This window comes from Telmatherina bonti, assembly GCF_933228915.1.
Source record: "Telmatherina bonti genome assembly, chromosome: 5".
NCBI classification, from domain to species: Eukaryota; Metazoa; Chordata; class Actinopteri; order Atheriniformes; family Telmatherinidae; genus Telmatherina; species Telmatherina bonti.
The window spans coordinates 15,258,713-15,330,801 of record NC_136623.1 but is presented as its reverse complement, the minus strand read 5'-3'; the positions used below and the strand labels follow the sequence as shown (position 1 = coordinate 15,330,801).

The 72,089-nt window shown below is 39.8% G+C and overlaps 4 protein-coding genes across 4 annotated transcripts; 1 reads left to right on the top strand and 3 right to left on the bottom strand.

The window, feature by feature from the left end:
• Positions 1-37,837: 37,837 nt before the first annotated feature.
• Positions 37,838-51,891, bottom strand: rragca (Ras-related GTP binding Ca). Its single transcript, XM_079239969.1, has 7 exons — positions 51,536-51,891; positions 49,483-49,686; positions 47,598-47,797; positions 44,832-44,946; positions 41,138-41,280; positions 40,680-40,828; positions 37,838-40,043 (listed from the first exon to the last, which is right to left on the bottom strand). Exons 1-7 carry the CDS (start codon positions 51,716-51,718, stop codon positions 39,889-39,891), a joined length of 1,149 nt encoding a protein of 382 aa, XP_079096095.1. The 5' UTR covers positions 51,719-51,891; the 3' UTR covers positions 37,838-39,888.
• A 717-nt stretch (positions 51,892-52,608) lies between these two features.
• On the top strand, positions 52,609-55,620 carry LOC306756241 (c-Myc-binding protein-like). Its single transcript, XM_079240942.1, has 5 exons — positions 52,609-52,746; positions 53,109-53,181; positions 54,012-54,060; positions 54,158-54,287; positions 55,333-55,620. Exons 1-5 carry the CDS (start codon positions 52,732-52,734, stop codon positions 55,378-55,380), a joined length of 315 nt encoding a protein of 104 aa, XP_079097068.1. The 5' UTR covers positions 52,609-52,731; the 3' UTR covers positions 55,381-55,620.
• An 827-nt stretch (positions 55,621-56,447) lies between these two features.
• Positions 56,448-58,230, bottom strand: gja9a (gap junction protein alpha 9a; the record flags this gene model as incomplete). The annotated part of the gene is made up of 2 exons (XM_079241029.1): positions 56,448-57,945; positions 58,178-58,230. The coding sequence occupies 2 exons, from the start codon at positions 58,228-58,230 to the stop codon at positions 56,448-56,450; spliced, it is 1,551 nt and encodes a 516-aa protein (XP_079097155.1).
• A 4,345-nt stretch (positions 58,231-62,575) lies between these two features.
• Positions 62,576-68,889, bottom strand: LOC306756302 (rhomboid-related protein 2-like; the record flags this gene model as incomplete). Its single annotated transcript, XM_079241028.1, has 9 exons — positions 62,576-62,717; positions 64,947-64,978; positions 65,076-65,198; positions 65,415-65,457; positions 65,575-65,639; positions 66,192-66,292; positions 66,377-66,489; positions 67,081-67,229; positions 68,689-68,889. The coding sequence occupies 9 exons, from the start codon at positions 68,887-68,889 to the stop codon at positions 62,576-62,578; spliced, it is 969 nt and encodes a 322-aa protein (XP_079097154.1).
• Between the last annotated feature and the right edge of the window lie 3,200 nt (positions 68,890-72,089).

The following is a 72,089-nucleotide window of genomic DNA, read 5'->3' as shown; positions in this document are numbered from 1 at the left end:
CAATGAGCCCTTTTTGTTATCCTGGAAGCAGGCAGAGTGCCATATCCACACATGGCATAACAGTGTCATTACAGTTGCATTCACTAAACTTTCTTCAAAAAGTTTCTGAAAACAGTTTAAATATGATCTAAAACAATATCTAAAAATACAATATCTTTTAAATAATGTAGCATTAAATGCTTTAGCTAATAAGCAAATCTCACTCTTTAAAAAACAAATCACAATTCTTTTCATTGGAAGTTTTGTCTTGTTCTCTCTTTATCTGTAATCTTTTTCCCACCACTGATATTTTTCCACACATAGCAAAGAACTGGAGCAACACTGAAAGGAAGAGTGGGCTAAAGTGATCTACAATAATTTCAGACTGATAATATTATACAGAAAATTATTATATTACAAGATATTGCTGCTAAAGGTGATTCTATAAGATACTGAGTAGTAGTTTACTTTTTTCACAAGCTGCTTCTGCTGTTGTTACTTACATAAGACATATAACAACCTTGGTAGTTTTTCTTTGCACGCAACTGTAACCCACCATTCTTTGGACACCCACCAAAAAGGTGCCAGACACTGTGGGTGCATCCCTGTGGAGAGGAAGAGGAAGTGATGAGTACCCCAAAGGGCAACGGAGGTCACCAGTGACCAGTATGACTGCCAACAACCCCAGGGAAGGGTAGGTTGGAGTCAATGTGTCTGGACCCTCACTCCAATCAGAAAACCAAAATCTGTTACTGTGTCGGGAGGGGTGAATGTGAAGTGTCGGGCTGGGTCGAGGAGGGGGTTAAGGGGAGTGGGTGATGGTGGGTACCAGACTGGGGCACCTCGGGGGACTTTTGGGGAGGAAGAGCCATGCACCATGTCTCCTGCTACCAACCGTTGTTCCCTCATTTGATTGTGAAGCCATGAATAATGCATAGCGGATGGGACTGAAGGAGGGAGTAGGAGGGGGAAGGATGGAGGGGCGGGTGAGGGGGAACCTCAACCTTAAAGGGGCACTGCCACAGTGGGAGTCATTACCGATGAACAACCACACTGATGAGCCACGAAGAGAGAAAGAAAAGCGGGAGAGAGAAAAAGAAATGAAGAGTGACTGGAGGAGAAAAACAAACAAAATATTTAGAAAAAAAAAAAAGGATGCCCATGAAATCAGGCTTCTAAACCATTTCAAGCATGCCGCTTACTGACTGCGATTTTCCCTCTTCTGTTTTTAACACTGTTGATGTTTTGTTGCTGTTTTCCTCTGTTCATTTATTCATAATTTAATGCTGAAAAATACATCTTTTCTTCCTTTTGTTTGTATTTGTTGCTGTATGTCTGTGGGATTGTTTTTATCTGTGGAAAAGCAAGATGAGTACTTGTACGGATAAAAAATTAACTGTTGTTCTCCCACTGTCCCACTACAGTTTAAGACCAAGTTCCTACTTGATAGCGATTTTCAATGTTTTAATAAAGAATCTTGATAGCCCTTATTTTAAAAGAAAACAACGTTAACCCAGAAATTGCAACAAATATTTTTCAACCCCATGGGACATCACTTTCAACCATGCAGGAATTAAAAAGCCCATCAATCTTAATACTTTGGAAATATCAGTTTCATGCAGGCTAAGAACTGCAATAGGTGTCTGTGATGCCGCATGAAACCTGCCACCTTACAGTACACAGGAAGAATGTGGTAAAAGTTTACATCATCTTCAAGCATACTTTTCAGTTTAAGCCAAATTCCTCCTCCAGCTGATGACTGCACTACGCGCCTGCATCTCACTAACCACCCAGATCTCTGTTGTTGCTTTTAGATTAATGTTCCTTTAATTCAATTTGATACATTTACAGTACGATTTAAAGGTGTGTAAAGCCTCTTTTATTCTCCCTCTACATAAGTCCATGTCAAATATTGTCAGCTGTCATTGTCCACATATTTCTATGTATCCTCATTTTGGTAAAATTGTTAGAAAATGTACCTACTAGGGGGCAGTGAAGAGTTCAGAGTTAACTTCTGAGTTCTGATCTCAGTGTTGGACAATCACAACACTGGCTACAGAGAAGAAGAGCACAGTAAGTATCATGATACGTAGCACAGTAAGCAGCGTTGGACTGTGCAGTCATTACATCAGCTGTGGCTTTTTAACGTTGTCGCCCACAGTTTCCACCGGTTCTATTTTGTTTTCTGGATACATAAGCTCAAGTTCTCTGAAAACAAACTTGAATGCTCAAAGATAGAAGGTGGAAATATGGTCAGAAGGCTCGGTTCATGTGAGATTTTAATATAGACCAGATAATAAACTTACCTCGTTGCTTAATAGAACTTGTACAAAACAGAGAGGTAATAGATCACTAGACTAAATTTGTTTATTACATTGTTTATGAAGCAAAAGCTTCATAAACATTCTCCAGGTAATTACGTTTTTTTTTCTTTTAACAATGTAGAGATTTGGGAATTTTGAACTGGTTTAGGGTGGGTTCTGAAAACTAATCAATCAATCCAAAGCATAACATGAGAAATGCAATAATATTTTAAATCAACAGAAAAAAACACACATTATGATCACAAACTGTACCAACATACAGGATAGCTGGCTCACGTTCAGCAGTGGCTAAAAAGTAAAAAAAAAAAAAAAAAAAAAAGGCAGAAAAAAGAAACTCATACTTGCAGATCCATAGAAACACAATTTCTTTTCACATATGCAAGAGCAGGAGGTGGATGTGAGGAGGAAAATGAGCAGAGCCATCCACCGGTATTGCTGCTCCTAGCAATGTGTGTAAGTGTGTGTAGGTGTCTATGTTGCCTTGTGTGTGTTTGAGAGCTTCTCCAACGGCAGCAGCTAAGGCGCTGTAGCAGCACTAGGTGTTATCACTCATTCTGATTTTGTATTACAGCATGACGGATGGGCCCCCGCGGGCCGGCGAGCATCGCCACACGCTTATTACCGCAGCTCTTAAGTGGGAGTTGATTTAGCTTAAATAGGTTGTTTCATAAGGAGAAGACACCAGCGCTGTCACCACCGCTCTGCTTCTCGCTACAGCAAACCACCACTCTAATTGAATAATGCCTTCTCTACATACCTATTAGGGTGCTTAGGTACAGAGCGTGCCCCAATAATTGCTCATACAACCTGGCTAATTTGGCCTTCACCTCCACCATGCACACACAGACACAAGCATGTGCATGTACTCGCATAACTCTCTATTTCCCAATGTGTAATATGCATGTTTCAAACACAATTCATAGTGTGAGTGTGTGCTTTATCGGTCAATATTTTACAGTATTTAGTATTCTGTGTTTGAACATCTTTGCTTTTGCTCCAGTGAATTAGAAAAGGAAAGGAAAGACAAAATGTTCCATATTTAAGTCATCAATTTAACATTTAAGACTACATATGCAATTTTACATTCAGAAAAAAAATGGAACCCATATTCTGACTATTAGAAAAGTGTAAATAATGCTTTTAATTAGCATAACACGGGGAGATATTTAAGCCTGCATGCTCCAATAATACACATGGCATTGGGTTTAAGAATGGAAGTGTTTACAATTGGAGGAAGCTTGGACAAAGGCATCTCAATTTATAAAATGTAGATCTATTTCCCCATCTCCATTGGTTTCAGAGATTATTTCTGATGCAACAGTGCGATGGCATGTGCATTGTAAGCCGCTGTGGAGTGGAACCTGTGCCAACTCTCCGTGAGTGAACACGGCACCATGGAATTTTGCCAACAACAACTCCCAGGAAAGCTGATGTTGGCTGTCAATCATTAACCTCCAAAATGGAAATCCCTCCTATTCACAACAGGCTCCCTCTTTAACTCTGTCAGGCATATGGATAACAGTACACATGTAAATAAACAAACACATACATACACTAGAAGCAATGGGGAAAAGCTGCTGAGTTCTGTATGTAGAAAGTTTGATCAGCGACCAGAATGTTTTGATTAAGCCAGAGCAGCAGCTCGACATTTGACTGTGATTTCAAGACCTCATGAACAGCACAGGGATTTCAGCAGTTCATTCGCCTTGGGCCAGAAACAATCAGGTTGGAAAAAATTCATTTGACTTGCTGGGCAGAATTTAAAATATGGACTTGGTATCCATTAGACCTACTGCATAAACATCCAAAACCATCTTTCCAAAGTCTTTGTGATTCTATATAATTAGATTCAATTTAATTAAATGTGTGCTGTATCAGTATACTGAGAAAAAAATGTTCTCTTATCCATTTTTGGTTCTATTCTATGAAAAACAGCATTTCTCTGGGCAGGAACAGAGGTACAAGCTGCTGTCAATGTAGACCCCAAAGTGGGACACAGGTTTCCTCCAAAATGTTTGCATTACTCTTCATTTCAAACATCCACACAATTAGTCCTGTCCTACAGATTGTACTGACAAACATGACATTAACATGATGCATGTATTGCCTTTTTTTTCTCTCTTCAAAACACCAAAGCCTCTGCGCTCTACCATCTCTGACACTGAAGGCAACTGCTTGCTTGGCTGCAGCTATGTAGCCAAGCTGTTACAGTTTTACTCTGAATGGCTCTTAACATCTTTGGCCAAGAGTGTTCTGTAAAATATTTTGGGATTGTAATCCACAAGAACTCTAACACACAGTACAGTTGTCTCACAAACAGTTCACTGGTTCAACAGCTTTATAACAACCTGCACACGTGTGGCTATAATCATAACCATATCCATTTAGCCTAAGTCAGTGTGTGCAGCAGTCACTTACAGCCCTGCTGCAAATTGTGCAGAGCGAAATTAGGTATTTGCACAACAAATTATATTTACCTTAAATAGACTTGTTGCTGAACAAGTATAGGTCTACCAGAAAGTTTATCAGTCTACTGATGTGCTCGGTCAGCTTATTTGCCCTTGAGACCAGTACTCCACTACAGTACAGCACATTAAATTGCATTTAGATTTAACTGACAAGTTTCCCTTTACAGTGTTTCTTGCTGAGCCCTTCCTGATCCAACTGTAGTTTAGAAATAGAAAATTGTTGATGATTAAACCCGGTAAGGAGATCAACTTCAAAAGCCACTGAGCCTGCAACACACGAATGAACGCCTGAGAAGTTAATAATAACATTACAGAACCAGATTAATGATAGTAGAACACAGAAAAGTAAAACGGAACATGCACATGCATGTGCAAACTCACAAAAACATAAACATTTACTCAGTATATTAATATGTAGTGTGCGCACATGTGCCAGCATGTACACACAAGCCTGTAGGTTTTTTTAGTGTGGCATCCCGCTCTCCTTCTCATGCGTGCCTGCTGTGCCCTCTGGTTGGCGGTGATTGATGATGGTCATAGCGAGGCAGATCATTTGGGTGGCCCCATCTACACAGGACGTAAATCAAATCAGCTTTGCTAATGATTCTCAGACGCTCATCTGGAAGTCTCAGCCAGAACCTTGTTGTATCTTTCACAGAGGGACAAAAGAGCCATCAATGAGTCCCAAAACGATCTTATTTGACCATTCTTTCCACGGATTGACGTTTAATTCTTCAAGATTTGATGGTAAAAGGGAGGCACACAAGATCTTGTTGTCATCCACGCAGCATCAAAGTCAATCAGTCAATACTGTATATATAAATATATGTATATAAATTAGTGTATAAAAACAGTGAATATAAAATAGCACTCATGTTTAGCTTATAGATACACTGTGACTATCTCTTGACAATTTTGTTGCTTTATTTGCTATTTGCTTCACATGTTTCTTAAAAGCTGCGGATAAATGTGGACATTTTTTCAGATTAATAACTATGTTCTGAATATCTTCACAACAACAACAACAGCATTCTTAAATGGACCCACAGACTAATTTTTTGCAGAAATCACCAACTGTCCTGCAGGTTAAAAAACGCTTCCCTGCTGCAAGAAATCTGATCCAAAAGACAGCTTTTTGTCCAACTCTGCAAAAGCCTTTAAATGGGAGATAAAACTTAATCATTTGACTCAGGTGTATGCCAGCAAGTAAACATATAAAATCTGCAGGGCACAAGAGAAAGCTGAAAGTATGACAAATATGGTGATCCCTGCACATGTGGATCAGAAAAATCGTTTTTATTTTTGAGGGCTTAAAATAACTGAAATGAAGACAGGAAATATGGGTTTTAATAAAAAAATTTTAAAAAAAACCAAGTTTTCTCATATATTTGGATATAACACTTGTAAGCCCTTTAATATTCCTTACATTGCTAAATCAGCAGCAGCTGTATTGATCCCAGTTTGTTCCCAGTTTAACATCATGGCAAAGTCAGCAGTTTATGGAAATTGTGTTTTCATTCTTCTACTGAACACATTTAATAAATGTCAATTTGATGGAGCTAACATTTTTTTAATAGTTGGGAACAAGCTAATATTTACACCACTGTGGCTTTGTGCTTGTTGCTAACATAGATCCTAACGTTAAGCTTTCATATTACAGTGATATTACAGTATTTTAAAGTGGATATTGTGGGTCCAGCATTCTGGATTTTAAGACAATAATTGTTGCAGTTTTTTCCCCTTTTGTGGTCCTTTTTTGTTAAGGTTTTAAAATCCCCAAAGGTAATGCCGTTGTTTTGATTGAGACACGTTACGTATGGGCGAGATGACAGCACACAGCACAGACAGCAGGCAGATAAGATCATGGAAAAATAAAAGTTTGCTCAGAGTCTGAAATTGCGAGACCGAGGCAAGTGTCAATACTCTTGAGTGTAAATCCAAGTTGAGTCGAAAGTCACTGGAATTCAACTCAAGTGCGACTTGAGTCCGATCCCGCTATGATAACTTCTCCAAAACATATATTATCTTACATATGAGTAAATAATCAAACAACTATTTGTAAAGAGAAGAAAAACTGTTTCCACATATATTGGACTCACAGACACACAGATGTTTTGTTGTCATCCTACAGGTACTCCTGATGATTGTCTGCCATCTCTTCTAACAGAGGCTGGTTGTCTGGTTGTTGTTGTTTTCTGATTGTCATAGTGGCTGTTCTCCACCTTTTGTATTTATATTGCCTTCTTCCTCTCTTTACTCTTTTTTTTTCTTCATTTCAATCTCTCCTTTCTTTTGTATTTTATGAGAGGTCCAGCATTAAAATGCACATTCAGCAATATAGAATAAAATATAATTATCCAAAGGAGCCTTATATCCATTATCTTGGTAAGCAAATATTTGGCAAAAAATCCTGACCAGATCATCATTCTGCTATCATGATCCTTGACAGGACAAGGTAAGAATAAAATCCAGACTTTACAGTCTGACTGTGAATCTCTTTGTGGATTAAATTTTGTCACTAGCTTTGATAAGATAGATAACCTGGACACTCATGAGGACCTCAAGCCTCAGGGGTTGACCCATTACAACTTTTCATTAAAACGTCTGTCTGATGTACCGCCTTGATTTGTCCATAATTTATGATGCCATTACATGCTAATTAGTGCCAGAATCCCTTTGCCACGCTCAGCATGCCAGGCCCTTGGCAGTTATGAAAGGGCATAAACTGCTGGCATTAGCTGCACAAGTAGCAAAGGCTACCCTCAACAGAGCAGCCTTTGTTTTCCTTTTAAACGAAGTCCATAAAAGGTCAGTGAATACAACATACTTCCACTAATATATCATCACGACTACTCTAACATTTATTACTTAGATGAAATTTGGCATAATTTTGTACATAAATGGCTTTGAACTTTATTTTCAGTCTAACAGCAACAATATAGTTTATCATTTTGTTTGCTTAAATTAAACATTTTGGATTACATTTTCAGCACCAGTGGTGACTAAATAACCATGCTGTTATTTGTTTGAATGTTTGTTTGAATGTTTTTAATAATAATATTTTAAATGCTTGAAAAGCAAGAGGTGTTAGTACTGATCTTACTTATTTATTTATTTATTTGTTTGTTTGTTTATTTATTCATTTAGTCTTATTTACAGTTATGTGACATCCCAGGGAGATCATGTAAACTCCTAAAAGGGGAATTCAGCGTCTAGAACAAATATTTAGAAGCAGCCTAGTGGAGGGCAGCGACTATCTTCAGCAACTGTCTATGAAACTGAATAAAGGGGGTATAAGGAGAGAAGTGCGGGGGGGGGGGCTTCATCAAAGCCAGTGCAACCATGCATGAAAGTCAATCCACTGCTTGTGTGTGTTTTATTTATTCATTAGTGACAAGTGGCTTGAAAAGGAAGAAGGAAAAAGACAAGAAAGTTCCATTCAAATAAGCATGGCATCCCTGGAGCAGGCTTGTAAAAGAGAGAGAGAGAAGCGATAAAGCGTGTATGTCTGTGTGCAGCAAACAGGGTGTTGTAGGAAGGGGAGCTGAAGGAAGAGTAGGATGACTTCTTTTAATTTGGGGAACCCCTCGAGGGAAATTGAGCCCATGAACATGCAATTACGACAGTCATCAGTGAACCGCACACGTGAGGACATGGGGCGTTGAGCGTAAACAGAAAATATCAGGATGGAAAGACAGGAAATAATCTGAGGCGTTATCCAAGTCTCAGCCGCCCCTCCCCCACTGATGATTGCTCAAATGCAATGACGTACATACACACACAAACACATACACACACATCTCCATGTGCTTCATTTCAGAAATGATAAATGTAACTAATACACAGGTAATCTGTTACAGTTAAATGATGGTTTTGAGGCTGGGGGGAGGGGCAAGGCAATAATCATTGGCCAATTATCATCTCATTATGAGTGTTAAGTGGCCTCATATTAGGGTCAGTGCCCCTCATTTGAAGGGAGAAAATAATTGTTAACCTCTGTGGTAGCAATACACTAAGTATTTAACACACCCCAGGGGGCTCTCCTGATTCTCAAACACACAAACTTCAAATGACTTTTTAACAGGCGACTATAGCAGCAGCATGGACATGATATCTGTTTTTTTACCACCATAAAGTGATGTCATGCTTGTGCCATGGTGAGTCGTGGCACAAATATATCACCAATGAAAAATATGACATTTGTACTATTTCTTCTGTACTTAAAAGTCTAATTTACACCCCCCCCCCCCCCCCCCCCCCCCCAAAAAAAAAAAAAAAAAAAAAAAAAACACTTGAGAAGCAAAATCTCCACAAGAAAAGGTAAAAATAAATGTAATGTGAGAGACTGGAGGGGGAGCAGCGTAGGCAGAGAAGCCCAGCACTCCCTCTCCCCTGCCACCCAGCTCATCATGCGGTGTTCTCAGGCAATCCGAGAGACATGTACCTCCTGTATGTTGTGGGTCTTTCCTAGAATCTCCTCCTAAATATGACACCATCTCTGCAAGAGGAGCTGATTCTGGACAGAAGTGGCTTTTCACTTGTGCATATATGCTAAGATCTTGCTGAGCATCCATAAGTCAGATGAGAACAGGCAGGGGTGTCGAACTCCGGTCCTCGAGGGCCACAATCCTGCAGGTTTTTCATGCATTCCTGCTCCAATACATCTGACTCAAATTAATCAGGTATTGTTCAGAACTTCAGAGGATGCAGGATCCATTCAGTGGAAGTCAGGTGTATTGGAACTGGGAGACATTGAAAACTTGCAGGATAGCAGCCCTCGAGAACTAAATTTGTACAGCCCTGGAATAGGGTAAATGTTGACAGTGGAAAAGGTAGCATATAACATCAATCTCAGAGTTTTATGAATAGAAATTATTATATATATATATATATATATATGTATGTATATATATATATATATATATATATATATATATATATATATATATATATATATATATATGTAATATATATATACATATATATATATATATATATATATATATATATATATATATATATATATATATATATATGTATATATATATATATATATATATATATTCAAAATATTAAATTAATTCAATTCGAATTGATTCCAGTCAAGAAATTAGCTTATTTTTGTTTGTTTGTTTGTTTCAGCCCAGCTTTATTGTAACTGACTAATCGCCCTCAAAGAGACAACTTTATTAATCAATCCTCAGGTTAAGAAGAAACACTGTACTTTATGTGACACAACCTCAGAAACAAACAATCAATAACAGGGAAAATCAGGTGAACTTTTTGAGTTGGGAATTGAATAAAGGAAAATTCCCATTAAGCACAATCTTTTTAAGCGAATCATATCTTTGACTTGTGGCAAGTAGAATAAACTTATAGTACAACTGAGATTTGGCAGCATCTTTGAAAGTTAATTTCCTTTCAAAACAGTGTGTGTGATGAAAACGGAAAATCCTCCGAGAGTTTATGCAGCGCTGCACTTCTCTCCAACAGTTCACAGGTAGAGACAAGAGACTCAGGAAAGTGTGTTTTCCAATAACTTTTCTTTTGAGTCAGGTAAAGCCAAATCCATTTAGCTTGTAGATAACAGTCAATCTTATATGAATGACTTTCCTAAGTCATCATGGGGTATATGATTTTACAAAATCACTATTTGCAAATAACTTTCAATTTCTTTCTGGCTTAAATCAAGTTTTTCAGGAAAATCTTTTTGCAGTATATTGCATCCGGCTGAGTGGACTTTATTGTGCAGGCTCTCAGGTGGGCTTTTATATAGGAAGGCTGGACCCCAGGGTCCTGTGTCGCCTCTGGCTTATATTGAGAAAGACACAGAAGTGACAATCTTTCCCAGTAGCCTGACTTCCTCATTCAGCGGATCTTCTAAGTGAGTTACCTGTCGAGGAGGGTGGCTTAGATAGAATGAAACGCTCACTTGTCACTTTTATTAACCCTGTTATATCCCCCCACCAAACCCCCACAACCTCATCCTATGGCTCAAACCTCCTCTTCTAACCCAACAAAATCCCAGTCTTTCTTTTCTTTTCTCCCCTACATTAACCCGCAATTCTCTCTATCGCACCCCCTGAAGCAAAAATCATCTCCATTTTGCATAATGTTCCATTTGAACTGATAGCATTGACATGAGCAGGGTGAGATGAAGAGAAAAGGCACATTGTGAAGCTTTGTCCCCTCTCTCTCTCACACACACACACACACACACACACTCTTACTCTGTCTCTTTCCCTCAGCGGCTTGCTGTGACCCCTGGTGGCAGTTATCAGCCACAAGGTCACAGTCAGTCCCTTGTCCCATGAGCAGGACACAACCCTTTCCTAATGCAGTCCCCCACTAGGCCTATTCTCATCCAGCCATATGCCGACTGCGCCACCCCTCCTCAACCCAGACACAGTACCTCCTACATCCTGCTCATCCATCTAGAATACTTTACTGCTTTCAGCCTGACTTCGGTAAGTCAAGTGTGGTTCCTGGAAGCAGGGGTTGCTATGTAGGGCAGGGACTCTATTATGTCATCAACTTGCTACTGATTCATGATTCAAGATATTATGCATGGGCTACAATGCAGTCTTTCATTTTTATTAGGTACTTAGAGGTTATTTGAACATGGAATAGCCATGAAAGTGGGAATACATTTAACAATCCAAACTGCTGAGTAAAACATTTCCGTTCGTGGCATTAACTGGTATTTAATAAAAAGAAAAAAAGATCAGAAGTACATTTATCAAACAATTTTTACAGACTAATTAATTAAATTCTGTGAAATTGTCCCGATATAGATGTCCCTATAATGGAAGGCTTTGCTGTTAGTTTCCATATTGTGGTATTATAATTCAAACCATGTTAAAATTGGCTTAAAAAGATTTACGTGACATAAATAATAATAATTAAAAAAAAATACATTAAATACATCAGCTATCATACAAGTAATATACAAGATAAATGACAGTAGCAGCTAAAATTTCAGTAAAATACAGAAAAAATCTTCAGGCTAATTCAAATCGCTGCGTAAATAGATTGCCTTTTGAAAATGTCAGCAGAGGAGGATGCTCTTATCTCAGGAAGAAGTGAGATTCGCAATAGTCTGAAACGCTCTGCCCTTATGGCTTTTAACCTGTTATGTGGGACAAAAGGCATAAGGACTCAACAGATCACAGTGACTTTATAGGGTGGTAGAAAGTATACTGAGAGTCAGTGCAATGTGATACAATTAATGGGATTTGGACAGAAGTCAGGCAGCAGCATTCTGGATTAACTGAAGTCTAATGAGGCTTTACCGAGGCAGGTGAAGGACTAGGTATTGAAACATGATGGTACTCAAAACTAAAGTTTCAACGACATTTGGGACAATCAGTGTCATGGTTGGTGTTTTAGGAACATCAGTTGTCTGCAATACTGAATAAACTACCAATATCAGGTAATTACACTTGGCTAACACGTTTTTTGTGGATATTATTTTGTTTGGGAACAGTTGAATTCAGACCAGGGCTGTCAAATTACTTTTGGTTCAGGGGCCGTATACGGCGCAATTTGTCCTCAAATGGGTCTGACCAGAAAAAAAAGTGTAAAGAATGAAAACCCCACTTTTTTCTGTTTTACTGCAAAGAAGTACAAGTATATTATCGGGTTATTTACTTTTATTAAACCATCCTATTGGAAAATAACCGGAAACATCTTGAGAAAAAAACATAAGTGCAGTTTTAACTATATTTTGATTCAGTTTGTGATTTACAATGGATCTATAAAATCCCAAAATGTGAACTTACAGGCACTGAAAACTACAGTATCTGACTATTTGATTCAAACAACTTTCAAGAGCTAAAAGCTATTTAAGTTCCTACTTGTGCATACTACTACTTGTTGGTACATTTCCAAATCTGTTTAGCAATCCTGACCACCTGAATTGACTTAAGCCATTAAACAAACTGAAGTCAGATCTAAGTATGACATAAAATATTTAACAAGTCACCCCCCTGCTTTGTTTTATGTGTAATCTCATGATCAAATTAGGGATTCTTTAACTCAGTGGTTCCCAAACTTTTTCTGCAGAACCCCCTTTTCATCGATGACAATAATGTCAACAAATAACTCACAAGAACCATAAAACTTCTGAAAAAAGGAGTCATGCAGAGTCATTACTTTATTGGTCGTAGTGCAGTTAAAACCCCACAAGTGTCAGAATTATTATCCATCCTTCTCATATAGTTTAAAAATGTTTTAAACCAGGAATCTCTGCAAACCTCTTTAGGTGAGCCGAGTTTGTGATGAGATAGAGGCTGCTTTACTAAAACTATGCCGTTAAAGTATATATGATAGTTGGGTAGTTTACTTCTGAAGTAACCAACAGGCTAGTTGTAACTTGTCTGGCTTCATACTTGACCATTACCTGGTCAAGCCCAGCCATGCATATGCTTCATCATATTTTCTTCTCTTACTTTTGTACTTGAAGTCTCTTTTGTTGATTCATCATTGTTTCACATTGATATTTTCACAAATTTTTCAAGTGCTAAACCTCTATAACACATTACTCTATAACATTTAATTTAGCCTTGCAGCACACCCCATGTCATAACTGCGACCTCCCTGGTGGGGCATGCGCCCCAGTTTGGGAACCACTGATTTCACTTTTAGTTTTTTAAAGAACACTGGCTGGGCTGTATTTTTGACACCCCTGATTTAGGCATTCAAATTTTACATTATTCAGCTAAAGGTGAGAAAAACTCTGGAATACTTAACTTTGTCAAGGTACACTGAGCTTATGAAATGCTTCTAATGACTACAGAGAGACCATGCTCACAAAGTCATGTTTTCTTGCATTTTGTTCACTAATCCCAGGTGTGTTTCTCAGGTGGACCATATTAACCCATACATGCCTGAATTAATAAAACAATGCAACTTTTTTTTTAATACAGTAGTTTACTTCTACATCATATGCAATGATACTTTTTTTGTTTATTAGTAATATTTAGAATTCATCTAGATTTATTATTTATTTAAATATATTCTATAAAATATTTAATAAATAATACATAATCATAACTATATTATGTAAATGTTCTGTAAAATATTGCTGTATCATTATCTTTTCGTATTTATTACAAAACCAAACTTGCGTAATTACATTATGTTAATTTACATCATGTATTTATTTGTTCTCTAGTGAGTGGAAACGTATTGGGTGACTCACTAACATCCACTGAAGTGGTTTATTTACAAAAATACCATCCTCATTCATGAATATGCAAGAATAAAGCTTGTAAATAGGTGTCCACTGTCATGATTTGGGTTTTTCGGTGCTTTGTTTTTGGGCTTCCTGTTTTATTTTGTAGTTTTTCCTGTTTAGTTCCTTGGTTCTTGTTTAGCTTCATTGATTTCCCGTTATTGAGTTCACCTGGGTTCATTTAGTTAATTTGTTTCACCTGTGTCTCGTTTTGTTCTGTGTATTTATACTCCTCAGTTTTCATTCCTTGTTGCTGGATCATTGGTTGTAGTTAGTCCCTTGAGTGTCCTTTGTTGCGTGCCTTTGTAAAATAAAGCCACTAGCATCTACATCCCTGTTCCCCTCATCTCTGCGTTTGGGTCCACATCTCCGCTACCACCTTAACAGAATGATCCAGCCAAACGAGGACCCAGCGGAGATGATCACGCTGTTCGAATTTTTTCGAACAGCGTGCCTCGGGACCTACGAGCCTCTGGACCTGGACCCTTACCGGACCTCATCCAGGAGAAACAGGCGCAGACGGCATAAACGACTGGCTTGCACGGTGGAGAGCCCGGGCCAGTCCCCTTTTATGGGAACTAGGCTCGCGCTCCGCCCATCCGGACCACTACCATCGCCAGCGCCCAGGTCCACGTCTCCGGCGCTGCAGGCTCCCACGCCAGCGTCCGGGTCCACGTCTCCGGCGCTGCAGGCTCCCACGCCAGCGTCCGGGTCCACGTCTCCGGCGCTGCAGGCTCCCACGCCAGCGCCCAGAACCCGTCCGGCGCTGCAGGCTCCCACGCCAGCGCCCAGAACCCGTCCGGCGCTGCAGGCTCCCACGCCAGCGCCCAGAACCCGTCCGGCGCTGCAGGCTCCCACGCCAGCGCCCAGAGCTCGTCCACATTCCTTGCTCCATGTTCCCGAGGGGGTCCCAGGTCGGGACGCTCCTCCTCTGTCCCCAGTTCCCGAGGGGGTCCCAGGTCGGGACGCTCCTCCTCTGTCCCCAGTTCCCGAGGGGGTCCCAGGTCGGGACGCTCCTCCTCTGTCCCCAGTTCCCGAGGGGGTCCCAGGTCGGGACGCTCCTCCTCTGTCCCCAGTTCCCGAGGGGGTCCCAGGTCGGGACGCTCCTCCTCTGTCCCCAGTTCCCGAGGGGGTCCCAGGTCGGGACGCTCCTCCTCTGTCCCCAGTTCCCGAGGGGGTCCCAGGTCGGGACGCTCCTCCTCTGTCCCCATGTTCCCGAGGGGGTCCCAGGTCGGGACGCTCCTCCTCTGTCCCCATGTTCCCGAGGGGGTCCCAGGTCGGGACGCTCCTCCTCTGTCCCCATGTTCCCGAGGGGGTCCCAGGTCGGGACGCTCCTCCTCTGTCCCCATGTTCCCGAGGGGGTCCCAGGTCGGGACGCTCCTCCTCTGTCCCCATGTTCCCGAGGGGGTCCCAGGTCGGGACGCTCCTCCTCTGTCCCCATGTTCCCGAGGGGGTCCCAGGTCGGGACGCTCCTCCTCTGTCTCCATGTTCCCGAGGGGGTCCCAGGACGGGACGCTCCTCCCTTGCTCCATGTTCCCGAGGGGGTCCCAGGACGGGACGCTCCTCCCTTGCTCCATGTTCCCGAGGGGGTCCCAGGACGGGACGCTCCTCCCTTGCTCCATGTTCCCGAGGGGGTCCCAGGACGGGACGCTCCTCCCTTGCTCCATGTTCCCGAGGGGGTCCCAGGACGGGACGCTCCTCCCTTGCTCCATGTTCCCGAGGGGGTCCCAGGACGGGACGCTCCTCCCTTGCTCCATGTTCCCGAGGGGGTCCCAGGACGGGACGCTCCTCCCTTGCTCCATGTTCCCGAGGGGGTCCCAGGACGGGACGCTCCTCCCTTGCTCCATGTTCCCGAGGGGGTCCCAGGACGGGACGCTCCTCCTCTGTCCCCAGTTCCCGAGGGGGTCCCAGGACGGGACGCTCCTCCTCTGTCCCCAGTTCCCGAGGGGGTCCCAGGACGGGACGCTCCTCCTCTGTCCCCAGTTCCCGAGGGGGTCCCAGGACGGGACGCTCCTCCTCGGTCCCCAGTTCCCGAGGGGGTCCCAGGTCGGGACGCTCCCCCTCGGTCCCCAGTTCCCGAGGGGGTCCCAGGTCGGGACGCTCCCCCTCGGTCCCCAGTTCCCGAGGGGGTCCCAGGTCGGGACGCTCCCCCTCGGTCCCCAGTTCCCGAGGGGGTCCCAGGTCGGGACGCTCCCCCTCGGTCCCCAGTTCCCGAGGGGGTCCCAGGTCGGGACGCTCCCCCTCGGTCCCCAGTTCCCGAGGGGGTCCCAGGTCGGGATTCTCCCCCACCGGCCCCAGCGCCAGCCCCGGTGTCCGGCGAGGAGGTCGCTCCTTCTCCTCCGTCTCCAGTGTCCGGCGAGGAGGTCGCTCCTTCTCCCCCGTCTCCAGTGTCCGGCGAGGAGGTCGCTCCTTCTCCCCCGTCTCCAGTGTCCGGCGAGGAGGTCGCTCCTTCTCCCCCGTCTCCAGTGTCCGGCGAGGAGGTCGCTCCTTCTCCCCCGTCTCCAGTGTCCGGCGAGGAGGTCGCTCCTTCTCCTCCGTCGTCTGGGCCTCCCGGCCGTCCTCCAGAGCCGAGGCTGCCCCCAGACTGTTTCCTGAGCTGGGCCGTTTGGATTCTTCCCCCGGCCCTGTGCCCCTGCACTTTGTTTTTTTTCCCTTGGTCCCTCCTCCGGGCCCCCTCCTCCCACCCGTGTCTGGACTCTGATCTTTTTGGGCCGTCCGGTGGCCGGCCCTTGTGGGGGGGGGTACTGTCATGATTTGGGTTTTTCGGTTCTTTGTTTTTGGGCTTCCTGTTTTATTTTGTAGTTTTTCCTGTTTAGTTCCTCGGTTCTTGTTTAGCGTCATTGATTTCCCGTTATTGAGTTCACCTGGGTTCCTTTAGTTAATTTGTTTCACCTGTGTCTCGTTTTGTTCTGTGTATTTATACTCCTCAGTTTTCATTCCTTGTTGCTGGATCATTGGTTGTAGTTAGTCCCTTGAGTGTCCTTTGTTGTGTGCCTTTGTAAAATAAAGCCACTAGCATCTACATCCCTGTTCCCCTCATCTCTGCGTTTGGGTCCACATCTCCACTACCACCTTAACATCCACTATATGACCACCATGCATGAAAAGGTTAACTTGTGTGTAAGTCTGGCATCTGTCATATAAAATACAACAAATAATAAAATATAAAATAATTCAAATATTTTACCACACAAACATTTTTCCATGCAACATTTATTTGTAAATTAAAAAAAAAAATGTCTGTTTTAAATCATCTCATCATAGCTGTCATCATTAATTCTATATTTCTACTAGATATTCAGGAAAGTGAGAACAAAAGAAAAATCATCAAGACACAGGAAGAAAACAATGACAAAATCTAGCATCATTGACATCTCTATCTATCTTTCCTCTTGTGACATATTCTTAAATATTCCTACTGAGAGGTGGGCAGAGACACAACTCAATCTCATGAATTCAAATGCTGGATGCCCGGAATGCCAATGGTTTCAGTCTTTCCTGCTGATACCAATTTATATTTTCCATATGGGTCCTTAAATGGCAAATAGAAGTCAGTCTGTGCCCTTTCATCCCTCCCTGCTTCCCCCCTGGGGACAAAGACGGTCAAAAGTCAAGGAAATACTGATTCCTTAGTGCAGCAAACCAAGGGCACCTAAACACAAACCAAACAGCTCCCATAATGCTTCAGCGTTGGCAAACTTGGACTCCCTCCCTCAGAGATCTGCTAGTATTCTAAATGGTAATTATTGCACACATGCACACACATACACACACCAAACCTGGACTGTACAAATGAAATGCAAAAGACAAAGAGGAGAAAGGGAGGAGTTCTTAGAAAGGCAGAAGAGAAAATGAGGAGTGCTGAGGAAAAAAAATGGAAGAAATGGAACAAAATGAGAAAAAGAGAGAAAGTATAGGAAAAAGTGGTGAGTATGTAAATGTGAAGTCAGAGAGTTCAGATGGAGAGAAGAGGTATAATATGCTGAGCTGACCTAGGGGCCATGGTGCTGAGTGTCCAGGGGCCGGTGGGGAACGGTGGCCAGATCTCTACGGTTATCATTATGTTGAGGGAAAGGTCTTCTCCATCATCCCTTCATTCCCTCCCCCACTTTTAGCTCAGACTCCATTTCTCTCCCAGGGCAAAGGTGAGGCGGCCTGGGGAGCAGAGCAAGGTGAAGGCTAACATGGGGCAAGCTCTGGGTCGGTGGCTGTCGTTAGCGATGCAGCTTGACCTGCTCACCCATTATGCGAGGTTTTACTCCCCAAGTTTTTTTTCCTGTCTTCTTTTTTTTTTTTTTTTGTCAGGCACTCCTTTTTCCTCTCGCTACTGCCAGGCCAAGATGAATTTTAATAGGTCAATGTTCATTGACAGTACTTGTTGGAAAAAGTTTGACAAAAAAGTTTCAGAATCAAAAAGATAAAATCATCTTTCTGAATTGATTTTGGGTATGGATAGTGGTCTATAAACCAGTTATAGCTTCGGTAGGAATAGATAACTCAACCTGCCTGGAGCCCCTTGATTAAATTATAAAAGACCCTATCACTGATATGCTTGGACATTATCAGTTCTGGGTCTGGTACTGGATAATTTTCTTCCTCCTAGGCTATCAAGCCACATGGAGAAGTGTTCACTGATATGTTGCAGCAGCACCGCGTGCACTCAAAATTATAATGGGGGAAAAAACTAATTGTTCAAATACATTACTATACTATAATACAGTAAGGGCATACGGCTAACCGTTATGCTACCATTAAATTTCAATTAATTATAAATTCAAAGTTAACTCTGAATACAAACACTCACCTGGCTCTTCTCCTGCCTCAGCATCTCCTCCTCGCTCTGGACTACCTAGAAGCTTTGTTTCTGTCACTTTACACGTTGACGGAAAACACATTTTTTGAGTTAGTGACTTTTATTATCACTATTATGAATGCCTAAGTAGCAGTTAGAAAATAATTTTTGTGGGACATAAACCTTTGCATTCACACACCATAAAATAGCGCCAAGTATCTACTTTTATCTCCATTTCTCCTGAAGTTCTGTCCAAAGACACAACCAATATTAGCACTTAATTCTGTTAGGTGATGGATGTAGCGCTATCAGCCTAGTGAGTGACAGCAGGGAGGAGACAGCAATCATAACACTAAGAAATGAAAGTGCAGTGCCAATCATATAAATTGAAATGAGTTGTTAAGGTGAGATTTACTTGTTATTGATAACTTGTATGGACTAATCCAAGTGAATACTAGTGTCGTAGGGATTCAACAGATCACAGTGACTTCATAGGGTGGTAGAAAGAGAGGTGGTCAGCTAAATATGGAGAAGACTGAAATATACAGAGAGTCAGTACAGGCATACTAGGACAGGAGTTATGTGATAAAATTAAGGGAACTTGGACAGAAGTCAGGTAGCAGCATGTCTGCCATGTTTGCTGGGGCACTTTTGTGTCTATAATGAGGAATTATGATGAGAATTGGGCAATTTTTTTTGCTTGATAATGCTTATTGCTTAACAATGTCAAATAAATCTGGGAGGATACGCATTGGTCTTGGTTGTTCTAACAGAAGAAAACTTCAACTGTGGAAAAAAGCTGAATGCAAAGAATGCAGATCTTTAATTAATGAAGATTGCCTCTGTCTTAGACGTTTTACACAGATTCCCTGGGTGAGCAGCAACGTTCACCAAAAGTTAGTCAAGCATATTTAAAGAAAAGATTTTATTCTGAACAGTTCAGTAGGCAAATCGTTTTCAATTTGTCAATGAATCTCTGCATTTCCATGTTGCTGTCAAGCTTAAAAGGGTCCTGTTATAGTATTTTGAGTTTTCTGAGCTTTCTACAGTGTTTCAGTGTTGAATCCTCATCAGACATGTGAACGGCACTGTTTTTTATCACCTAAACGCATGTTTGAGTTTGAGTTCCAGCACTCTCGCCGTTCGGTTTCCATGGCGACAAATGTTTTAGAGAGTTTTTTCTACTTCAAAATCCTTGTGACGTCCAGGGGGATAAGGTTCAGTGATTGGTTACCTTCTACTGGTTAACAAGGGGATGCACAAATACATCAGGCGGGTGGAAAACGTGGGATAAAGTTATTTCCAACGATGGCTGATGACTTTACCAAAGAGAAACATCCTGCTGCATTCGTTGCTGTGGGTTGCTGTTTTCCACTTCGTTTTCAGGGTCTGATTCAGGTTCCAACATGTAGGGCTGTATGCTATGTGTTGACACTGTATTTTTTATTTTTTTTTATTGAGTTCCTATTAGCCTAATCCTTCTGTTTATGAGATGTTACAATGACGGCAAAAGCAGGTGCGGTGCGCGCTCCTGATGTAGTGCAGTGGCAGCTGACCAATCAGCGGCAACTTATTTCTGGCGGGAGGCGGGGCTTAATGCGGAAGAGTCTCAAGCCACTCGTTTTACGCACAGGCTGATCTGACAGCCTACGGAGAGTGTCGGTCTGAAGTAAATAAAGCGATTTGTGGCAATAACTCGATCATTCCCAGCCCTTCTGGGCTCAGAAATAAAAAGGAATTAGTCTGAAATGCACATAATAGTTCCACCTTAATGTGGCGCAAAAAGTCCTGTTATTATGTTAGGTATTACTTACAGACATGAAATTCATATTGTAATTTGGGAGATAATTGTAAAATATGACTAAGTGTAGACCTAACCTCAGATTTTTTTCAACTAAAACATTTCACCACAGCATGGAAAATATTAGCTCATTCCGATATGGTGGCAGCGACACATCTCAGAGAAGTTAAAACAGTATGACATTTACAATTGTGTCGCATCCCTTCTATTTTTTTTTAACAACAAACAGCTCCTGCTCCTGCATAGCCATGCTGTTGTGATGGATGCAATGATTTAATAGTGTCTTGCTGAACTATGCAAGGCCTTTCCTGAAGAAGATATTTTCTGCACAGAGTGTGTTTTACCTGAAATCATAAGTAAAGTTCAAGCTTAGAGAATGCTGAGATAAACTGAGAGTCTGCTCATATTTTGATGATAAAAGTTCTTGAAGAAGTTCAGACAAAAAGAACTGAAAAAAGAAGTTCAAGTGGGGGAAGAAGGACCCTTACGCATTTCATGCATGAGATCAAACACACACAAAGATGCTGGTCTAAAACACACGTAACGCTTTCCGTAGATTTGAAATCCTCCCAGTTTACAAAAGCTTTTCTCCACAAAAGGTGTTCTTTTCACAGACACGAAGCCGTTGGCACAAAGAGAAGCCCCAGGCCCTTTCATTGTCAAGCTTTCTTTTCTTTTCTTTGCCGCCAACAACACTACCCTCTTTATCAGTGCAATTACTGCACAAACAGACTCATCATTGGCCCAACTGTCCTCTCCTATCACCTTTATTTCCACAAGCAACCTAATTAGTCCTAAAGAGAGAAAAGCCAATAAGCAGAGGAGAGCAGAGAGGCTGAGAGAGAAAAGACCAGCTATCATGTCCATTTGTGCCGGTTTGGATCCGTAATCGTATGCATTTGTGTGTGTATGGGTATATTTTTCCACTCTGTTTTTCCATTTCTTTTTGTTGTTGTTGTCCTCACTCTTTCTATATCCTTTTTTCTAGAGAAAGAAAGCCTTCAAAGGAGCGATTGTGCAGAGCAGCTGAAGTGGTCTGTTGGTAAGCGGACGGTAGGGCAGCACAACAAACATGGCTGGCACTAATCAGGGCCCTGGCTAATGTAAACAATGTCATTTTTTGCCCTTAATGAGCCAATTTTCCGCAGATACGAGAGGGCTAACAATTGGGGCAGCGCCTTTGATGTGATTCATCTGAAGGTTTGTTTGTGATCGCTTGGCACTTTTTGTTGGAAGCCCTGCGCCCAGCTGCTTTCATCTACCCTTGAAAAGGGAGAACCACGACTCACTTGGGTACAAAAGAGGGAGGGGGAGGGGGAGAGAATAAAAATAATAATTTTCTTTTCTCTAGCCTTTTTTTTTTTTTAAAAGATAACCACCCTCCCCCTTTTATTTTAAACTTGTACTGATCAGCTGACCGGCCCCCTTCTTCTTGTCTGCCTCCCCTTTGGCTACTCACACACATTTGTGAACACACATACATATAAATGACTAAAGTAGCATAATCTACGAGGGATTTAAAAAAAAATTGAGCATGGTTCATACCGGGTGTCTATAGTGATCAAATAGCGAACTCATTAAAAGGCACCCCGGTGTGCGAGCAGTGGACACTGACAGGGCCTTCATTAACATGGTGCTGACAAAAGGTGAGGCAGACCAAAGAGGCAGCCGGCGGGCCAGGTGCGTGTGTCGCGGCGCCTTTCAAGATGGCACCGTAGCCAGAGGCAGGCGGGCTGGCACGCATACTCCATCAAATGGCATACTGACCAAGAACAAGCAGGCTCTGGTAGTAGAAAGGGGGGAAGTAGCACAGCCAGATAGATGGATAAAAAGTTTGCAGAATGCATCGAAGTCTTCAAACTTTCCATCTGCGAGAGGTTTAAACTTTTCCTGCAAATTTGCCAAGTAGCAATGATCCATCTCGCGAGGCAGATCCCGAAGCAAGTTTTTTTTTTTCAAGAAAGTTTCTAGACTAACGCTGATTATCAGGATAAAGTGAACTCTTCAAAGTTCACTAGAAGACCACAGGAACACAGAAATAACAAAAATAAAGAGGAGTAACAGAGGAGTATTGATGTAATGAAGGTAGTCAAAGCTGGTGACCACGGGCAATACATCGCCCCATGTCCAAGCCTATCGCAATCAATCACTGGAGCTGAAGTGAAGTCAACTCCAGGCTAGTCAGTCAGCCAGGCACCCCCATTACAATCACCTATATACATAGACACACACATACACACACCTCTGCCTGCCTCTCTGGCCATGAGTCAGGGGCCCTCTGGGGCCAACACACACTCACACACATGCACACACACTGCACCTGCTGGGCCCTGCAGTTACCAGCTGTCAACTCCACGTGTTCTGTGCCGTCTGTTTAGCATGTGTGTTTGTGTGTGTGAGTGTATATATGTGTGTTTGCAAAAAGTAAAGGGTTGCAGCAAAGTTACAAGCCTCAATTGGGCATAGAGAAAGACAATGATGTGGGGCCTTCAAGGACATTTACTTGTACTCAACAAATGTATGAACACAAGTACTGCAGTCAAAGTCAACAGGATGCGCTGACAACGTGCACCTTTAGCAAACAACGTATGCAAGCGTGAATCTGTGTTTTTGTTAGGTGATGGTGGAAATTTGACTGCAGCTCTGTTTGGAGGTGACTATGCAAATCAGAGGTTATCTTTCTTTACTCTTTCAGTAAGTGTGCTTTTATTCCTTCTCTGAAATTCAGCTGACTAGATCACATGCAAGCTAAGCCTACAACACCGGCAGCGTTTTTCCTAATTTCATGACAGAATATTAGAATATAATACACCCAGCAAATGTACAGTTCTTTTCCAGGTAGTGGATAGTGATGAACGTATAATATTTACAGAAACCGCTGCTCCTAATAGTAGTAGTGTGTCTCTACTGAAGCCTGTCATGGAGCTGAACCGCTAACTTACATTTACTGTTTGGATCACCTGCATTGCTACAGTGAAGCTGACGCTTTGTTGTTTTATACTGAGCAGAGCTGAGTGTAGCCTGTCACATGTCATCAGCACTAACACTGTTAGTGTTAGATTTCCTCATAGCTGGTGTGTGATAGTGTTGACTAAATGCACTGTGGTGATAACAAATCTCACTGATACAAAGAGTGAAGAGTAATTCTCGCTTCCTGATTTGCATGGTGGCTGGCTGTGGTTTGATTTCCACTGTCAGCCGACATGGAGTGCAGATCATGGCTCTACTTGTGCGATAAATAGAAAAGGTTTAACACTTACACCATACAGCACCCATTTGTGTTCATGCCCGCCATTTTTTTCACAGAAATAATTTGAGAGTGTGTTAATACATTTTTAACTTTTAACAAGAAAAATGGATGGTTATAGCGGAAAAATAAGACACATTACATCGTTTACCTCTGGGCCATGACCTTAATCCTGAGCTTGCTTCCTACTACCATGAGGGACAGAGAGACAGGAAGCTGGGTTCAGGCAACAATGAAAAACATGTCTGTTTCAGGGGGCTGGAAGAAAAATCAATAATATGTTGTGATGTGAAACTGATTCCCGCTGGATTTAGCTGTGTTCTGAACAAGCCTATTGTCTGTGTGGCCCTGAGGTAAATAGTGTACTTTGTTACAGTGTGTAGCTGTAAGCCTTGGAGACCTGTACAGCGATTAAGCCATTCTGAAGCACATTAGCTCAGGCCATGTCATGGCAGGCAGAAACAGGCCTGGCATGGAAAGGAAAGGGATGAGTGGTTGCACCAGGGGGAAGGAGATGATGGGAGGGAAAAACATATCAGATGGGTCCAAAATGAAAGAGAAATGTGAGGGAAGAGGTAAATAAACATAAAACAAGAAAAGATAAATGACTAATTAATGAAAAACAGCCTAACTTTGCATCATCAAGCAGGGTCACGCTCATCCACAGATTTACATTAACAGAAAGACAAAAAGTATAGGAAACACTTCATGGTGTCTGCTGACAGTAAAGAAACAGGCAGAAGGGATGGTTAGCAGGAGCGACAGCGTAGAGGAGAAGGATGGAGAGAAAAAGAGAGAAGAGACAGGGGCATAGAGAGTGACAAATTCCCTGCTGATGACTATTTACAGGCTATTCTCCCTCACCGCAGAAAGCCCAGGCCCTCAACCCCCCTTTCTCATTTCCCCCTCTTTATTTATCCCTTTCCTTCTTTCTGTGGTAAATTTGTCACTTTTGCATAATGGTGCTATACACTAGTGTGGAGCAGTGTGAGGGGCTGGTGGAGGTGGGAATGGCAAAATGAGCAACCTAAATGTGTGATGGAGGAAGTTGGGATGCTAATGGAAGACAAGAGCTGATAGCAGCAATTCTTTCCTCATTCTCTGAAGGGAAAAGAAGATTCTCTGGCCATCTTCCCAAACTCCCAACCCCCCTCCTTCCTCATGTTCTGTCCCTCTTTGCCCCCTGTCACCCACCTCTCCCCTCTATCACTCCTGCTCAAACAAAACCCCTCCTTTTTCACTCTCTCCTTTACTCTCCTCAGCCTCAGCCTACCCCTCCATCCCCCTTGTCTCTCCAGGAGGCAGTTGTCAATCAAGTGTGTCTCCCACAATCCCTCTGGAGCTCATTGTGCCCGTGGTCGCTGGCGGAGGCAGGCGTTGCGAGGCGGCGGAGAGCCGCAGATGGAGGGAGCACTGTCAATCATTGTCACTAATTATTAATTTCTGTCACTCAGGCCCCCATGGCAGCCACATAGCAGGAGGCCCTCGCTATCTCCATTTCTTCCTCATTTTCCTTTCCTTACTCCTCCTACACTCATTCAGCAAACCAGGCTGCATCCCTCTGTCCATCCCATACTGCGTCCCACTCTGGCCCCATTGTCCCTTGTTAAAGTCTCCACCTCTGCTTCACCTTTGCTTCTTTTATTTGAGTCACCTGACATATCTATTTCTTCCTCTGTCTCTACCCTTGCAGCCTGCATTCTCTCTCTCTCTCTCTCATTCCCCCTCTACTTTCTCTCCTAACAGTCCCAGGGTGAGTTGATTTGGTATGCCACCCTGGCCTCAAAAAGTTCAACCTTTCATTATGTGGTGCACGTGCACTCAGAACTGCCCTCTACCCTCCTCTCCTCTCCCATCACCGGGTCAGTCCCCTTGACTCGCTGCTCCCTTTTAATTGTATTCTGCCCTCCACCCCTCTCACTCTCATTTTTCCCCATCTGACTCATCCCCTGCCACTCTTCAGTACAGCGCATTCAACTCCTGCTATAATTCCTAAAGAATCCCACAGACATTAAAAAGAGCAGCTTATTTTTTTCTGTAATATGTTCTTTAAGTTCAGATTCAGTGAGATTTGCTGAAGTTCTGATCACGTTCAGTGAACTTGACATTTTTAAATGTACACGCAGCAACATTCGACTGATGTCAGCTAATGAGGAAAGCCTGACCTGCATGTAGCGGTGGCACAAGACAGGCTGGTCCACCACGCAAAAGGTTCTGATCCACACAGCCCTCAACTAATTACCTGCGATAACGTGCAGGAAGGGAGTACGATGAAGAGTGTGCACACAAGCACAAACACATGCATCATGTTAATGCACACACGCCTATGAAAAACACTTTTAACATTATCAGTCATATGTAGACGCACATTAAAACACATATGTACACCACAATTTTACATTTACACTCTGTTCATCTCCTTCTCATGGCCAGGGATCCCCAATCCCGGCACTTGAGAGCCGGTGTCCTGCAGGCTTTCCAAGTGTCCCTGCTCCAACACACCTGATTCAAATCAATGTGTATCAATTTACATATGCAGACTCATGTGTCTGATTCTGAGTCAGGTATGTTCCAGCACGGACATTTGGAAACCCTGCAGGGCACTGGCCCTTAAGGAGCAGGACTGAGGATTTCTTTAGCCTCTTCAGCTTGTTTTCTGCTCCATGAGCTAAGACAGCTGCATAGATATTATGCACAGTACCCACTAACAGTCACTTGTTGGGACACATGTGCCCATTGGGTTTGATGGTAAAGTGTGTTCAAACTTTTGACTGGTACTAGAGATTCATCAAAGTGGGTCCAAAACACACTCTACTTGTTGAAACCGAATCCAGTTACAAATTATAATGTTTTTATTTAAAAAGCAGATGTAAAAGTGTTAAACAAATTCAATTTGGCCACTATTCTTTCTAGTCTGATCTACTCGTTACAATTTTGGGCACTTCCAATATTTTAAGAACTACGATTTCCAAACAATTTTGTTATTTTTCTTTAATCCTTAACTGCTTGAACATTTGGTAAATTTTTCTACTGTTATAAATCTGTTTAAAATTTTGTGAAAATAAACTTATAAACCATCTTTACCACTTGGTTAATCTAAGTTATGCCAAAAGAAAGTGTTTCTCATCCTATTACTGTTTCAAATTTAGGCCTTTTAACTATTCCAATTATTTTATTAACCACTTCCTCAAACATTTGTTTCAGAACATCTAATATTTTTACTTCTATTGTGTAAAGGAAAAGCAAAAATGCAAAGTCACACTTTTTCTGATACTTTTCTTAGTGCAAAGATTCCACTGCGTATTGCTAATAAAATTCAGACTAACACATCCATCTCCGAAACTTTAAACAATTTCTTCAGCAAATTTCAATATAACTGTAATCCACCTGCAACAAACTGCAGTACACTGAGCTTGATCTAATGTGAGAAGCAGAATTTAAATGCATGATTAGCATAAAAAAAGAATTTTTTTAGGGTTGCGCATTTTGGATTGCTGCTTTAAATCTGTCTCCACACAAAGGCCAATGTCCATAAAGTCCATTGTTGGTGAAACAAAGTTGTGGTTTGTTGTCTGGCTTGAGGCACTTGAAAAGAGGCATTGTTATACTTTAACAATGTTTAACTTATGAGTTATTGATCTGGTAAGTTGGACTCCCTGAAGTAGATGCAGTGCACCTCTACTTCTGGGAGAAAGGTTGATCAGTTCTGCAGGCTTTTACTGAACCTGATATAACCCAGTGTTTAAAGAAAGTATTCCAGGCTTAATACTGGTCAGACTCTTATCCAATTATGTACAAGCAATTTCAATTTACATAGAATGAACAAATGAGTAAAAGCCTAGCAAAGAATGTCTCAGTTTAAGCATAATTTAACCCTTTATAGGACAGTCAATGAAATACCTTGAAATTAGAAATTTGAACCAAAAATTGCCCTTCCGGTATGTACCAAGACCTCCATATTTTTGTATTGTTTTATGTTGAAAATAAAAGAAAACAAAGTGATCAAAAATAGTCACTTCCCTGATAAAGGGTTCAGCTGTTCAAAGAGGAACATGGTTGCTCAAACTTTCAGGGATTTATGTTGAGTTGCATTTATTGCAGTTAATCAGTCAATATCATAACTCAGACATAAATACAAACATAAAACAATTACTAAAAGGGGTTTTGGCTGAAGTGAAACACTTACTAAAGCCAAACTTTATTACAACTTAGTTACAACTGAAAGCAGCAAGCTTACAGCTATTTCAACAAGAACAAAATAATTTCTAAGTACTTCTTTATAAAATAAATTCTCCATAGTCATACACACATTGCTTCCATTGATTCTGCTTAATTGACTTAATTCTTTTTTAAGAAATGAGACCAAACAAATAAAAAGTAAATGACATGTTGTTATTATAGTTGTTAGGTTCTGAGACTGTCCAACCTCCGTCTTCTGCAGGATTCATTTTTGCATCAGACTTGTGCTGCTTTAACGATTGGCAAAGGAACAGGCCAGCTGGAAACCACTGATCCTTCACCTCTCTTCCATCACTTTGGCTTTCCATCCATTCAACCCCCCCCCCCCCCCCCCCCCCCACAAGCCCCTGCATACCCCCCAGTTCTGCTCTGCATACAGCTATTAGCGCTCCTCTACTACTAACCTTCTGTCTCTGAGCTCCCACCTCCTCCTCCCGCACATCAGCTGTATCCTTTCTTCCATCTCCCCTCTTTCCCGCTGCTCTCTTTCCCTCAGCGCCTGTCACTTTTCCCTCTATTCTGATCTGCTTTTTGCAACTTTACGTTTGTCCATCCCCCCCCCCCCCCCAAATCTGCTATTGCCAGTCAGTCGCTTTCTCTTCTTTTCTGATTGTCTTTTAACTTCCTCCACCCAGTCTCTCTGTCACTACCTTCTTTCCCTCTTTTCCAGCGTTTGTGTGTGTGTGTGTGTGTGTGTGTGTGTGTGTGTGTGTGTGTGTGTGTGTGTGTGTGTGTGTGTGTGTGTGTGTGTGTGTGTGTGTGTTTGTTCGTTCGTGTCAGCATCCAGCGCCTCAGTGGAGACAGGGTTTATTGGGGTAATGCATTTATCACTGCTGCAAGCCAGGGCCTCACCTCCTTCTTTGAGCCAGTGAGTAATGAAAATAGGATCACTTCTGACAACACTGCAACGCACACGTACACACAGCGAGCCACACAAATGTACTGCTTCACACAAACGCACACAAAGCAACAAACTACAGAAATGCTCAGATATAAACATGTATGCTACTAATCACCAATACAACACAGACCTCTAAAAAACCAAACGTGACGCATGTGTGGGCAAACTTAATGAGACACTCTGCGTAACTTTCACGCTAACTAACTTTCACTCTGGCATCCCTTTTTTTTGTTCCTAATTTTCTCCCATAAATATTTTACTGAGCTTTTGTTTTGGGAAATTAAGTTAACATATTACTCTAAGCAGCTAATTAACAGTGTTTATTTAATTACACAGAAATGAGAAGCACGATCCATGGAATATTTAAATATGATCTGAATTCCCCCTGAGTTACATTATCTTCTCATCTGCCAGGATGTCTTTAAAAATGGACTATTTAATTATCTCTTCAGAGGGCTGAGTGAAAAATATAATCAATCGAAATAATGATGATCTTATCCAAACCTTGGTACATAAGCTCATCACTGCTTGAACAATACAAACACCTTTGAGCAAGGACTTTACATTGTTTTATAAACTCAAACATTATGCTGCTCAACAAGAAAACACTAATTTAATTCCGATTACATCATAAAGTTGAAAGAAAACAAACAAGTTTTGGGAGCTTTTCTTAATGGAATCGTAATGAATTTTGCCCTCCTTGCTACTGTAATAAAATAACTTCTTTATCTTTAGGTTTCAGGTGGAATCTCGGGGAAAACGTGTTTGGCTATTTCGGTCGGGGTTTCTTCAGGAAAAAGAAATCAGGTAAGGATCAAGTGTTAATGGCCAGGGGTGCCTGTCTAATCCCATTTGTTCTAGCAGTGTCGGGAAGGTGGGGGAGGTCTTCACCAGTTTAAAACGATACCATCACCAAAGGTATTCCAGCTAGGCTCAGATTGGCCTTGACAGGACAAAACATCGCCGCAGTAAATGACTCCAGCACCTCCCACTACATCAAACTCAGGAGGACAAGGTCAGATAAGCATCGACATAAAGTTTAATCTCAGAAAACAAACTTCTCCTCAAACTGCACTCTGAGCTGCAATGTAATGTAGCGAGGGGAAAGTGTTGGAAACTCACCCAAGTACTGAGTGGAGGGCCCAAGTTAAAGGACTGCTGACTAATGTGCCGAAATGGTTGGAGGTACTCTGTGGTATTGCAGATGGCAGAGGTATTTGTTATTCATATGGCCCTCAAGGTGCATCCACAAGGATTGCGTGAAAGTGTGTGTCTCCCACGTGCATAGGTGCATGTCTGTGTGTGCATGCTTTCGTGCGAGTGGGTGTGTGTGTGTGTGTGTGAGTGTGTCTTGTGCTGCATCCACAGAGCTGGAAATGCCATTAATGCTTGCTGCTGATCGCTTTCCCACATTTAAATAACAATAGTGCAGTCAGAGAAAGCATCGGTGTGAATCCAACCTGCAAAACACAGAGGAGCTGCAGGCCCTGTGCATGTGTGCGTTTGTGCATGAGAGAGAGAGAGAGAAAGACATTGAGATTATGTGGTCTTGCTTATGCTCCAGCATCCACATACAAACAACTTAGTGTAAAGACAAAAAGACTGACACTGAAGCCGAGTGAGAAAGACAGCGTTAGGGAGGAAGGCGGCCGGTTCCAGAGTCTAAAATCCTGTCACTCTGCAGGACAGGAAGGTTGTGTGATGACCAGCCTAAAGTTAAGGGAGCCTCTCTTTTTTCTAACCCCAGATCCCAAAGTGGATTATCTGCTTGCCTTTTAAAATAAAGATAACAGTAAACCAGAGACAAAGCACTGACTGGATGCTTTCAGTCAAATCTCCTCTTAGTTATGTAATTTGTAAAATAGACTTCTGGACAACAGAAGTAAGAAGAGAAGACGGACGTTTAGGCGTAGGACTGGTTGACTTTTGTAATTTGCAATTGTAGATGCCTATATCTTTATTATTTCTTTAATAATGATCCCAAACCCATGCTGTTAGGATGGACATTATCATCATTAACATTGTTTGATATTATGATACACTAGATTAACTGTTTGTTTTGTTTTTTTGTTGTGTCTTTTTATGGTAGAACTCCAGAAATGTAACATATAACTTGGTGGTTATGGAATATGTGAAGTTTTTACCTTTTAGTAACTTTCTTATGCACAACCTCAGCCTTAATAAAGATCAAACAATTTAAACTGGTGGCCTTGGAGTATTTTTTTGCACCTTGACCCAATTTGTGTCTACAATTGCATAACATCTTAGGTATGACTGTCTAACCACAATTTTTTTTCAGCAACTCAAACATCATGCGCACACACACACACACACACACACACACACATATATGAGGTTGACTCATTATTTTCCTCTTGTGTGGACCAGAGGGGGCATGTGATAAAGTAAAAAAGATGAGTGCACATTGAAAGAAATGTTACCTTTGTAAATGCCCTCACTTGGTAAGTACTAAAATATACAGCTGACAACTTCAATCTGTCTCTTTGTGCCTCTGTGAAAATGTTTGCTGTCACCAAACACCCACTCAGACATAGAAATACACACAGTCACTTTTAGCACATGCACGCAACCTGACTGATCACTTAGATATACACATATATATGCATGTTATATAAATGAAGCATCAAGTGAGATGTTCCTTTGAAGGCAGCTGGCAAATAAATCAAGAATACTTAAAAACCTCCTTCCAAAAAAAAAATCTCCTTCCACAGGCATTTCCTTTTATTTGTCTTATGATGTGCCACAAATTGATGCCTAACAGTCACAAGAGCACAGCACACATGGCAACCAGAGGAATGCAGGAAACAGAAGTAGGTAAAAGTGGGATGCTGTGGGTGTGGATGAGTTGAGAGAAAGAGAGTGAGAGACGGAGTCTAATAAGAACCAAGAGAGTATGCTGCTGTCTTGTGGAGCCATTTGAATACAAGGCTGCTGCAGCTGTAGTCTGTGTGGAAGTGGTCTGCACTTCGTATAGCATCACCATCAGGAGAGCTCAGCTCTGGCATTCCTCTGCTGGAGTCTTGCGCTGCTGCACACACTCCCACAAACCAGCCTGTGTGTGCGGGAGTGAGTCAGTACTCCTTGGTTCTCATTACTCGGACACTGTGTTCACTTTTCTTCCCACATTGGCACTGGTTTTCCAACTTTTGATTTACAGAAAAGGAAAAGACCAGCTCACTCCTGCTCTGAATGCATTAGCACACATCACATTTTCAATCTGGACCTCAGCACAGGTTCTCAGCAAGGTTACTGAATAGTAACATAAAGTATGGAGGCAAGTGTGTGTGTGTGTGTGTGTGTGTGTGTGTGTGTGTATGTGTGAGTAAGAGAGAGAGAAAGTCTGTGTGCAAGGGAATTTTTAAAATACCCATACTCCTGTCCAGCACTGATAAGTTGTCGTAAAAACTTCCAGGGCAGACAGCAGGGTCATTAGCATGTCTGCAAGATTGAGAAGTAAGAAGGAGGGAAGAAGGAAAGTTGTGCAAAGGAAACAATGTTTTTTTTTTGTTGTTTATTTTTATTTATTAATTGATTAATTAATTTGTTAGAGTAACAAGTGATCATCCAGTGATGCACATACACAAAAGCAATCACAATCCTTTGCCCTATGTGTCTTTCAGACACTTCCACACACAATACCACCCAAACGGTTTGGGTGTTTTATATTTTATGCAAACCACAAGATGCTCCACAAGGGAAACTTCTCTTTAGTTCAGAATATGCACGGATATACAGGAAGAGTCAGTGAATGCTGACAAGGATGCCTGTTTGAATCATGCTATTGCTTTCTCCACCCAACCCAACTTAACCCCGATAGATGTTAAGTCACAAGCAAAACCTTCTTAAATCAAGAATAACATGCAGAGATTCCTGTTTCCGTTGCAGCACATAAAGCAGTTCTTCCATATAGATACATTTATGCAAATTAGGTGAACTCAGAAGCAAGAAGCTGCACACCCCTTAATATATTTCTTGTTTAGACAGACAATGTGAAATATAATCAACATGATGATATACACTGCAACAGTCCTCAAATGACAAGTGAAAGACAACATAATGTCAGCTATGGTGATTAAATATATATGAAAGACATATTTTTTCCTACATATGAATTTGTAGATAGAGCTTAAAAGTTAAGCTTGTTTGACTTGCAGAACAATAGATGTGTCCTTGCAAATGATTCAGACATTTAGGTCTCAGGTTTTAGTAGCACAATTTAATTTAATGTGACTACCTACCCGACTTTACTCACAAACACAATGTTGCATTAGGGATTAGCTGCTGACGTGTCCCTGCTTTTCCCCAATCTGTATCGCAATCAATTTGAAAAGTTTCCTTGACTGTACCCAAAAAGAGAAACTTTATCCTGCAAACGAGGAAGCACTGTGTATTCTCTTCGGTTTTTGTCAGCCTCTAAAGTCTTTAGTACTGAGCTTTCTGATTCATCATCATTCATTTAAAATGTGTTTTACCACAAAAGAAAATCAATAAAGCTGCAAATTGGGTCACGTGAGGCTCTATCAGAAGGTTTCTAACATGTTTCAAATGCAATAAAAATCAGGATTTAACACTAAAAATCCAAGTTCAAGCCTTCTTCAACAAACACAGATGCAACTGCAAGACACAACGCCACTGCAACGTCACAACTGTCTGGTTTCTCCTTAACGCTAATGAGCAAGTGTGAGAGGGAGTGTGTACCCTGATTAGCCTGGCAGCATCAGTGTCAGACACTCAGTGGGGCGTCCACAGCTCAGTGTGTGTGTGCGTGTATGTGTATGTGTGTGTGTGTGTGTGTGTGTGTGTGTGTGTGCAGTGTATGTGAGCATTTGTATGGCTGCCAGTTTCTGCTCTGTCTTTTTTTTTCATGCATCCCTCTCTTCTTCACATTCTTCATTTTCACTCTCGTTCTCTAAGCTCCAAGAACTCTGATCCTTGCATTCGCTCAGTCTGGCAAATGACTGCAGGGGCTGACAATCCACTGTCAGCATGTGCCGCCACAGTCAATAACGCTGTCCCATGTCACCGCACTACACTGGCTAAAGCTCACATTTTGTATCCCCCCACAAAAGAAATGCTGCTTAACAGCCCCCTTTTTTTTCAAATCTTTTTTTTTTCTTTTTTTTTGCCTTAGCCAATCCTGTTAAAAGCATTGCCGTATCACCCATCAAACCCCACCCTGACACGTTTTTGGTTGTCCAAATGACCAGAACATCCATGGTTCAAGTGAATATAGCATAATTTAAGTCCAATAGTAGCAACCAGTGAAATTTGGAACCAAATGCGATGCGCTTTTCACGATACCCCTGAATTCTAAGCAAGTGATGGGTGGCTGATCCAGCTGTCTTGCTGTAACAAGACGAGGTCATGTAGGCTATACCCAAATACACACGTGCAAAAGCATGCACGCATACACATGCATGCATGCAAGGGGTGCAGCAGAGCTCAAAGTGTTACCAAGAAATCGTACTCCATGATAATCCACTTCTCTATCTTATTCCATTAACCTCACTGTGTACACACACACACACATACACACACACATATATCCCCCTGCTTTCAGCTCACACAGGGCAACCCTGCACACACTGACACACACACACACACATATATATGTCTGGTAGTATCAAGCCCTCTGTTGTCCAGCCCTATTGTATCTGCATGAGGCTGAGATAATGGCATCTGTCGCTGCTCCTTTTGTCAGTGCTGTCCCTGGCCCCTGCTCACTGCTGGTCCCCATTAGCTGGCTGCTGGCCCGCTGGCCTCTCCGCTCCACGCTCTGCTGCCTGACCAGAAAATACAAGAGACGCCTGTCCTTTCCTCTAACTCCTGCTTTCGTTGTCTTTTTCCTCCACTCTTGTCCTCCCACAGCTCCTCCTGTTGCTGCAAATAAAGGCTTGTAGGGTACCGTAGTTTGGCCAATGTGAGAGGTGCCAACTTGAGCAGAACACTAGTGGCAGGTGTACGACTGAGGAGTCCTTAAACAGAAAGTGGATTTTCAAAGGATGAATCTTTTTTTTTTTTTTTTTTTTTTTTTTAAATTCAGTATACTGTAAAATATTCCTTTGCAACACTGTTTCCGAGGTGTACTTCCTGTTTGGGTTAAAAAAAAAAAACAAAAAAAAACATAAACAATCAAAAACATTAATCATTATCATCAATCAGCATTTCAAGATTTCCTCATCCAGCTGACATATTGTGAAATGTCATAAAACAGTTTAAAAAAAAAAAAGAGAAAAGAGAGAGTAATACAGTACAATTATGAAGTGTTTCACAGGAGCAAATATCTCCGTAGCACAAAACAGCTACATGGCCATGATTGTACTGTAATATCTATTGTAATACCCTTGTGCACATTACTGGACATCAGTGTCTATGACATTGCGTCTTCCCATGGAAAGCATTGTTCTTTACAGCTGTACTGCCATCAAAATGTCACAAACTTGTCAGAAACATGGTGGCTGTTGTACAGTAATGTCAGACCACCTCTACATCATCAATCTCAGCAGCAACTTCCTTCGCCTTCTCTGCATAATTGCACTCAGTGAAGCCGGACAGCTGCACAATATAACAAATGTAGTCTGTATTACATCTGTCACCTATCTGAGACATCTCACTTAGTCTCATCATTTTCCCCTCATCTCTCATAAGCACGGCTAATAAAATGTAGAGATGGGAGATAGTACACCGCTGACTGAGTTTTATTAAGAACGTAATGGCAATATCACTGTTATAATGATTCAAAGAGATCTAAGATGAAGGGTGGACCGGCCTGCGGAAGTGAGCGTGACATCACAGGCAAAAGTGTGTTCTGCTTGCTTTATTTCATTATATTGGTTAAGCTTCCTCATTAGAGAAGGGGAACAAAGTAAAGCTGCTGTTGATAAAGCAAGGCAATTTCAGCCACTGCTCCAGTGCCAAATTACAGTTGTACATCATGCCGCTCCCTCTGCACCTCTCCCTAAACTTCGCTTACATCTCCGTTTTCTCCAGTATGTGGAAGGACTTTGTATGTAGATGTTGATCTCCATGTTGCTTGCACTGTGAAGCAGAAAGACTGGCAGAAGGGTGAGCGGCAGCAGCCGAAACAGCAGACAACAGCCCCATCTACAGATTGTGAGAAGTCAAGGTGTCTTCACAGTTCATTTTGACTTGTGTAATAGATAAAAATTTGATCTAAACAGTTAAACTCAGTCAGACAATCAAAGATAAGCAGGGGGTAATAATGTGGTTTTACTGTAACTGTTTGCTAAAAACATTTTTAAGTGATAGCTGAATCTTATGAACATCAACAAGTTCTTAAAAGTTCATTCCAAATATTGGGTTTCACAGCCTGAAAATTTATATTATGCATTTTATCTGACAGGAAGAATAAAAACATACAGTTCTTATATACCAGGCAGTTTTTGAAGTGCTTCATTGAAGTGCATCGTGGGTTCTGCATCAACCCCGAGGCCTGGTAGAAACAGCTCTGCAGTGACCTTCAAAAAATTCATAAACGTGACCCCGTCCCCATCGCTGAATATGAAGTGACTTGCAGATCAACAAACCGTCAGGTTGACAGGCCTAACCTATCTGCCATTAGCCCATCGAGACATCACACTTTGCTTTAATTCACCATCTTTCAGAGTGTCACACTTTATATTCCTTGGCATGGGAAGGCTACATGCAGATGCATAATTTATCTCAAATTAGCGCCTATTTGAGTAAGCATCAAAGCAAGGCGGCTAAGGTTGGAGAAGAGCTTAAGGAACCGCAGGGAAACCATCGGCAGGATTAATGCAGGAGATTTTTATAAGAAATTACTGGCTTAATGAAGTGGATAAAAAAGCTGTCAGTGTTTTATTGCGTCTAAATTGTGTGGAAGTGGTGTTTAGCTGTCTTGCCTACTCCCCACATAATGGGCTGTGACAGTAGCTGTGAGGTTTATTTAACTTAACTGGTGAATAACTTGCATGGCAAAGCTATTTAGACTTGTTTTTTATGCACTAAACCAGTGAGGGAGCGTTTATTTCTACCATACACCTTTTCACTAATTGCAAAACCATCTTAACATAAACCAATCCAAGAAACATTAAATTAACATTTCAGTTGATTTTAATAGAAAAAATATCTGGGAATAACTTGAGAAAATTAAATATCATTGGTCATTTTTATGATTTACAAATTGATAAGTTATGGACTGAGGTCTAGCCCTATTTGATCAGTTATCCAAGTTATTTTACTAAAGATCCAGTAAATAAATCCCACTTTAATTTTAAATGCTGCGACTTACAGTTTTTATATTTCACCATACATGGCTAACAATTATTGCATGCTTGTAAAACTGTTAATTTATTGTTTCTCTTCCCCAGGACCACTGCTCGTGTGGAGAAACGTTTCAGCAGTCCTGCAGCACCACCTTGTGTTTGCTTGTAGTATAGCAAGCTTTACATTGAGGATAAGGGTGCTCAAGTCCAGTCCTCAAGATCAACTATCCTGCAACTTTTACATGAATTTCTTCTCCATCATGCCCGAATCAAATAGCTGTGTTCCTCTTCTGTATGTCATGCTGGTGTGCTGGATAAGGGTTGCATCTAAAAATTGCAGGATGGTAGATCTTGAAGAAAGAATTTGGGCAGCCAATGCAGGAAAAAAAAAAGCAGACAAGCAGAGTCAAGCAATTCTAATCGCACAAATTGTTATCCTCGTAACATTAAGATCATCAGGTTGTTTTTCAAATTTCCTATTTTAAATTACAATGAACATAAAAACAATAAGGTTTTTTTTAATAGTCATTTATTTCACACAGTATTGCATCACAATATATGAAATCAATCATCCATCACGATTCTGTTGTGCAACAATGAAGAGGTGACTAATTTTCAAGTGGCTGAAACAGACCAACTTGATGACATTTTGGGCCTGAACTTTAACTAAGAACTTACTCAGGAAAGATTTCTAGACAACATGGCTATACTGGTTCCTGAAGGCTGTACTACAAAGCAGATTTAACATATCCAGATGGTCTTTTGATTATTCCTAATGACCATGAGTTTACCAACAGTGTCACAACTCTGGTTATTAACTAGTAAAACCCTGGTTTTCCAGCTCTGGCTGTGGGCACATTTATTTTAAAAGTATGATCTGGCACAAGATGCCTGATTAAACATGGATCTGTAGCTTCATAGAAAGAAAAAACAAGATTCAAAATAGGGGGTAAATGTTATATTTGTTACTACTAAAAATTTTATTGAAGCTGGATATTTTAGAAAGTGAGGCAATCTGGTGACTGCGATACACCTCATGCTCCTCCACCGTATGGAAGGATCATCAAACGCTGACAAGCTCAGAAGAAATGCATCTGTTTTACAAAACTCCAATGATATCATGTTAAAGCCAGAAGGTTTCAGATGGTTATAGACACAGTTTATGAGCTGCTTCCATTACTGCCCAAAATCCAGACATAAACCAGAGACTGCCTCACAGAACCACTAATCCTGATTTGTACTACATGGCCCCTGAAACCAGATCTGAGCTCTGACGGACTAACAGAAAAAAGAAAGGCATAATATGTCATTGTTATGGCAACAATTCCGTTTGGTCTTTTACTTTTTTTTTTTTTTTTCTCCATTTGCTTAATTTAATTTTATTCTTGTTCTTCTCTTTGATTACAATGAGCAGTGTTACAGCTGAGAACAATACAAGTTAACACACTGACGTACACATGCTTGGAATGAGTATGTTTTTGTTCTTGTGAACCCCTGTGATCAAACCAAACACATAAGATTAATAATTTAGTGCATGTCTGAAAGTGTTGGTTGAAATGCATGCAAGTTGCAACCAATTCATATCAGCAGCCTAAAATGCCTTCGATCAGTCCTGCATCTGGTTCCAATTGTGCCACATTTTAAAAAGCTCTGATGTGATTAATTCTTTTGGCAGTTTGTACAAAGACTATGTTGTCATTTCTGGTCTTTCAGAACCACCATAAGGCCAATAAAAGTCTGATTTTTAGTGGTGCAAACAGAAAAATTACCATCAATGATTGAACAGTTTAATATGCTAAGCTGCTGTTATCAAAATGAAGGACATACACAGTAAGATCCTTCACTGCAGATAAGGGGCCCAGTCTGGGATCTGATCAAAACCTTTCATTGAAACACACATACACACACACTCATACATACAAGATGCTCACGCACGCACAACTAGGTTGAATGGACAGCACAATCTCTTTTCAGTCTGCTCACAAACCCTTGTTTTCCCTTCACAAGTGGAACCAAAAAGCAAGTTTTGGGCAGCATTCAGGTAGGGTGAGGTGAGTGGTAGTGAGAGAAAGCTTGCACAGCCGTCAAGCTTCATCTACATAAGGCCATCTCTGAACATCTGTGGGTTAGGGCGTGCAGTTCCAATCCACCAGCTTTTTTTCTGCACAGAAGTGGTCGGATTCATCATTAGACCGGATCTTGACATCACAGTTTTTCCAGCAATGGTCAGAAGTCGTTGTTTTTCTTCCTCGCATTGTGCCAGCAGCTAATTGTCACAGCCTCAAGCTGCTTTAGGAAATCCAAAGAAAGGTTGAGAACAGTTTTCCTGTCCAAGATTCGTTCAGGCTTCTTGACTTCCTCACAGCCAACACAGTATTTTACATTCACCTTTGACAGATGTCTGAATTTCCCCCTCTGTCTTAGCCTGACCCCCCTGTGCTCCAGTGCTGCTCCCACTCTCTCCTGGTTTGAGGCCTCTCTCAGTGCTTAAGGTGCTGGGAGCAAGGGGATTGTGACTGGTGCGCTGGTGAGCACCAGCTTAGTAGTCTCTCCTCAACAAGCTCCCAAACTCCTCTCCATCTTTCTTTTCCTCTACCCTCTTCTTGCATCTTTTTGTTATCTTGCATCAGTGTGTTTAGACAGTATTGCGCGGCGTGCCGTTCAGAGCAACAGCCTTGTTGCAGGATGAACCCACTGCCTGTGGGCCTAAAGGTCGCTGAGTGGAAACGCCCACCTCAAATACTTCATGGATGGCCTTCCGGAAACAGTGGAAGTTGTAGTCTATTAATCCTGAGACAAAAAAAAAAAAAAGATATTTATAAATGTTTCTTAATTTGACATCTACCAAAGAAAAAACCCTTAAGACTAGAAATGTCTTGTTAAATTATTTTACCCTTTAAGTTACTAAAATTGCCATAACACTGAAAAATTAATATATAGATATATATATATATATATATATATATATATATATATATATATATATATATATATATATATATATATATATAAATAAAATTAAATTGAAAACACAAAAAACAAAATAAAATAAAACAAAAAAACAACATAAAATAATCCAATTACTGGAGTAAGAACTAAGAACTTTTGTAAGCACTGTCACTGAATAAAAAAAGGAAACTTAAGTGCACTGATAATGTCTTCAGGGTTATGAAGTTGGCACAAAGAGACACATTAAATTAATATACATTACATGCAGAATTCAATGTTTTTGGACCTTAACCAATACTACAGACACCTGGAGTCTGCTGTTTATCTGCTTGTTAGATTTCATTTTGGGCCAATTTATCATTTCAGAACCATTACAGGTCAACACTGATGATATCCCAGTATTATTGTACATCCTTAATTACCATATAAATGTGTTCTTATTATAAGATTACAAACACTTTAATGGTGTAAGCCTACCTTTGCGCTCAAAGCTCTCCTCTCGCAGGATGCAGACAAGAGCCAGGAACTTGGTGACCTCTTTGAGGTACAGCACAGTGGTGTTGTTGAGCTTGATGATGGCCATGGACTCCTTGTCATAGGCGCTGCCGCTGCCATCTTCCCTCAGACTAGCGCAGCACAACACAACAACGTAACGTTCAGGATTGGGAATGGGAAATAAATCCCAGCTCATATTTGAGGTTATTAATTATGCATTACTCAAGTTTCGCTTCTGTAAAAACACTCAGACAAGACATGTGAGCCACTGTTTATCTTAAAGCTTGAGAAACGACAAAAAGACAAAGCAAATAGGCATTTTAAAAGCAAATCTACTCTGCGGATAATATTAACTATCCTTCTTGCTGACTTAAGAGAATAAATAAAAAGTGTGTATCAGAGCAGACAGCTCTCCAAGCCAACCAGTAGAAACTACTCACCCATATATGCAGGAGACATCGATAACCACATCAATCATATCACAGCACAGTTCGTAGGACTGCATGTCTACAGGTGAGCTGTCTGTGGCAATGTAGATTTTACTGACCACATCAAACAGAAAGGCCTTCTCAATCCCTGAATTCTATCAGTGGCAAAAGACAAAAACAGAGGAGAGAAAGGTTAAGAAACAAGAAAGACAGGATGTACCCCAACATAAAGAAATATGCTACAACCATATCTCACAATAGATATTTAAGTAAGGGGGAAATCCTGTAAAGAGACATGCAGTGGAACAAAACAGATCTAAAAAGTGAGTTACACTGAAATATCTGGCCAATCTGGCAGATGTTTTCTTCAACTAATGGTTTGATCTGTATCATATCAGACAGAGACTAAACTTCTTCTAAATAATACATATGAAACTAAAGAAAAAACTGTTTTAAAAGCTGGGAAGCTCTATGTTACTTAATATGACATGTGAATTTCAGAAATTGGTTCAATTGCTTAACATGTCATGAAAGTCATTTTAGATTCTTATCATAATAAGGAGTCACTAATTAAGCTAACTGTTTCAGTCAGTCCTCGCCCTTCCCATGTGTTTGTATGTACAGGGTTTAGGCCTAGTGCGTAAATATAAGATTTGATTCAGTGTGTGGTTGATAGTAGCAAAATCAGGACAGAAAGTCCTGTCTGTGCATTATCCAATAATAATTTCAATAACAATCCTGTTATTACTGATTTATGACGTTTCGACCCAGTAGGAAATATTAAATGCCCCGTAGGATTCCTCTTGACATCTGATCACTGCCCTTTCGCCCCAAACATCCACAAAATACAGCAGCAGGAAAAGTATATACACACAGATGTTTTGTTTTTTGTTTTTTTCCCATGACATGGACAGGTCATCTTTCCTTTTTTTTTGTAATTACAGACAGTAACTTCATATGGGAGGTGGGATCAACTGTTGCTTACTATCACAGCATACGAGGAGCTACAGCATCCCAAAGAAGACACAAATATGAGTTGTGCCAATTATATCACACTGATTTCAGCAAATGCTTTTATCCAAAGTGCCCTCAAGGTGAAGAGTGTTTACTGCACTGAGTTTGCAAAACGCTTTTAGTTCTGAGAAAAACCAGCTGGGAGTGGTCATAATAGGTCAGCGCCTCAGAGCTCTAAATAACTAACAAAGATCAATCTTTAAATCCAAACTCGTGCTTCATGAACATACTATGAACATGACTAATGTATACATGAGTATGTTATCATGCACACACAAAAAAAGACATAACTTGTGTTGAAAATTGTGTCAGAAGCTGAGATGTGTAAAAGAAAAGCACCACTACACACAACCCAACCCAACTCCTGTAAATAATTTGAGAGGTCAAACAACGTGGGTAAAATTGAGGTCTTCTGGACCAGTTTAAGTGTTTTCTTCATTTTTTTTTTTTTATTATTAATTTAAAAATCTACACTAAGAATATAAAATACCTCAGAAATTAAGGAAACATACAGGCTGCCCTGAACTGTAGCATTAAAAAAAACAAAAAAAAAACCAACCAAAAAAAAACCCACCAGTTTTTGCAACGCTTTTGAACTTCGCCGGGTTATACAGAGAGGTTCTGATGTTACTATACAGCTCACACAGGTATAAACAGCACAAACACAATGATATATACTGATCATGTAATCTCAGTTAACTAACGTATACAAGAGGTTAAATCTAATTAAACTTGAATCTAGATTTAATTTAAAAAAAATATACTATTCACAAAAAGTTAGGGATATTCAGCTTTTGGGTGAAATTTCACAACAAGCCTAAAATGCATTCAAACCTGTACAGGTGAACTTAATGTGATCTTCTCTAAGCTTTTAAATGCACATGTCCAACTGTTAAATGTTTCAATAAATTTTGCACAAGTTGCTGTTCTCTAACAAGGAGCTTAACGGCAAAAATCACGGCAGGTGTGTGATCCTTGAATTGACCAATAAATGTCCTGGTTCTATTAGAGCTGGTGTTTAAACAGTTGTCCTCATCATGCTGTTCACATTTTGACTTCATGAGACCAAGATGACACCTAACAATGGAACAACAGTCCCTTGCCATTGCGATGCTTCAAACAGGACGTTCTCAGACAGAAGTGGCCACTGAGCTTGGAGTGTCACAGAGTGTCATCAGCAGGTTGCAACAGAGATATCGAGAGACTGGAAGAGTCACAGAAAGGCCTAAAAGTGGACGTCCTTTGGCCACATCCCGTGCTGATGACCGCTACATTGTGAACACTGCCCTGAGAAACCGGATGATGAATGCCACTCAACTCCAGGCACGTTTAAGAGAGGTGAGAGGCACCCAAGTGTCACGTCAGACCATTCGAAACTGTTTACATCAGCGTGGTCTGCGTCCTAGACGACCTGCACGGGTACCTGACCACACCACCAGGCACAGGCATCATCGTCTTGCACTCTCTCCAGACCTGAATCCCATTGAAAACCTGTGGGATCAGCTGAGCCGTCGTGTAGAGGCTCGAGACCCTGCACCCCAGAACCTCAATGACCTGAGGGCTGCCCTTCAAGAAGAGTGGGATGCCATGCCTCAGCAGGCAATAAGTTGCCTTGTGAACAGCATGAGACGTCGTTGACAAGCTGTAATTGATGCTCAAGGGCACATGACGAGATATTGAGACGTTCAAATTTTTTGTTGTGGTGTAACTACCATTGTTGTTACCTTTTGTGTTGAATGAATTTTTTGAGATGAGGAAATCAGTAGTGCATCCTTCTACTTAAATGTCTTACTTTTATGATATTATATCACTGTAGCATGAACATATTGCATTTTCCATAAATTTCACCTGAAAGCCAAATATCCCTAACTTTTTGTGAGTAGTGTATCAATCTCTTCCTATTGTCTTTTGGATTTTTAAGACTTGTGCACTTTAATGCATCAGCAGCGATGTGTAAGTTCTAAATCCTCTGAACTGTGAAACAATAAAGCTTTATAAGTAAAACCTGCTCTATCCTCCACAAGCGAGAACTTCTGTCTCACTCTAAAGGCCCTGAGATGAAAATGACGTCATTTTGTTCTGGCTGGCAGAAAGTTCTTCTCGAGAGGCTCCACGAAGTATTGTGTGATTTGCATTTAAGGTGGGCGTGGTTAACATGGAAAAGCATGAAGTAGACAGTTGCCGCTTCCGCATTTTTGCTGATGCAGGTGAAACGGATTGTTTTATTCAAACAGTCATCAAGGTGGTGAGAAAGTACAAAAATCTTTACAATATGTGGCGTTTACACACACCGACCCAGCCACGTGCACAACCTGCCCTGCTGTGGACAAAGATCTCGTTCAATATGTCATAATCAAGTTTACATCCCCCCCCACAGTGATCCCCGCCCCATTGCAAACGAGGCTTCTCATAGAGCATGAAATGAGCAGAAAAAGAATTTTTTTTCTTGTTCTTGCAGCTTCGAGAGCAAGAACAAAGTTCTCGCTTCATGTGGAGTATGTAACGGCTTAAGGCAAGACCCAAACACGTCGCGAAAAAGCTTTAACACACCCCAAGCTTGAGGAACTGCTGGTTGGGTTCTAGCCCCAGGGAATGCAGTGACTCATGTAATGGTTGTCACACATAGATGATGCTGCTGATGACAAAAAGAAAAAAAAAAACAAAAAAAACAAGTAAACTGCTGTTTACTTACAGAAATGAAAATATTTAGGAGGTTCTCCAAGGTGGGGAGCTGTGGGATGAGCTTCTGCACCACTTTGCTGAAGGCCTCAAAGATGGAGTGGTCATAGATACTTGTCAAGTAAAAGCTGAATGAGACGGACAAGAAGGAAGTGAATAAGCAATACTCAAAGGAGACACTTCCTTAAAACAGGTTAAAATACAGGCAGTCACAAGCTCAGATTGTAAGCAGGTTGAGTAAGTGTCAGCTCAAGCTTTTTTTTTTTTTAAGATTCAGACATCACAGCACAGGGGTAAAACAATTCATCTGACACAAAAGCTGCTTTTATATCATAGCTGTAAAAGTGGACACATAAGAACTCTGCCTACAGAGGGGCATAAAAACACCTCAGTGTGTGAGGAAGGAGTGATTAGATCCACATGGAATCAACTGGCTACACAAGGGGTGGCCAATTCTGGCAGGAACAAAGGTTGTGTGTGCTGTCTAGATACTTTAGGGAACGGATCAGCAATCCATACCACTAAAGTGTCCAGGCGGCAAACAGTAACCAACGGATACCAAGAAGGCAGCAGCTGGTCTTGTAGCCACTGTTACTCATGGGGTGTTCAGCGTAGCATTTGGAAACATTTTGCTTTAGACTATATCATACTGCCACAGCTGTGGATGCTGTTTTATTACATCGGATACAAAGACATTTAATATTTTCTTTAGCAATAGTAATTTCAAATTTAACCATTACATGTGTAGTCTCTGTAGTTTGGGACAAGGTACTGGATGCTAATAAATCACTGCTACAATAAGTGTTTAAAGATAAAAGAGATGCACCCCACCAATATGTAATAAATATGCAATAAATGACAGAAAACTAACTGCTTGTTAACTAACTGCTTCACAGTCAGTTGTATAAAGTTTGTAAACAGTCAGTGGGGCTGAACTAATGGATCATTTGTAGTTTTCTGTGCAACACATGCACATCAACTGAAGATATGCTATTCTGACAAAGTATGCCAAACCAACAGAACACTGACTGTAGCTGCTAATGATTGATGCTAACTATTGTTAACACATTTAGTTCAAAACATGCAGCATGGGTTTTTTGTAATCATTTGATTTGTTTTTTAAATCAAGATAAATGTCAAAACTGTTTACATTTCCTAAACTACCTCCAAAAAGACATATTTAAAATTAACTTTTTAATTTTTGTTCAGTACTTTTGATTGTCTCAGTGTTACCTGAGCCAAAATATTTGTCTCATACTTTCCACTATTTTTACACTAGAAACTAAGTTAACATTTGGAAAGGCAAACAACCGGGTGTTGGAGGGCCGCTTCCTCTGTCTATTTTGCCAAATTCACATAAAACAGTGTGAACTTTGTACGAGATAAAAGAACACAAATCAAATTATAAAAGTCAGCTTAAACTTTCTCTCTGTATCTAAAATGTGTCTGAACTTTAGACCTTAGGTTGGAAAAAAGTTCCAGTGTCTGAGGCACAGATCAGTTTCTTCATTAGGAGGCCAGAGGGAAAAATCACAGGATCGTGAGAGCATGCAAAACATGCAGCAGAGAAAGGACTGCTGTACAACCAAGAAAACATCATGAAAATTCAGTTAATCGCCCAGAATTTGCTCTTTGAAATGTCTCAAAAGGTTCAGCGTATATCAACGTATTGATTAAGTCCTATAAATTATTAAGAGTAAAGATTTGTAGAGTTTAAGAGTTTAAGAAAAGAAAAAAAAAAGCTTCTGTCAGTCATGGAAACGATACTCAGTGTTGAACTTCAGAAAATAATCAGATTTTTGCAGGTTAATCAAACCAGATTTAAGACTTTTTATAATATTATGAAGATGTCACTTTATGACAATTTTGTACAAACATTTCTAGAAAAAAAAACATTTGTACAAAACATGAATGTGTTCCTTTACTTTAGTGTAACAACTGCAAGGAGTAATTGTCTATAATTCTATAGACGTAAACCACAAGATAAACTTTTAAATCTTTGAGTTGAATAATTTTTCTTTTTTTTTTTTTTTTTTTAGAAAAATTCATATATTTACACTTCTTAAGGACATGTGTTGAATTGTCACAAGCACAACACCTGAACATTTAGGCAAGAACAAAGCAAATAAATTAATAAAAATCACCCTTTTGGCTCAATATACCATCAAAACAGGCTGATAGATTTTTTTTTTTTTTTAAACCCCAACAAACTATATCATAAAAAATGTATTTAGGCAGTGTTAGTGTCATCACTATCCTTACTTTTCAGACAAACAATCATAGAGGCAGAAACCATCACTGTAACCATTAAAGTGGAGAAGTTGTGGTTTTAGCTGCATGTATTACTACATAGGAAAGCCCGCTTGTAGGAACAGATCATGTGAATGCTAAATATTGCTTGCGTAGTTATCGCCATATGAGGTGTTAGTTTTGTTGTTAGATGCAGCTACTCAGCCCTTCGATCGAGAAGGCAAAAGGTAGCATGACAAAAGGAAGATATGAAATCTTACTTTTCATATCCCTGTTTTAGTTTCTGATCAACTGATTATAATTTTATGTAATCTCACTTTCTGTTATGAAGACCTTTACCAGTAAACAGCATTAAGAAATACGGATGACATCACAAAACCGAGACAATTTAGCTTGCAGTTTTTTTTTTGTTGTTTTTTCTTGTTGTTTTTTTTTAAAAATATAACATAATTCATCCTTCACCGCACATATCAAGGTGTAATTTTCTCCTTCTAGTCTTGCAGATGACAAAATGTAAAACACGTCGTACCTGAGATGCAGCTTCTCTAAACTTGCATCTGCCAGATCATCATTGGCTCGTTGATGAATGTCTCTTTGTGTTTCGATCTTGTGATCATCCGACAAACCGTCCACTTTATGGATAAACACCTCAAAGTTGATCTCCGGATTGACCCTGTAGGCCCGAGACACAGTGAGATGGAGCCGGCCCAGAGCCTCCACATAATCATCCTGAAACAGAAGATGAGACACTTACAAACCAATAGTCAAAGTCATCTTAAAGGCATGTGTTCATTTCACAAAGGACATTTGCTTTGCTGTTAGTTGGAGTACCTTTAGGCCTGTCACAGTCACAAATTTTGCCATGCGATTAATCGTCTCAGAAATTATTGCGATAGATGATAATATTGCGCTGATTATTGTTGTCATTTTAAGACAATTTTCAACTAAAATAAATATAATGCCATAATAATGCAAGTACACCCTTTCAAAGAGCAACATACTTTTCATTTCTAAAGAACATTTAGCTCTAGTCTATTTAGCTTTAGTCTCTCAAAACTATGTAACAGTTACATAATCTATGGTCAGACTCAGATAAGGGGACATGTTTGGACTTGACCAGAGGTGGAATGGTAGAGTTGAATGTCTTTGATCGCCTTCAGTAAGTCATTTTTCATGTCATTGTAAAGTTGTAACATGTTCATCCAGGCAGGCCATGCTGGCTGTGAAATGTTTGCAACATTTTTCTAAGTGTCACCTTTTAAACTATATTAAAGGGCAGCATCGCTTTACCAACCACAATGTTTGAGTGAACACCATTTTGTGCGGTCCTGATTGTATTTAATCTGTAGGTTAAACACTCCAGAGATCGTGGACGGCTAGATGGAGCTAGCCTGTTTGTTCAGGTCTTTTTTTTCCCCAGTTGCCTTTGATAATTGTGTTTTAAGTGCAGATGGAAGCTTGTTGTATGGCTATTTTTAGTTAAAACAAATGCAGCAAGAGAAAAAAAAAAAGATAAATGAAAACGATTGCGTCCGGCAAACTTATTGCGCACATTTTTTCTTATCGTGCGATTTATCGATTTATTGCTTATTGCAACAGGCCTAAGTACATATATACTGTTTTATACCAAATTACAGACACATCCCACAGTTAAAATGATAGAAAACAAAACAAAACATCAACCCCAGGTCCACATGCCATCAATACAATAAACAAGATAATCATGACACTTCTGTTTAAAAGTGCTACAGTGACGACGCCTCATTGTACCACACTCTAGGCAACTATTAGCTGCAGCTGAGGGACAGATGAAAAAGCACTATTAGCTGTACACAAAGTATTAGGAAATGAACCTCTGCACTGTTTTTTTTCTAAACACGAACAGGAAAATCACTCAGTTTTTATATCACTGTGTGACAAACTGCTGAAACAACTTGAATCTGATGCACCTTGAGTACAAATAAGCCTGACAATCAGATTAGCTGTGGCTCATGTTGTAGCTGGGATGACTTCTTGAAAGCATTCAGGGTCATGTGAGCAGTGCTCACATTAAAACCTCCGCCTGCTTTTTATCTGGGCCACTCTGGCTGTTCATCAGAGTTCACTCAAGCATTGAAATGGGCCTCTGTCTTAAATTAACAGTGAGCACTTTACACAAGTTGGTTTTCATTGTGAAAGTGCTCTTCCGTGTTCACAGACTCAAATATACATGTGACTGATTTACAATATTGTCTGATCTGCAACTGTTGCATAAAATTGTCATTTGTAATGCAGAAAGAGAAAAGAAAAGCTCAATTCAGCTTGTTTAGTCAGCACATTTGAAACCTAATAACTCTTTGCTGTGGGTTTAAATAACACTGTCGCTATTCAAAAGAACAACCCCTTGCAAGAAAAAAACGGTTTCTGTTTTTCACCTGAGCATCAATGACAAATATCAGAGCCCCAGTTCCTCTGAAAATCATCTCATAGTCAAAGGTAGGGTCAAAGAAGTCCACTTGGCCTGGGAAGTCCCAGATCTGAAAATTGACAAAAGAGCTGCTGGAGATGTCGTCCTTATAGATCTTGTTGGTGCTCTCCAGAAACAAGGTCTCATTGGGGGACATTTTGTGGAACACCACCTGAAATCAGAATTGTGCTCATGATTCAACAGAATACATTTCAGATAGCCCGTTTTAATGATTACATATGAGAAATGTGGAGGCAAAATGCAATGCAAAAATAATAAATCATATGGGATGTGTGTATGTATGCATGGATATTCGTATGTAAAATTTTTAATGTGATATATATATATATATATATATATATATATATATATATATATATATATATATATATACACACATACATATATATGTATATGTCCATTTAAAAAAAAAAAAAAAAGAAAAAGAATATGTCCCACCTTTTATTATGGATTGGGACTCATTTTTCCCAATTCCCTCTGCAGTTGGTTATCTAACAACATATTGAATTATGCTAATATTAATTTGCAATTAATTGTTTTCATGGGAAAGAATACTGTAATAATTCCAGCACAAAGACATCATCTGGATGTCACATGTTAAACAAATGGGCAAAGGGCAAACCAACAGTGCAGCCTCACTCATCTGATGCAACCTGCTCCTCTACTCAGCATTTCAACTGCATGCAAAATATAAATTAAGTCAACAGTTGCTAATTGTGCAATAGTTGTGTATTAATTAGAATTTGGATCTAATGAATGCGCTGGAGCCTAAAATAAGCAACCCAAGATGGCTGAACAGAGTTTGGACCACTTCTGCCATTTTGAATCAGTATGTGGGGCCACAAAGATCACAGACCGATGAACTCGCAAAAAGCCAAATCACATGATTCTCAGTCCAAACTGAGGGTTTACAGAGGAACATTAATCTTAGACTTGAGGCTGAGGGGATTATTGCAAACAGCACAAAGGGCCTGAACACAGACAATGCCATTCTTCCCTTTCTCAGAGCTACACACAGTTATTCTCCCTCCCTTTGAATTATGACATGAATAAGAAAATATCTTGGATGGCACAACTGCATCTCATTTATTATTTAACCACAGCTTTAGCTTCTAAGTAACAGACCATGATAAAAAATAAAAAATAAAAATAAAAAATCCCACTCCAGGAGGACCTGATTTCCAATATAGAAGTGTGGATCACACAATAGAGAAGGTGGGTGGGCAATGGCCCACATTTTCAAGACCCCTGAAGTTTACTAAATTCCACTAGATTTTCCCTAAATGATTAATCATTGTGATTTGATTAATCAATCATTGCAAGCTCATTATGAAAATCAGATTTCCTAAGAGCTCAACAGCCCATCTACACTAAAATTGAGAGAGTGGATTAAGATAAACCCACATCCTGTACTGCTGAGTATTATTTCAATGGTAGCTTGTAAACATAGGAGGAACCTTAGACTTTAGGGTACATTAAGAAAAAATGGAGAGAGGGAGCTGGTGGGGTCTAGGCAGAGGCTCAGCCTATTTATTTTTCCTCTCTTTTAACTATGATGTTGGTCAAACTGCTGGTGCTGCATTGTTTAAAAACGGAGAAAAAAATAAAATAAAGGTGTGGTCTATTTGTCACGTGAAAGCCAGACATCAGACCTTCACAGTTGGGTGGGGACTAATATATTTGGCATGTTAGACAAGTTGTTAACCAAAAGTCACATGCTACATGTCCACATATCAATAAAGATGCACGAGTGTCTCTGTCCTCCTAGTTAATTATTAGTGGTTGCAGAAAATGCTAACCAACACTGGATGTTAAGTAGCCATCAGCCCTTTTAAGTTTTTGCAATCCCATGCAGCTAAACGTGTTATCTGCTTATTGATGGCCATCATCACTTGCGACATGCTAAACTAACTCGCTAGCTATGGTGGCTAACATTCATGTTAAGCAGACGAAGGCTAGGCTCGCCTGGAAAAGCTAGCAGCTTCCAAATACCTGCTTACCTTTTGTATCGATGATTTGCCACTTCGTCTCAAACCCATGAGCAGGATTCTCGGTTTGCTGTCGGATGGAGCCGGGCTGTCCTCGATGTCGGCCTCCTCCTCACCATAACCAAAATCTTTGGGGAACGAGTCCGTAACCCCGTAGCTGTCAGCCAGCTGTTCAACCTCGTACTGAATCGACATTTTGACCTAACGACGGTCGCTTTCCCAGTTTCCCCCCTTAGACGAAGCTCACCACAAACGTGTTTGTGTCGGGCAATAGGCACTAATACTGACGTCTCGCTTTAGAAATTTGTTTGTCAATAATGTCCAAGCTACTTGGAAACACAGAGCGTGATCCCACACATTTCCTTAGGATTTCCTCTCCCTTGAAAAAAAAATCACCCTTAGTGCCCCACCTCTTGATTCTGATAGGCTGTAGCGATTACAGCGCGAAATACTATTGGTTGAAGAATCTGTCATTCTTTTGAGGTTCGTCGCTGTCACCTGACTAGTACCCAGACTTGTTTTGTGGCCCAGCACTAGAATTACAAGAATATGAACACGTTTAATAGTACTGTAATTTTGTTACACAGCTTACAGTTTGTTAGTTTTCAAATAGTAACATTTAATGAAGATTTTTCATCAGGAACCAAACAGAAAGAGTAAAGTTTTATGATATGACACTACCAGCAGATGGAGGTAGTCAGACAGAACTGTACAATTGAGACGTTCACGGTCATCATAGAATGTAGGAATTTGAGTCAAATTTAACTAAAAATAATTACGATTTTTTTTTTTTTATAAATTCATATTAATATTGATTTTGTATATTACATATTTTAATGTAGATTTTTTTAAGTATGATTTTTTAAAGTTTAAAGTTAAAAAAAAAAAAGAAATAAAAAATAATAATAATATTGATAACAATAAGAAAAAACATTTAAACCAATGGATCCTCAATAGATTATTTTCTTATTTTTCTTTCTTATGTTTCTTTTTTTTTTTTTTTGTCATTTACTGCTGAAAAGCTACGTAATGGTGAAAGTAGGTTTTCACTTTTACGTGGAGCTTATGAAGGCACCACTGAGCCAACCGGACACGTTGCTTGAAGGTGGCGTTAAAACGAAAGTTAACTTTTTCGACCTGGCATTTTAAGCGTTTCTCATAATAAGGAGTTTGGATAAAAATAAAAACGGACGGGGAAGATAGTAGCTATGGCGCACTATAAAGTAAGTGTGTTTTATTATTTTTATGTCGACAATGTTTTATGTAATAGGGTTGTTAAGTTAATATTTACAAGCTGGCAGCTGTAAAGAGTCAGAAATTGAACTGACCACATGTGAATGCTCACATTTTCCTTCATGGGGATAAAACGCTGTAAATGTTTGTTTTAGCGCCCATAAGATTTCATACTACTAAACTAAAGCTAATACTACTTTTCTAAATACGTTTTTGTGCTACAATTCAAGTTATTTAATTACTGAAAATGATTCATTTGGGAGATGGTAAGTGTATACGGCTTGACAGCTTTAAATGTGTTTAATTGCTCATAACATGGTTTTTTGTTTTGGGTTTTTTTTCTTTTATACAGGCCACAGACTCTAAGAGAGAGCAGTTTCGAAGATATTTGGAAAAAGCTGGAGTTATGGACAGCCTCACCAGCGGTATGATGCCTTTTTTTCTAATGTAGTTTGTTGCGTTTTCTAAACAAACTGTCCTCTTACTCTTCATATTTTAAATCTACTTTGAATTGTTTGGTACATGAAATGTGCTTTACAGATAAACTTATTTTGTCTTGCTGTTCTAATAAGTTTATTTCAAGGCTTTTGCGGGCCTTCATAATGTCCTGATAACCTAATTTGGATCAGGTGTGTTGGTGGGAAACCTGCCAAACGAGAAAAGCACGAAATTTTAAGTGAATGATGCCCAGATGACTCAAGTGATGCAAATTGCATCATGAATATTTATTATTTATTTCATTTATTTATTATTTGTGATGTGCTGAACGTCACTACATATTTAAATGTCCATAACAGCATTTACAATCTTCAAAAATGTAATATCTTGTAAATAAGGTTGTTTTTGTTTTTTTTTGGGTTTTTTTTTTTTTTTTTGGTCTTCTTACTTAAAACCGTTTTTCCAAAAAGGTAGGTAGATGGAGAAAGCACAAATTCAATCCCTAGATGGCTGGATGAGGTATTTTCAGCCACTGAATATGGGGTGTTTCCTTAATCGTTTGAGCCACCCAGTTTTTGCTCATGATTGAACAGAACCAAGGCGTCTTTGCTTCCATCTGCTCATAACTTTCACAACCTCTTTCTGTAAAAATGAAATGTCAGTATTTTTTTAAAAGAAATATAGCATTTATATATTAAGAGCCACTGTAAAATAAAAGTACAGTACAAGAACTTTTCCTTATGAATACTGTAAAATGTGGAGTCTTGTCATTTACATCAGGAAGCCCTTTAATATTTTTGCTTTTTGTAATTTCCAGTTTTTGTCTCTCTGTATGAACAACCAGAGAAGCCCACCAATGCTCTGGAGTATCCTTCTGAACACACCTTCCCTGTACATCCTATAAAAAAATGAAATAAATGTCCAGATATTCCTTTGCAGAGACCTTTAACCGACTCCCTCCAGATATGTCCAGCAGCACCTTGGCAATGTCAGTCAGACTTCCGCAGATACCGAGGCGCTGCAGCAGGAAGTAATCGACCTGAGGCAGAGGTGTGCACGCCTGACAGAAGAAAATAAAGACCTCAAAGCAAGGGTAATTTTTTGTTTTTTTAATTCTTGCAAAACTAGTTTTTGTTGTTTTTGATGACATGTTGGTGAAATTTATTTATTCCAAGAGTACAGTGGATCAAAGGTCAGTGTGGTTTGTTTACTAATTTTGTCCACAAGGGTGCAGTAGTTTTCTATTGGAAATATTCTGACACAGGATACATTTCCTTATTAGATATTCCTGTTGAGGTTTTTTTCTAGTTTTGCACAGCAAAACGGATTATTTGGATATCCTAAAGAGCAGCGTCTGCCATTGGGAGTAACTGTAATATCTGAAGGAGAAGATTACATAAAATGTACTTTGGTTAAGTTGAAAAGTTGAAATGATAGTATTTAAGCATTCTGGCATTTCAGAGTTAGTTTTGTATAGAATGATTTGTCGTGAGAATTGAAGTATATGGTCTACTAGGGATGTGAAGTTTTGATTCAGTTATTTGGGGTGACAATTTGATCCAGAATCAATACTCGATTCAGACAGATTTTTGATTCATAATCATTACACATAAGTAACAAAAGGTGCTAGTTTCCCTAGTAACGTCATTCTTCTATAAGCTAGAAAGAATGGAGAAATCTTTAAGGTTGATTCGATTTAAATTGCAACATGTACAAAACTTTTTGTTCAACATTTTTCTTAATTTCAATTAGGAAAAACAACACAGTAGCCAGACCATCATTCTGCTGCTATAGTGCCCATGAAGAAAAGTAAAAAGATCAATAAAAATGACCAAAAAATTCATAATGGATTATTTTTATTTGAAAAAACAATTATTTAAACAAAAATATATATCTTAAAATTGTGAAGCAAAATAACCTGATTTTTTTTATTTTATTTTTCTCTTATTTGATTCCCCACCCCCATGGTCTACCATATGACAGATGTGTTAAAGTTTTCATTGTTTTATTTTTTATTCTTGGTTGGTACTGGCATTTAAACTGGGATGTTCCACAGCCTTAAAGCCTATTTTAAACTGTAATGTCTTCTTTTATTATTATTAAGAAGTAATCCTCAAGGACACTTTCTCTGTCTCTAGCTGCAGCAGTATGAACCTGCATCAGAAGAAGGAAGCACGGCTAACTAGAGTTTCAACAGCATTTCACATTTAAAAACATGTTATTTGTTTAAATACTGCTGTCAGGTCACATTTAAGAGCAAAACAACACTGTAAGTGAAAGCCTGGACTTTTATCTGCTCATGCTGTCTTTTTGTTTAATTATTTTTTTCACTTCTAACAATCTAACTTATTTTGTACAGGTTTGTACATATTTCTGTCTTGTTCATTCAGTTTTTTGTAAACTACGTTGGGTCTGAAGAGATGAGACATCTGGTAACACTGTTGATTTTATTTTTCTGTTCTAGATGTAAACACACACTCTGCTTTCAGTGTGTGTAACAGAGATGCTCTTATACTTTATTCACATCAGACTCTTGAAAATAAACAGTTGTACAAGCTAAATTATGTGTGTGTGTTTGTTGCAGGTAAATTGAAGCCTGATCCAGTCTTTCACTGTTTTTTCAATATTGAAATTGGGAGGGGAGGAGGGTTACTGCAGTACTACCTGCTGTTTCAAATGCATATCTCATGTTTATTAATTCTGCCAAAACATACTTTTATCATTGGAAATTAAACTTTAGTCACCTATGATGCAACTCAGATTAAATGAAGCAGTGAACAGGACAAAATCATCTATTTCTATGTGATTGTTGTGAATTGCTCCATGGTCCAAATCAATGTTGAGCTGTTATGAGAAGGAAATATGTAATTGGAAAACCCAATCACAGCTCAAAGAAGAGTTAAAATGATTACAAAATGGCTAAAAGTCATTTGTAGAAGTTTGTCATATTTGACCCAATACCAAGATTAATGATCCATGTGTTGGTATAAATTGTAACTTTGGTTTATTGTATTTCACCTCATATTTGGAAGAAAATAAATATTTGCAATATAAAACATTTTAATTTAAAAAGGTAAAAAACAAATGCACATACAAAGTTAAATGATTTTAAAACATGCTATCATTATTGTATATGTATTACTGGTGTGTATAAGTAAAAGGAAAAAAAGGGGGGGGGGGGGGGGGGGGTCTTGATCTCAGTTAAGATTTCTATTAAATTCATTAACAAAGTCAGCATCTATAAATGATTAAATTAGATTTTCAAGTCTGGAGCTCTTCTGCTTGTGTTACTTGCCAGGGATGCTTGGCAGTTGGAGGAGGGCGGTCTTGAGTTGTGCATGGATCCTAAGCTGGAGTCATCCAGTGATTCAGGGGTGCAGGGCCGGCCATGATGTTGTGCAACTGGTTTTGATGACATTTGGCTGCAAGGAGGTCCACTTCTAGATTTTTTGCCTCCATATGAATCTGTGTCGGAGCTCCTACTCTCCAGCACTGTTGAGCACTTGGATGAGCCATGAGCCCCCCATGGCCCCTTTGAAACGCTTACTGGCAGGCTGGGGAAGGAGGAAGCATGAGCTGCCTTCTCTGGGCATTTTGGAGGTTCTGGACTCTCTCTCTGGCTGCTGTCATCCTCCTCACTGTGGTGAGGAAGATGAAAAAAGCTCTCAGACTTCTGCTTTGAATTAGTGGGAGAGTCGCAGGGCATGATAGTTGTTGAGATGTTATGACACTCTTGGGGCTTTTGAGCTGAACATATGGAATCTTCCACATCCTGTTGAGCCATGTGGCCCTGAAGAGGTAGAAAAGTTAATGATTTCATAAGGTTGGGGTACATATTTGGACCCTGCCCACCCATCAAGAGGTTAAAGTCACTGCGCGCAGATGCAATCGTCGGCTTTCGGGATGTATTAGTGCATATTTGTGCAACAGATTCCTTTTTGCACTCATTGGCATTGTAAGGATCAAGCTGATCCCCTTCATCTCTTGTATGAGCATAGAAATCCAAGATGGCCTTTTTAATCTTTTTGTACCCCAGATGGAGGATTTCCAAGACGCTGAGGAAGAGGGAGAGGGCGGCAATGCTTTGCATGAACACCATGAAGACACTTTTTTCAGTCGGTCTGGAGACATAACAGTCTACAGCATTGGGACAAGGTTCTCGCTCACATTTGAAGAGAGGGGAGAGGTGAAATCCATAAAGGAGGTACTGACCTGCCATGAAGGTCACTTCAACAACAGAGCGGATGATGATGTGTGCCACGTAAGTACGCAGCAGAGAGCCCCTCAGAGGAGCTTTGTTGAGCTTTCCATGATCAAGCAGTTTCATTTCCCGCTCAATCTTCTTCCTGGCTACTGCCAGCTCCATGTCGACTAACTCCAGCTCCCTCCACAGCAGAGCTTTCTTCTTCTGCCGTGCCTTCTCCAGCGCTCGCAGCCTGTAAAGAGCGTGGCCCATGTAAACCAGCGATGGCGAGGACACACATATGACCTGCAGCACCCAGTAGCGGATGAGGGAGATTGGAAAGGCAAGGTCATAGCACACATTCCTGCATCCAGGCTGGTCAGTGTTACAGATGAAGTCCACTTGCTCGTCGTTCCACACATCCTCAGCTGCCACTCCGAGCACCAGCATACGGAAGATAAACAGGATGGTGAGCCAGATTTTCCCCACCATAGTGGAATGGATATGTACCTCCTCTAAAATCCCACCTAGAAAGTTCCAGTCTCCCATCTTCACTCTGCCATTGTGACTGAATGTAAAATAAGTAAATGAAATAGAGGATTAAGTATGAGCACAACAGAAAATAAGTAAATTAGACTTTGAATGGAGGATAAAGGCAACTTTTTAATGAGCTTTTAATAAAAAAAATTTAAAAAAATACACAGACATAGTAAAATGTCTGTCTTCTAAATCTTAACCCTTCCCCTCAGTAGCTCCATGTCATATTAGATTGACACCTCTGTGTAGCGTCATTTATTTACCTTGCAGCAGCATGAATGGACTGCCGATGGTGATTTAAATCCCCTCGGGTCATGCAGCCCCGTCACGGTCACAAAAAGTTTTAAAAATCGTTAATGTCCTCCACAAATCCCAGCACATCCCCTTAGCTTCAGTTGCTTTTTCTCCACTGCAGTGTCGCCAGAAACATCCAACTGATCAGGGAAAGTTGTCAACACTGTTGTAAACCCCAGAACGTCAATACTAACAGCTTCACCTCTGCTGTCAGACCACGGTTCGCAGCAGTGGGGCTGTGACTGCTTGTGGCGCCACAGCAGGAATCTTGTGAACATTATTAGCTATAGAAATAAATAAGCGCATCATAAACTACGCTAAAAGAAGCCATAATTACTTCAAATAAATATCCATACAACACAAAAAATTTTAACCAGCCAAACTTGTTGACAACATCAAAACTCATCCTGCACAACCAAAAACTAAGATATTCTAAGTACTAAACCACCATGAGTTTTCCCTGGTTCATCACTAACATTAAGTCAGAAATGAATTTTTATTTTAACCTTGTTCCTTAATTTATAATGTATGGAAGCCTAATTGCATAATATCTCATTTATATTTATTTTCTGAGCAACAAATACGAGCACTGTATCAAGTTTTGTTTTATTTTATCCAATTATGCTTTACCTAAATCAATCATTAAAGATAATAATTTGAATTGACTTCAAATTCAGCATGCAATTTAATTTTTTTAAATGTCATCCTCACAATTTCAATGTGAGGATGACACTTCAAAAATAACAATATCACAGTATTGCTATTTTTGGCCCTTTAATGTGGATTTTCCTCACATGCTCAGCACATGTTAAATGTACATGTGTATTTGCAGCAGGCACGTGATTTGTTCAGTAGTTCGAATCTGTTTTTTTATATGTACAGGCAAAGAGAAATAAATGCACGCAGACACGCAATATCAATACCAGTTATCCACACAGGCATGTTTTATCAATAGACTTCAATGGTAGTAATCAATGAGTCATCATGTCTGATTTCATACTCTGCTGCTTATTGCTGAGTGAAGTTAAGTTCTGGTGAATTTCACATTGTTTTATCTTGTGTAGAAGAAATAGAAGAGAATTGAGTAGCTGGTTTCCAACTTTGCAGTCCAGTTCAGTCTACTGTGAGCTGCTTTTTTTTAAATTGGTTTATTATCAGAGTTTAATCATGGTATGAGTGTTCATCAGATTCACAGATTAGCTACTGTATTGTTTTTTATAAAAGATGACGCTGTCCCTTATTTTAAATGAACAAATATATGATGGCATCTTCAACCCCAAGTCCATTACGATATGCAACTGGGCAACTGGTCTGTAGTGACTTGGTTCAGCTTGTTGTGTTTTTTAGGCACTGGAACAAGGCAAGAGGTTTTCCACAGCACCGGGACTCAGACTATTTTGTCTCAGACTGGTGTTGAAAAGTGTATATATATATATATATATATATATATATATATATATATATATATATATATATATATATATATATATATACATATATATACATATATATATATATATATATATATATATATATATATATATATACACGTGTATATATATATATATATATATATATATATATATATATATATATATATATATATATACACGTATATATATATATATATATATATATATATATATATATATATATATATATACACGTATATATATATATATATATATATATATACACGTATATATAAAATACACGTATATATATATATACACGTATATATAAAATACACGTATATATGTAGTAGTAGTCATAGATCCAGGTGGTTGTGGAGGTATCCACCTGGAATTTATGGAGCTTCTCACATAACAAAGCATAACAATATATATAAATAAATACACATATATATGTATACACACATATATAGATACACGCATATATACATGTACATACATATATATATATATATATATATATATACATATATATATATATATATATATAAATGAATACACATATATATATGTATACACACATATACAGATACACGCATATGTACATATACATATGTATGTATACACATATATAGATACACTCATATATACATATACATACATACATACATACATACATATATATATATATATATATATATATATATATATATATATATATATATATATATATATATATATATATGTGTGTGTATTAGTGTTAATTTAGGTTTATTTTGTTCTTCATTCATCCTTTGTTAAATGTAATGTCTTCTCCCCACTTGTTGTCTCATGATTGTCCTTTGTGCAGTACATTAAATCCTCCAGGGCTCTGCTTTGTTACTCATATATGCTACACTTTTTTTATTCTTCTACTTTTTAATCCTGTGTTGCCCCTACTGGGTTCTTGGTGTGCAGGAATAATTCTAATAATAATATCAAAATAATTCTAATAATTCACTTGGATTTAAGAGATTATTCACTGTGTTAATATTATTTATCAACCAATTATGTAGAAAAGTGTGTAATATATACGGGTTGTTCCACAAAAGAGTTTTGTGGGGAAACTACGTTGACGCTGCAGCAAAACTTGACAGCGGAGACCCATCCAATATGGCGGCGACGCTGGTTCACTCTCCAGCGCTCAATGAGGCGTCTACGTATATATGATGTCTATGGTACTCACACCTTAATCTAACCACGGTGGCTGGGAAGTGCAAAACAAATTAAAATTTCCAAAAATACATTTCAAAATTAAAAAACAAAATAACATTTTTAAAACCAATGCACAATATAAAAAGAAATTAAAATATAACAATTTCAATTTCAAAAATCAAGTTTACTTGGTTGTTGAAATTGGTGTTGAAAAGTATATATATATATATATATATATATATATATATATATATATATATATATATATAAAATACACGTATATATGTAGTAGTAGTCATAGATCCAGGTGGTTGTGGAGGTATCCACCTGGAATTTATGGAGCTTCTCACATAACAAAGCATAACAATATATATAAATAAATACACATATATATGTATACACACATATATAGATACACGTATATATACATATACATACATATATATATATATATATATATATATATATATATATATATATATATATATGTATTTTATTTTTTTTTTTACATTTTTAGGAAACAAATATACATTTTAGGGGAAAAAAATGAAAGAAAAAAAAAAAAATCCTATTTGAGGAAACAAATTTATATTCCAGGAAACACTTGTAAAAGAGCCGAGACAGTCTGCAGTTGGGTGAACACTTTTACAAATCCCAAAACAAGTTAACAAAAGGAAGCTTTACACGGAAAGGGATGGACCTAAATACCAGAAGTGGCATATTGGTAATGAAAACTATAAGGCCCACTATACAAATCCAGAAGCAGCGGTCTTTGAGAGACTTCTTGCTGTAAGAACTGAAGAAAACATAGTTGATGGTCATTCCAGCTGCAATTCCTCCAAAATGAGATACAAATGAAACCTAAGTGGAGGATTTATTTGTATATTTATTTAGTTAGTTTCAGATTTCTAAAGAATAATGAAAAACAATGTGATTACTTAAAGTTTGATTTTCGATTTTGAATTGAGTATTAATGATATACGGACCACACTGGGCTGCAGTCATAAAAATCTTACTGTAAAATCGTTGTAGTCGGTTATTGCTGAACAGCAGCAAATGTGTTTAAAAATCATCATTTCCCTGAAAACCTTCTTACATATCATGTGGTTTTGCATGTTTATAAACTCACCACCACTGCATTCATAGAATATCCTCCCATAAGGACATAGACACCTCCAGATGTTCCCACCAAGGCACTGAAAGGATCAGAGGGGGAACTGGCCAAAGAGCCTGAGAGACAAATTGTCAACAGCAATTATTTTTCTACCAAAACAAGGAAAACTTGTCTTCAAGACAAGTTCACATCACTTGTCTGAATGCCAAGCATTAACAAACACATTTGTCTGTTGATGCTGAGGAGGAAGAGTCAGATGGAGATGATCCTCAGCTGCAATAACACCAGCCATGTAGATCATCCCCACTTCAAATCCTTTGTGGACCAATTCCAACAGGATACCCAGCAGCAGCTGCATCAAACAACAGAAAGTCCAGACCATCAAGAAAACACTCCATCCATAAGATGCTTTATCTAAATGAAATTCCCAGAATAGCTTCTTGACTTTGATCTTTTCTTTCCTTGCAATAAAGGAACTGCTGAAAAACACAACTCAGACTTCTTTCAATGTAGAGAATAAGTGAGCTGTTCACCTCCTGTAGTTCCAAGAGAGACCAAATTTGAATCAACGACTTTTACAGCATCTAAAAACCCACAATGAAGAAGCTATCATAATGTAATTGAGGTGTTTAAGGGCCTCTCCGTGCTCACCCAGAGTGGACAAACATGTAGGACACAAAGTGTTTTGCTTCACACCTGCTGGCAGGCTTGTAGGTCAGAAGGCTGCTCCACATACTTTCATACTGGGTCACCCAGTACTTCTGAGGAGTATCAGACAAACACTGCCAACTGAAGAACAAAAAGTGAACACAAAATGTACGTCTAAGATGTTAAAATGCTTTAAAACTGTTGAAAATATGTAACAGAGGTAAAGCTAAATCCTAAACAGCTGTGAAAACAACAGCGGCAGGAAGGTATTAGATGTACAGATGTTGGGATACATGTCTCAGTTAAGAAAACCCCTCAAGTTGACTTAAAAGATCCCCCCAGTGTGACTGCACAGAGCAGCCTGCAGGTCTAAATGCTTAAGTCTATAACACCACGCTGAAAACAGGCTAGCTCATATTTTCTCGGCTCAATCCTCCCAGAAAATAATAAAGTATTCACATGCATTCAAATTCAATGTCACTGGACAAATGCGAGATGAAGAGCAAGAGTTGTTCTCTCCCAGCTACGGAAAGGCAAATGTTTACAGACAAAGTGAAGCCAAAGTCATTTAAATGAAGTCCTCTATGGCGAATGAGTCCACGGTATCCCCAATCCTTTTGGCATTTCAACTTGCCACTGATTTACGTACATCTACAAGATAAATTTCTTCACTTTAATCTAAATGTTAAAGGACACAAAGGCTTTCTGTTTTACACACTCAAACCACAGCATCTCCCTTCAGTGTTGGGATCAAATTTACTTGGTTCATCTTAAAGCCTCTGTGGACGAATCTGCCTGGAGTGAGGGCTTTAGGACATTCGGTGGAGGAGGCATTGATGCCAGACAAGATAGAAGGAGAAAAACAAACATTCAAGGCAGCATGACAACCTATCCGATGAGGGCTTTGGGAAATTTAGAAATGATTAAACACATATCAGATCTAGTCTTCTGTGTTTTGTCCGGAGTATCTGCTCTCTTAAATGCAATCACAGTAAATCTATAGAGTAATGATCACAGGGCCAAATGTAGGCTGCCTGTTTTAAAAACAGGTCACAAATCCATACGGACTGATCTACTGTTTCTATGTATGCATGACTTGCATGTGCAGAGTAGAACCTCCTCTGAAACACTGAGGATGAGGGCGATGATGGGGTCAGCAGCAGGGGTTACAATTCAGATATTCACTGTGTAATCCTTCAAGAAGCAACACCATCTCCCAGAACTTCCAAAATATTTCTTCTTGCTTGTATGCGGCTGCTCCGCTCCACTCCTCTAATCACTGTCCACATGGAGTAGCTTATTCTGCTCCAGGTCAAATACCTACTCCGTCGCTGTAGCAGTCCTGGATGTTCTGATGGACACCACGAGCTGGAACCTTTACCATCAGGAATGAAATCATATACTGCACTCTTTTAATCCTTACATGCATGGTGGCCCTGTAGCGGACACCTGTTTACAAGCTTCTTTTCTCACATATTCATGAATGAGGATGGTATTTCTGCAAATAAATCACTTCGGTGGATGTTACTGAGTCATCCAATATGTTTCCACTCACTGGAGATTAAATAAATACATAAAATGATTGAACATTATGTAATACGCAAGTTTGCCTTTGCGATAAATAGGAGAAGAAAATGATAGTTATATTTTATATTTTATTGTTATTATATATATTTTATATATATTTTATATTTAAATGAAGTAGCACACTATGGAAGCTTTAGACAGAAACGTGTATAAGTTTGTAATCCAGTGTGTTTGGAAGAAAACAAGTCAGCTGAAGAGGCACAAGTCCAATTTTAATCATGTTTATGTTCTTGTTTGTGTGTTTAGAAACACTACGGAATCATTTCAGCTTTTTTACAGTGTGATGTTCTGTTCATAAAGATATAAAGTTTCTTTGTAAAACTTTTTGGAGTTTTAGAAACTTTATAGACACCCTGGATATTAGCAGATTCTGCATCTACTTACTTTTGTTTGGCCTGAAGTTACATAATACTCATAATTTGTAAACAAACCACAAAAGTTTCCTCTGTGGATCGGTGGAGTGGATTGGGTACATTGATCCCTTTTCCCCTTTGACTTTCTATGTCTGTCATTAGTGTGATGAAAAAAGAATGAAAATCTTAGATTCACCTGGATGCATGCGTCGATAAATTAATCACATTTTTATTCAAATTAGATTTCAGTGAGAATGATGAAATAAAAGTCACAAGAAAAATACAAGAAAAACAATCAGTGATCAGATTATTTGAAACTATGCAGAGTTAAAGTATGACATACAAAAACACACACAAAGGTGGATTATATGAGGGAAAAAATAAAAACAAGAAATAGGAGTAAACCACTCCACCTAAGGCTTTTTCTCACTTCAGAATTCCCCTGATAAAAAGAAACATGTTCTAAAGTGCAAAAGGAAAATGAAAAATCTCTTCAAGAGGCTGTGTGCTGCTATGAGGCTGGAGAGAAGAAAATGTTGAAAATTACAGCAAAGCCTACAAAAACCCCAATACTAATCCAGAAGCGTGGGTCTTTGAAAAGGTTCTTGCTGTAAGCGCTGAAGAAAACGTAGCCGATGGACATTCCAGCCACAAGTCCTCCAAAATGAGCCACAAATGACACCTAAGTGGAGAAACGATGGAATCAAGGTCAGTCATGACGTCACGTAACAACAATCCTTCAACTGCTGGCAGGTAAAAGTGTTGGAACGTGTTTAACGCCCAAAGCCAGTTATCAGTACAGAAACAGGGGGGGTGCACCACCAAATACACTCAGTATGGATAAGGTCAGCCTCATCACTCCCATGCTCCTTCTTTTGGCTCTTCTCTGACTACTTACTTGGTAACCCTCATCTGTAGCTGCAAATCTTCTGTAGAAGATTCTGCGAATCCTAAATCTCCGCAGACTGGAAACAGATAAGTGTGTTAAATCTAACATCACTGACAGTCATTTCCACAGTGACAGAAATAACAGATGGGCGAAAAACACAAAGCTGAACTCACCAATTACCACAATGGTGACAATTCGAAACACTCCAAGGTGAGGCAGCATTTCTTTGAAATTCTGCAAAATCAAGATCTTACATATTAACAATTTTTGCTCAACATTCAGGATGTGAAAATAAAAAAAAATTGTTGTAATGTTAGCAGTTCAAGAAGAAATGAATGTTTCTTAATATTGACAAATGTTTAACATGATAATAACAAAGATCAAGAACGTGAATTGTTATTACAACCATCTTTTTACATTAGAAACCTCTGCAAGCAGCATGTCATTTGCACAACAGACCTAACGCTCCATTGGTGAGACGCGATGCTAACTATAAGTTCAGACAGCAAAACACTATCTGTTAATGTGAAACAGATCATTATACATTATACTTTTCATTTTCATTTGACTTTTTTCCCTCGATGTTGTTGGGGGGATTTGGACACACTGAGCTCTAGTGAATATATATATATATATATATATATATATATATATATATATATATATATATATATATAAGATTGTTGTAGTCAGTTATTACTGAACAGCAGCAGATGTGTTTTAAAGTCATCCTTTCTCTGGAACCGTTCTTACACATCATGTCATTTTGCATGTTTATAAACTCACCACCACTGCATTCATGAAATAGCCTCCTATCAGGGCATAGACACCCCCAGACGCTCCCACCAAGGCACTGAGAGGATCAAAAATGGAATTGGCCAAGGAGCCTGAGAGACAAATAGGCAACAGCAATTATTTTTTTAACAAAATAACGAAAAACTGATGAAGAGACAGATTGAGATCCTCCTCACCTGCAATGACACCAGCCATGTAAACCATTCCCACTTCAAATCCTTTGTGGACCAGTTCCAACGGGATACCCAGCAGCAGCTGCATCACTAAGTTGCCTGCAATGTGCTCCACACTAGAAAAGTGAGAGTGGGGTAACATGAATGTCAGTGACAGACTAATGTAATCCCAAAAGGAATAAACAGTGGATTCATTGGTTTTGTTCCCGTTCTGACCCCATTAAACACAGTCTTTATCAATTAAACACAGTCTTTATCTCGTCTTTATCAAGAAGAAATGTCTGGAAGTGCAACGCTTTGGCTTATTCATCTGATTTTAACCGTTTATGGACAACAGAAAGTCCACAGCACCAAGAAAAACACTCCATCTATATTCTGTGTCTGAATTCCCTGAATTTCTTGTTGATTGTGATCTTTTCTTCCCGCACAAGAAAACTGCTGAATAACACGACTCTGATCCACCAAGAAAACATCCTGTTAGGAGTTTGTAAGTCCGAGCTGATAACAGATGTGACGGCTGTTCTTGATGCTGGTTTTCCTGTGTTTTTGTTGCTTATGCACTCTTATATTTGTATAATGTGACTCACAGTTGCATCAACTCAATGTTACTTTATATTTAATATAAAATATAAGTAAACTGTTCACAACCTGCAGCTCACAATGGTGATGGTGTAAATGGGGCATTTAAACGCCCCCTCCGTGCTCACCCAGAGTGGACAAACATGTAGGACACAAAGCGCCACGCTTCATGCCTGCTCTCAGGCTTGTAGGTCAGAGGGCTGCTCCATAAGCTTTCATCCAGGGTCACCCAGTACTTCTTAGGCTTCCACACAGCGTAGTAGATAAACACCGCCAACTACAGAACAAAAGTTTCATTAATTTTACAGTTTTCTAACATCTTGGAAAATGATCCTCAATAAGATTATCTCAATTTACTGACAAGCACAATGTGATAAGAATTATGGATTAGCAGTGTGGTTTTAGAAGCAACAGATTAACATCACGAGTAATGAAGGACTTCAGAGAAAATACACGTTATCAACACAGAACTGTAAAAATGGCTGCAAAAACATAAAAGGTAGCAGATGTTTTCAGATGTTCATGTTCCCCTTAACACCACGATGGCAGTCAGTTAATAAAGGCTGTAACACACACAAAAAAAGTTATCTTTGGAACAGACAGGACTGAAAAAACACTATCCAGTGGTTTTAATTATCCCGTTACAAACGATTAGAAAGTGACATGTCTGTCAAACTCAACATCCATTTACCCCCTGCCCTCAGCCCTTCTGGGTCTGCCCCTCTTTATGCTAGAATGGCATTTGCAAAGGCAACGAAGCGTGAAGCTGCCACCTCCACCGCACGCAAAGCAGTGAAAATGGTCTTATTCATTTGTGTTACTTTAGTGACTTAAAAAATGTTTACACAAACATTTAGATATTTTGAGGCAAATTGCATATAAATTCCCCCCTAAGCATGAGGTAAAGGCGATTTTAAACACAACAGGAATATAATTACATGCATAAAGATTATTCAAACTGAAATGTATGATTTATGAAACACTACAAATAGTTGTAACTACATAAAAAAAAGATTAAAAGCTATGTCTGCCATTATCATTTTCAGTTTGGCTACATCTTCAAAACACAGGCTCTGCTTTTCTGCCTGGTAACATCTCAATCTGATGTAGCTGTCTGGCATTTATCCTAAAAATAATGAAGAAAGGACATTAAACTGAAGCCCTGAACTTTGAAACTGACATGTGGCATTAAGATGGTGGAGAACGGTCCGATCACGTCAACAATGACACTGATTCTGTGGGAGAAAAATGTAGCCACTCCAGACAGAGACTAAGGCTGATAGTGATCACATTCAAATATAACCAGAACTATATGAAAGAAGTCACCTTTCTTCTGGAGCTGCAGAGACATAAGAATTTCCCCACCGTGGGACAAATAAAGACTTGTCTTAAACTCCTCCAAAGCAGGTTATAAGTTCACCATGTTACCATGGCAATAAAAGCTACTTTGTGATACTAACTCTGACCTCAGGCTCAAAATGTTTGTTTTAGAATCATGAGACAAAAGTTTCCACTTTTTCTTGCTTTCTTTTTTGTTTCTCATCGTCCATTTCAAGCCTTACTGAGTGTTTAGTACAAATAATGCTAATTAAATGCAATCACTGTAAATCTATAAAGTAATGATCATGGAACCAAATATAGGCTATTTGGCCTGTTTTTAAATCAGGTCACAAGTCCATACTGACAGATCTACTGTGTGTGGGGGGGTGTGACTTGCACATGCAGAGCAGAACTACCTCTGCAATACTGATGAGGATGATGAAGATCGGAGGTGGGCAGCAGTTGGCACGTTCCAGATAAGTGCTGCGTAATCCATCAGGGAGCATCCATTTGGAAACCGACTGCTGGAACTTTGGATAAATTATCCTCCTATTTTTCCTTGGAGGTTCTTTCTCACTTCTCAGACATGGCTCCTCCATGTTTATAGCCTCCCCCATCGCTGTAGCAACCCTGTATGTCCAGATGAAAATATACTGATATGCAAGGTGGGACATTTTGTCAACAAGCAGCAGATATGGGATCATTCAGAATAATTTAGTCACAAACAAATGATGAAACCCTTAGAAACAAATATGTAAGCATTTGTTCACAAATTTCTCTTTAAGTAAAAAAAAAGAAATTACTAAACTATTTTTTTAATCATACATGCTAATAAATTCCAAAAATCCCCTAAAAATATATATATATTTTTGTTTGTTTTTGTTGTTTTTACATTTTGTTAAATGGCCAAATAAAAACCTCATTTTGCAAGAAGTGGACATTTCTTTTCTTATCATTTTTTAATTCAGTTGGGCTTCAAAGGCTTCAATGAGCATCATTTGTGTTTTGTTTTTTTGTGCCTTGTCCAGCATTTAAGCAAGCAGAATGATGGTCTGGATGCGGTGTTCTGCTGAGCAAGGGGAGCATTACTGGTATGATGATCCCCTTGATTTTCTGGATTCTTATTTTATTTCTCTATTTATTTTGTGTTATTGTAATACAGAGTTTCTACTGCTGGACCAGTGCAGAGAGAATAGAATAGAGACAGAAAGACAAAGGGAAAGAGAAAGAAAACACTTCATACGTATTCACCTATATAAACACATGTACAAAGACATACACACACATAGACACAAACAGGCCAATCTTAGATTCATGCTCCCCCTGCGGAGGATTAGACTATCGAGTGTCAAGAACCCCAAAAACTATCAGGTTAAATATGAATGAGAGACAAAGAAAACTAGCTGCTGTTAGTGAATAAACCTGTAGACGACTCAGTGACTGTGTCACATGCAGAACAAACAGAGTGGAACGTGTTCAGAGAAGAGTGATCATGTCAATGTGACCCCGCCCACACAAAGGCAAGAAGCAGGCCAGGAGGACCCTGAGGCTCAGATAGCCAGCAACCACCCCCAAGCACAGGCTCCAACCTCTCAACTCCAGAGTCAGCCATAAACCCACCCAGGAGGTGGCGGAGGAGAGCCCCAGCCAGAGTGCCCTGCAGTCAGGGAGAACAGGCCCCAGCGGGCCCAGACCGGCAAGAATCGGCCCCGTCGGGCACCGGCTGCCTAGGGCAGACAGAGCGTGGGCCCCATGACCCAAAGAGCCCAAAGGCAACCCCCCCACCCCCGCAGGCAGAGGGTCCAACCCACACCAATGGAGAGCCAGGACACCCAGACCAAAACCGAGTGGCAGTCAGGCCGCACTCCAGTGCACCAGCCACACTCCCATACCCCCCTGCTCCTGCTCAAATACTCCCACATATATACCCCATAACACAACGTCCCTCACGAGCTCCCTGTCTACACACCTCAACACGCAGCCCCCTGCTCACACCCAGTTCACACACTCCCTTCTCTACCAGCACACACACACCATCCCACACACATCCCCACCACATCTCCAAACACCCACTCCTCCCCACACACACGTACCCCAACTCACCTTTCCATCTCCGTTCATACAGTACACCCTATTTGTGCTCACACCTCCCACCCCGTCCCTCCACCTCACCACTTGCATATTCCCTCTTTATTTACACACATACACACCATTGCACACTCCCACACCCCACCTCCACTCTTCACACACACACCTTCCCCACACCTCTACTCTCTTACATTCCATCTGCAACTTAATCCATTCACTCCCGCACACCCTCATCTTTCCTTCCCAACATGTCCCGTGTGAGACGCCCCTGGGGAAGCAGAGACCAGCCCCAACGACTACCACCCACCACCTCCAGCACCTCCCCGCCATCCCCCCAGACACAGCTGACCCAGCAACCCCCAGAGCCAGCGGAGCAACACCCCTCCAGCAAAGCCCCGGAAATAGGGACGTGAGAACCCCATCTCCCCCTCCTTCCTCCCTGCTAAAGATTGTGAAGTGTGTGGTATTTGTAATTAGAATTGAGGGGCTATAACTCCACTGTGTGGGGAGAGAGACCGCCTAAGCAGCCCCGCCCACCGTACACTGCATGCCCTGCCCCCCTAAACGCGTCCATGAATTGTCAGTGTTTTTTGTGATATGACTAAGTGTAATTAAAACTGCATCATTTGTGGTTTACTCACCAGAACCTTTAATAGAAAATGTACTCCTGAAGTTCCCAAGATCCCTCAGAAATGTATTTTTTTTTTAAAGTTGAAGCGCAAAATGTGCAAGAGCCGTGATGGGCTTCAAATCTAAAAAAATAAAAAAAAATAAAAATCTTGTTCTCTCTTTTTCTCAACACAGTTCCCTCCTTCCTTCTCCTTCCTTTCAGCTACAGATCAGCTTCAGGTCCTTTGAACACACTGATGTCTTCCAGGTGTTGCAATGAATCAACAACCTACCTGTTATTGAGGAGGTGGACATAATCTCACCTGGGGCACCAAAATGGCTGGGGGTGGCTCTGAGTACATTTACTGGTTCTGAAATGTACAAGCAAAGCACATTGCTGCTGGAAACAACCTAAAAGATCATGCTTTAAACATGATAACCTATCATTCATCTGTGAAGATGCATTGGTAAAATATGAGGCAGAACCTGTTGTCTAGTTCCACAGCAGCTTCAGAAGAATGGCTGGTTTAGTTTAACTTAGCTTTAACTAGCTTCATGCTGGAACAAATGGAAAGTTAAACTGTATTTTTAACACCATAGCCTCCTAAACGTAGAGGCCTTGTTTCTTCACTTTCTGAAAGCCGCTCCTTCCAGATTAGTTTTTAATTAAAATAGTTTAATACAATGCCTACTTCACATGAAGCAGACTAACACAAGAGACTGAGTGCTGTGGTGTAACACACTGATGCAGTGTTTATTTGCTCTGCATTGCTGAAGATCATTTTGATTTTCATGTTTTACTGGCTGGTTGGAACATATGCAATCAAAATCACTTTTCATTGATTTTTTATTCCAAATCTAAATGAAACTTGTCTTGAGTGGGGCCTTTGTGGCGCCAGCTCATCCATACCTTCAACAGGAAGTGTAACAAGATCTCTTAGTTTTTTTTCTAAACAAACTTTATTTATAGAATGTAGAGCACTACAAAGAACATGTCCTTAAAATATTATTTAGCTTGACTAAAACAAAAAAAAGCAAAAACATATTATACATTAAAAAAAACAAACAAAAGAAAAAGAAATAAATAAAGTGACAGTGATTAAACAAGAGCACAGCTACA

Bases quoted from the DNA above. Each gene is read 5' to 3' on its own strand.
- rragca (XM_079239969.1), bottom strand. From the start codon at position 51,718: ATGTCGATTCAGTACGAGGTTGAACAGCTGGCTGACAGCTACGGGGTT. The intron at 41,281-44,831 runs GTAAGTAAACAG...TGCCACTGATAG, and splicing joins TCCTAAATATTTTCATTTCT to AATTCAGGGATTGAGAAGGC. The intron at 40,829-41,137 runs GTGAGTAGTTTC...GTGCTGCGCTAG, and splicing joins GATGTCTCCTGCATATATGG to TCTGAGGGAAGATGGCAGCG.
- LOC306756241 (XM_079240942.1), top strand. The intron at 53,182-54,011 runs GTATGATGCCTT...TGTAATTTCCAG, and splicing joins TATGGACAGCCTCACCAGCG to TTTTTGTCTCTCTGTATGAA. The intron at 54,288-55,332 runs GTAATTTTTTGT...CTCTGTCTCTAG, and splicing joins ATAAAGACCTCAAAGCAAGG to CTGCAGCAGTATGAACCTGC.